Raw genomic sequence first — 72,089 nt, forward strand, 5'->3', positions numbered from 1 at the left:
CAGGCCCTGATGAGTTATATCCTAAGGTACTGAAGGAACTAACTGGTAGTACTGTATAGCTGAACCCTTACGTGTTATCTCTGAGAAATTTTGGAGAACTGATGAGGTGCCAGATGACTGGAGATGAGCAAATATTATCTCTTGGTTGCTTCATGGTGGCCCCATTCCCTCTCAATAATTTGCTAAAATAGTGAAGACATCCATAAAAATGAGAGACTTGTGTGCAAAACGTGACTGCTTAGATTTATGCTCATCATATCCCACTATGTTAAAAATGTGGCAAAAATATTCTCAAGTGAAAGATAAGAGTTGGTTTCCTGGGGCCTTTTTTTATTTACCCTAGGTGCTTTTGGTGTACAGAAGGAAAAGCAAACACATTTTAGCTGTGAGCTGTTGAACAAACCAAACAGCCTGGTCCAAACTAAAACTAGAAGCTAGAAAATATGCTTTATAAGCCATGATGGCTAGGTACATACTACTTACAGCTTATTATGAAGGCCAAATCAGCCTAACTATTGTTTCTTAATACTTCTCCCACAACTCAGCTTAGGCAGCACTCCACTCTTTTGCTGATGGTCTTCATTTAATTTCCCCAGCAAAATGAAAACGAGGAGAATTGGAGCAAGTTTACCATTGTGAAAAGCAAGAAAGGTCAAGAAGCAATAATGCAAATGCTGAAAAGCAGAACTGCATTCACAAATCAGAGGGTTTTAAATGTTCTTGAATAACAGGAACCATTTCACACAATTACTTACAAGAGATGTAAACAGCATATGACTTGTATGAGAAAGTGCGCACACATTTCGCCCACTGTATGTCAAAACTTGACAAGAAAATGCAAAATCTTCCCTTCATATGCCACTGCAAAAGTAATAGTCACCTGGGCTGTTTCTTTGATTGAGTTGCATAGTGTGTTACAATAAAGAAAAATCTTCGGTCCTTACGATCCTGGAGGACAAAAGCAGATGTTTTTTCTTGATTCCCCCCATCCTCACAGAACTGCTTTGGAGGGATGCAGTGCCTTCTACAATTGGCTGGTGGGATGATCGATTCTGCTCCCTCCCCATCATCTTGAATTGTATATAGGCTTTTTATGTAGAATTGTTACTACTTATTTTAATATGGATATTTATATTTTTATTGTTTTTATTGTTTCGGATTTTAATTGTAAGCTGCCCAGAGTCACCCTCTGGGGGAAATGGGCAGCATATAAATTTAATAAATAGATAAACCAAAAATAAATAAAATATTGTGCGGGGCTGCAGAGATAAGGAGATAAGCTTACAAAATGTACCAGATTGCCCTCTCATCCAATGGGATGCTTCTACGAATTCATTTTTCCCTCCATCAACAGAAAGAATCCTTCAATTTGTGATTAGGCAATTCTAAACATAATGCATTATCCTGCATGATATGTGGACTGGCTCTAAGATAGAATGTTGTAGTCTGATCAAGCACAATTGGGCAGAAAACAACTGGTTTTATACTGAGAAACTTAGGGGAACTACTCCTTGCATTATGAATGAAAAGCACTGCAACTGTCTTTTATACTCCAAAATAAGACCTTGAAAAATAGTTTAAATTTCAACTCTCATTATTTTATTACTGTTTTGGCTACATTCTCTACAATTTCAGCAGCATTTTGAAGAGACAGTTAATGTATCCTTATGTACAACAAAAACAAAATGGCTTGCAACATCAGAAACAAGAGCCACAGTTTAACTGTACAATATTAAATGAAAAACCTGTGGTAATACAGCCTCCCTTTCTGCAACATGGACAAAGTTACATACAAGTATTCAGCATTATGAATATGACAGTAAGAGGAATCTTGTATGGAAGAGAGATACTGCATTCTGGGGGAAAAAAAAACCCTACCATACAAGGCAGTTAGAAAATGTTTCACATTTTAAAATATCTGTACAAGCCACAAGAGACATCTCTTTAGAGGAACATCTTCCCACCTTGTAGACAGTACTTCCAGAAACCGAGAATAACCATAAACAACTTCTACATCTAGTATCCACGTGCTCCAGTTCAGGAAACTGACTTGAATGGTACTGTATAGTTCCAACACAGGTCGGTTTGACATGCCTTGATTGTGAATGAATTATCTACTTTCAGTCTCTCTAGGACGTTCAGCTGACTTGCACCTTAAGGAGGTTGTTTTGATTTTTTTGTTTTGTTTTTTTTGCAAAAGCAAAAGCAACATCATTTAGCAGCAATTAAAAGCGCCTTCAATGAGACTTAAAAAAAATACAATATCCAATTAGAAAAAGCCATACTTTTAAACATTTGTACAGAAATAAGTTGCTGAATTTTTTAAACTGAAAATATGACATCTGTACAATACATTTACAATAAAGTTAGAAGGGAATTTGTCATTATCCTGCATAGAAACATTAAACATGACCAATTTGCTTTTGGTTACATACATGGCCTTGTAAATCCTCCACAAAAAGCCTGGGCAGCAGATATCAGTTGACAACTCTGCTAAGTATCAAAATGCCACTTAAATAATTGAACTAGTTTCAAACTAGATTTTGCTCCCTCACTGGAACTATTTTTATCCCTTTGAAAATACAGTCATTCAATCAACAAACACATTTTTAAAAACTTCTCACCAGCCCCACCCCCACCCCCCAATGTTAAATCCCTTCTATCCATAGAAATTAATAAACAAAGCTGTGTCATTCAACTTTACTTTGGTTTTTGAAACGTTGACTTCTTGGGAAGAAAGATTCTTTTATTTCACTTTTTCTTTATTTTGTCCAGGCACTGAGTTGTTGTTCTGTGCTCTGTTTTCTTCTTTATTGAAATAATGAAAACTACCCCTCTTTATTAGAACTCTCCAGTATCAACCAAAAGTTTTTTTTAAAGTAAAAAGATTATTTACAGTATTCCCTCCCTAGAAGTCCAAACACATATTTTCTTCAGTCTTAATAACACAGTACATCTGGTTTGGAGGCAACAGGCAATGCTGTCCTTCAAAGTTTTCAATGTGAACATCTGAAACAAATGTACCCTTCTCAGATCATGATCCAGTCTTATCACAGAAATGACTTTTCTTTGAAGGGCCACAGTATGAAGACACCATCGTTAAATTTGTCCTGCTGTGTAAACAACGCTAACAGAATGCTTTCAAATGAAAGTCCACTGCAGCAAAATTACATGAAGGTGCCATGCAAACCTTCTTTGTGAAGATGCTTTAGTAAGGAATAATGCTTGATATAGGCGGTGTGGGAGAGGCTGCCAGTCCAGTCATATGCAAGTTTCCTGAAGAGTTTGATCTTCTCATGTGTGGAAGTAGGTAAGCATCATTAGCCAGCTGATGGACATCAAACCGATCCTCCTTACGGTATGCCAAGCAACGCCTGATAAAGGCCTGGAAGGGAGAAAAACAGACAGTATGGTGTTGAATTAAATGCAGTTTGCTGATGGAATATCAACCAACAGAAATATTCTTCCTTTTCCTTCTATCTCCCAAATGTGCCTTATAAGTTGGGTGATCTCAATTTGAAGGACACGTAAGTGAAAATCCCACTATTCTAATGGAAACCCATTCATGCAAACTTTGATGTAGCATAATACCAAATTTGAAGTCTCTGATTAAAATTTCAGCTTGCACTGAATTTAGCAGATGCTTTCAATAAGCCATGCTTGGCCAGATTTGTTCAGTCACCTCCTAACAAATACAAAAATTGTGTTTAATTTACAGAGTTGTCAACTATAATATGTTAAGTACAGAGAGATGCTAATTATAAATAACATTTTCCCACTAATTATTATTAAGCAAATACAAGCAGACCATAAATGTTGTAAGCATTAGGGATTTCTAACAGCCACATTATAATGGTGGGAGTAACATTGTTCTAAAATCTACTGAATTCTAATTTAAGAGTACATCTTTGTAAAGGATGGAAATCAAAATCAGTTACAGGTAGTCCTCACTTAATGGCCATTTGTTCAGTGGCTGAAATTACAACGGTGCTGAAAAAATGGACTTATGACCTGTGCCCAAAGTTACGGCCACTGCAGTGGCCCTGTGGTCACATGATCAACATTTGGGCACTTGGAGCCTGCCCACACTTACAACTGCAGGAGCACTGCAACTCCCCCCAACCCATCTCTGCTCTTTTGCTGCCCTGCACAGTGGCACGTCAGCGGCAGCACCGGAGCTGGGGCTGAAGTAGAGGCCCAGGGCCTTCAGCAGTCTCAGCCAGCTGCCACCACTCCCCAGGCCTCTACTTCAGCCCCAGCGCAACTGGGACTGCTGGGATTGTGGTCACTAAGGGAAGCAGTCACATGATGTCTCGCTTTATGACTGCATTGCTTAGCCACGGAAATTCTGGTCCCAATTATGGTCGTTAAGTGAGATCTACCTGTACTGACCTACACAATATTATATTGCCGTTTAATTATTATTTTTTACTTTCAGTTCTGTGTCATTTCTCCCTGCTTCTTGCTTTTACGTGTGCAATCTTATTATTGGAAATATGTAGATAATGCCAAACAAAGCAGAAATTACTTCTCCCAATCATCAACAACACCAGCAATGAAGAACATAACAATCTTCAACAAAAATATAGAAAGCAAATTCAGCACAAATAGCAATACATAAAAATTGTAGGAAAAAATATATATACTAGGTTGTATCTAATGATCCCTCCACTGATAGAAATCTCTTTGATTCAGAGAGGCTTCCATCAATGCACCAGGAAGGAAAGTGAATTTGCTGATTCACTCTCCTCTTTGGAACCTCACCCTACTTCCCATGATGATTGAAGAGGTTTCCCAATCCCTGGAAACAAATATGGAGAGGCAAAAGAGAAGATGAATGGCTGAAAATAACATTTATTTATTTAGATTTTGGTGCTGCCCGACATCAAAACAACTCTTTTCTCCCCATTCTCCTAATAAGTCCTTGTTTTCCATCAGCAGCATGTCTCCATTGGATGCAAGTCTCCCGTACTGATTGACTAAGAACTGTATTTTCTTGGTACAAAAACCTGATTCTTCTAAAACTGAAAAGATTTGATTCATTAAGAGGTTCTGTATTATGCTCTCCCTTATATGTACTAATAATATTATCTTCAGAATTTCTCAACTCCAAAAATCTATCAATAAGTAGAATTATTTAGTGATTTGCACATATATATAAATTTGCTTGTTGAACTGGGTAATGAAAGTGTGTGGTAAACACAACTCCAGATACCAGCCTGCTTACCTATTCCAGTATAATCCCATATGTAGGATGCACATAAGCCTCTTATATGATAGTTAAAACCACAAGGCTATTTTGCTTATATACATATACAATTCTTATTAATCATGTGCAATGTTCTACTTTTTTAAAAAGTGAAAGTTATTTTCAATGATAAAAAGGTGAAATAATTAGAAAGGTATATTTTTATTCCCATAATTTAATATCCATTTTCATACCTTCAGGATTTGAAGCCTTACTGACATAATTTTCACACTGCTTTCTATTTACTTCTATTGCTGGGAGGTTCTAACAGGGGAGTGCAGCTATCATATACCCTTGACAGAAGATCAGTACACAACCTCTATCTGGGATGGTCATCCTCTTCCACCGAATGCATGGAGTGATGCACGTGGAGAGGTGAGGGAAGAAGGGGACACCCACCTAGCCAGCCAGACCAGCCGAATCAACCCTGGCGATCAATGGGGTGACAGATGTCGCAGCCAGATCACCCTCACATCCTACTTCTGTTGTCTTTACCTAACATTATGACCATTCTGTACTAATAAGTTTCCAAATTTAGCATTCACAATACATTATGTGTACTTAGATGTGGAAAGTTGTTGGTAATAGAATATTATCAACTAGAAACTTTGTCAGGAGCAAAGAAACTATAGAAGGAAAGAATGGAAGTATGGATTAAGATCGGTAGTAGGCTACAATGACAAGGATGAGACAGGTGGGAAGAAGCAGCACAACACGATATAAAGACATTTAATCCAAGCCCAGAAGTGCCAGGCAAGCCCAGTCTTGCTAAGCTCACAGAACCTGTTTAACTTGGGTGGAACTCAAATTGAAAAATCTCCACTACCGACAAAAATAGCACATCTGCATTTACTGAACACATTCTTCTGTGGAAAGTAGAGAGAAAATGCAATGTTCCCCCTTCTTGTGAAGAGGATAAAGAGGCCATTAACACAGACGATTAATATAAATTTGGGGAAATTCTGGCTCCATGAACAAGTTTCTTACCTGACTCCACACAAGCACTAGTGGTTAAACAAGCCAGAAACAAGCTATTTCTGTTTAGTCAGAAATGATGGCTAAACCAACCAGAAATCAATTGTGCCCAAACCCACAGCTGACTTTTTTTTTTAAACAACATAAACACTATTAAAACAAGCCACGTCATTGGGCTAGTTTAAATAACATAGATAAAACTTTTTTTAGAACTAATTACATAAGCATATCAATAAGCCCAAGCAAAGACTTAGGTTGTGTACTCTCTTCTTTCTCTCTCAGGCAATTTGGCATTTCCTTTAAATCAGAGATGTTTTAAAACAGTCCATGGTTCAATTTTAAATTAAACTAAGATTTAAATTATAAAATTACAGTTTTATAATTCATTGTTTGAAGCTGGCTTGTTGGAAAATGAGTAGTGTTCATTTTAAACCATACCCTCTGATTAGCATTGTGTGATGTCTAGTTCACAACAGCAAATACAATTTTAAAACAAGTGGCAGTGTAACTGTACTTCAGGATTTTCTAGGATTGAAGATTATAGGACAAAACAAATTGGCTTATCTAGTTAAGACTTCTGTAATTATTGATATTCAAAGTATTTTAATGAATGACAATAAGATGTTGCAATCTGGTATAAATATTTAGTTACGCTTATTTTCTATTCAAGAAATCAACGTTTCAGGATTCTAGATAATCATCTTCAGTATCTGATAACAGATTTACATCTGTGAAAACACAGAAATAGTTTGTAAAAAAATATTTTGCATTTACTTTTAAATGTATGAATTCTCAGGTGAAATTAAAAAAAAATTCTTACAAAAATTACATGTATTTTGTTTGTAGTTGGCTTTCAATATTTTCTCTGACCGACCCTCTTGTGTCAGAATGTACTGGATACTATCAGAATGGATGGTTGAACTCTTAACATTACCTTGGCTTCATTGCTCACAACAGGCTTTACTGGGAATTGTACTTCAGTGGCTTTTAATATTGTGTTTTCTTGAAGTATATCTTGTTGTGACTGGTTATGGCCAAATGGCTGGAAAGAGATAAAGAAGTTCAGAGTTCATTATACTAAATATCCAAATACTCATATATTTGTTTTAAAAAACACACACTTTTAAAAATCTAAAATTATGCTATTTTAAAATATTTTAAAGTATTTCAGAGCAATGGGAAATGCAGACAGGTATAAGTTGAATAATTGTATCTGCCTGTACATATTCTTGATTAAAGAAACTGCGCTAGTCAAACTTGCCTGTATTGGAAAATTGTAGAGTTAATCGTGTGTGCTTACCTTTCGGCCATATAGACACTGGAAAAAGATTACTCCAACTGACCACACATCCACCTTGTTAGAAATCTTTGGTGGTTCTTTTCCTACGACAAAGCACTCTGGAGGCAAATACCTGAATGAATAGAAGGAAAAGATTAGTTCAGTATAAACAGGCATGTTCTCTGCTAGAAGACTAATTTTTAAAAACCCAGTCAAAAATGGCTAAGCACAAACATAATGCTTCATCAGACCCTGATGCTGGGAAAGATTGAAGGCAAAAGGAGAAGAGGACGGCAGAGGATGAGATGGTGGGATGGCATCACTGAAGCAATGAGCATGAATGAAACTGAGCAAACTCAGGGAGGCAGTGAAGGACAGGAAGGCCTGGCGCAATATGGTTTGTGGGGTCACGAAGAGTCGGACATGACTTAACAACTGAACAACAACAACAAACATAATAAAAGTGGCACGTATGTTGTCAATGTTAAATTCATGCAAGTTATAACAGCACTGAAAGAGCTATTAAAAACTTTCAGGACCCACTATTGTTGACTTAAACGTTTATCTATTTCAATTATTATTAAAAGTAGAAATAATATTTCAGTCAGAATATAGAAAAACAGAACATAAACATAGTCATAAATATATATAAAATGTAAAATAATTGCTTCATAACTTGTCATAATATTAAGAAAAAAAACTGTCTTAAAATTAAAACATTCAGAGTTTACATGTTCGGATCAGTTATATCTTTCTTCTCTGACTTGGCAAACCACTACCCAAAATTTTGCTACTTTTATACATATCTCAATATACAGGCTGGAAAGTAAAAGTCAATCAAGCAATTCTTCACAGACACCAAATAAGATAAGAAATGTAGCAATTAGTATGGTGAATATCTTAGCAAAGTGCTCGGCTTTGGTTTGCCAACTCTACTGCTCCTGATCCACAAGGGCAGACTCTCGAACTGAATGGAATTTTCCTGTTTTCTACACTGCATTGCAGAGGGTCAGGCATTTCATCTTACTAATGAGTGTGCTCTTCTATGTGTAGGAGTTGTTAAGACGTAAAGATACTAAGTTGGTTTATGTCAGCAATTTATTTCTTCCAAGGCAACTCGGAACGAAAGAAATCTATTTGGTTCTGAATCACTAACTCAAGCCAAGAGTGATCCTGATGAAAAGCCATATGAACAGAGCTTAACTTTTAATGGTTGGCACCATGGAGGAATCAGACAGTATTAAAGAACCAAATCCAAAAGACTAGATTTAACTTGAATCAAAAATAAGCATGGTAGTCCAAATCCTCAGCTCTACCTTCAATAGTCTGGACTTAAGACGGTATTTGATATGCATTTGGGGACTTGAAAAATAGTTCTTACAATTTGGATTGGACCATTTGTACAGCAGGGAGATATATAAACCACCCTGGGCTCCACAGAGAACTGAGCATGGTTGCAGTAATATATAAGGCACCTCTAGTTCAGAAGAAACCCAGTACTGTGGCAGTGATCTGCTGTACATTTTGAGTCACATACTTGGTGTTTTTGTTTCAGGCTCCACAATGAAGAAAAACATCCACCAGATATTTAAAGTTTTGGACCCATACAATATCTATCTCATTTATAGACCATTGATGGTGATGACATTTAGGTCTCTGCAAAAATGAGTACTTCTGATTGTGGGTTATTAATCTTCATCTCATCAACTCCATTGTGCAAAACCACTTAAAACTCTTCTCAAACTAATTTCTGTTCTATAACAAATGATATCATCGACAAGGAATAGGACTGCTAGATATTTAATAGCTACAGTGCATTCGGAAAGTATTCAGACCCCCTTCACTTTTTTCAATTTTGTTATGTTGCAGCCTGATACTACAATCGTTCAAATTCATTTTTTTTCTCATTAATCTACACTCAGTAACCCATAATGACAAAGTGAAACCAGAATTTTAGAAAAGTCTGTACATTTATTAAAAAGGAAAAACTGAAATATCACATTGGCATAAGTATTCAGACCCTTTGCAACAACACTTGAAATTGAGCTCAGGTGCCTCCCATTTCTCTTGATAGTTGCTGAGCTGTTTCTACACCTTGATTGGCGTCCACCTGTGGTAAATTAAATTGATTGGACATGATTTGGAAAGGCACACCCCTCTCTCCAGAAGGCCTCACAGCTGACAATGCATACTGTACCAGAGCAAAAGCCATGAGGTCAAAGGAACTGCCTGCAGAGCTCAGAGACAGGATTATTGCAAGGCCCAGATCTGGGGAAGGCTACAAAAACATTTCTGCTGCACTGAAGGTTCCCAAGAGCACAGTGGCCTCCATAATTCTCAAATGGAACAAGCTTGGCACAACCAGGACTCTTCCAAGAGCTGGTTGCCTGGCCAAACTGAGCAATTGGGGGAGAGGAGCCATAGTAAGAGAGGTGACCAAGAACCCGATGGTCACTCTGAGATCCTGTGTGGAGATGGGACAAAATTCCAGAAGGACAACCATCACTGCAGCCCTCCATCGATCTGGGCTATATGGCAGAGTGGCTAGACAGAAGCCTCTCCTCAGTGCAAAACACATGAAAGCCCGCTTGGAGTTTGCAAAAAAGCACCTGAAGGACTCTCAAACTGTGAGGAACAAGATTCTCTGGTCTGATGAAACCAAGATTGAACTGTTTGGCCTCAATTCTAAACGAAACCAGGCACCGCTCATCACCTGCCCAATACCATCCCAACAGTGAAGCATGGTGGTGGCAGCATCATGCTGTGGGGGTGTTTTTCAGCAGCAGGGACTGGGAGACTGGTCAGGGTTGAGGGAAAGCTGAATGGAGCAAAGGACAGAGATATCCTCAATGAAAACCTGTTCCACAGTACTCAGGACCTCAGATTGGGCTGAAGATTCACCTTCCAACATGACAACAATCCTAAGTGCACAGCCAAGACAACACAGGAATGGCTTAGGGACAACTCTGTGAATGCCATAGAGTGGCCCAGCCAGAGCCCTGACTTGAACCCTACTGAACATCTCTGGAGAGACCTGGAAATGGCTGTCCACTGACAGTCCCCATCCAACCTGACTGAGCTTGAGAGGATTTGCAAAGAAGAAAGGCAGAAAATCCCCCAATCCAGGTATGCAAAGCTTGTTGCGTCATACCGAAAAAGACTCGAGGCTGTAATTGCTGCCAAAGGTGCTTCAACAAAGTACTGAGTAAAGGGTCTGAATACTTAAGCACATGTGATATCTAAGTTTTTTCTTTTTAATAAATTTACAGACATTTCTAAAATTCTGTTTTCACTTTGTCATTATGGGGTACTGAGCGTAGAAAAAAAATGGATTTGAACAATTGTAGTATCAGGCTGCAACATAACAAAATTGAAAAAAGTGAAGGGGGTCTGAATACTTTCCGAGTGCACTGTATTTTAGGAGAATGAAAAATCCTGTCCTTTTAATCTCTCTAGAGTATGAAGCCAAAATGCATCCCTGTTTCATTCCTCGCAGTGTAGGGAGGATTAGTAAGGGTAGTGGTTTCTAGTTCTGGATTAGCTAACAAGCACAAATCAGAGAGTAAATTTACTAAATTGTAACAGATTATGGTAGGCCAAACTAGAAAGTGAACTGATAAAGAGTCCAAAACCTAGGCTGGAGGCTGATCTGAATACAAGCCACTTTGAATGCACACAAAATACAAGTTTATAGACTGAAAACATTCAAAACCTGGCCATATCTATAGGCACAGTCACGACACTTTGCTTTTTTTTTCCGGTGAAGCAAAATGGCTGTGCTTGCACATGCCTATGGAAACACCTGTTTACAGCTTATAAAGTTCTACAGTCACAACACAACGTTGCTTTAAGGATCTGGAAAAAAACCCCTGTCCTTTATATGCTCTCATGTGTTACAAAGCACTTTTCCTGAAGCATCTGCAGAGTACTAATACTGGTGACACTTCGATGATTTCAAAATAAAACATTTAATGATCACTACAAACCACACATCAAATGTATCTGCTTGCCTTCCTCTTTTCAACACAACCGATGTTTTATATTTAACAACTACATCACATTTTTCATAAAAGGAAGATGGTTGTTTCTCAGCCTAAATGTGTATGTTGAATTTTGGGATAACTTCGGAGAACATTTCTCAGTTTTTGTATTTGCATTTCAGCTTTTTATTAATCTCAGTATGATAGAAGATAAATTCTGTACCATTAAGATATAAACTAAATTAAGGTATGGAAGCTGTACATAAATTTTGTTATTCCATGAGAATAATTAAACTGTCACTTTTACATTTTTATTTCATTATTTTTGTTTAATAAAACAAGAAACAAAAGTTTGTGAAATCAAAAATGATATACCAGTAAGTCCCAGCTCCTTGTGAAGTTAGGTCCATTCCATCAACACCATAGCTATCATCATCCATTATTTTAGACAAGCCAAAATCTGTGATTTTTATTTCTCCACATGCTGTTCCATCAACCAAAAGGATGTTTCCTATCAAAAGAAAAAAAATCTCATTAGAAAAACCAAGTCTAGCCCATTATAGCATCTCAACAACATTTCATTCAGATGATGAGAGCATAATCATTTTTAGGGCTGAACAAAGCATTCAAAGATGTGTTTCGTGATTTGTAGGCGTGTGAACAAAGCACCTCTCTTTGAATCATTCAAACACCCACATCTTTTGTAAGGTTCATGTGGCTGCTTCAAAAGTTGTTCCAACTCTCAATGCATGTGCACGCTTGCCTAGCTACTCTGCTTCATTCGTGGCCCCAGGGAAAGTATTGTCTATGCTTACACAGACACACACAGTTAACATGGCATACTTTCCAAGCAACCACAGCTTCACAGCTTTCATGATTCAAAGAGCGATGCTTTGGTTATTCTGAGATGCTCCTTTTTCAAATGCTTTGCACAGCCCTAATAATTTGACAGAACTGAAATATCTTAAATACAGGCTTGTGGTAAGTCACATATAAATTGACTATTCATGGAACTATCCCATGCAGCACTTGAAACCTGTGAGAGGCAGTTCCTATATCTCAAACACCTTTAAAATCTCAGAATGCATGAAAACCTAGTTATTTACAACTAAGTGTTCAAAAACTTTATATCATAATGATTACTATATATTTCACAAATTCAAATCCAAACTATGGATTTTTAAATAAATAATGCACTTTTGGGTATTGTAATAATGTCATGCTATCCGTACTAGATTTTATAGTTTTCATTTACTAAATACTTTATGGAAGAACAAAAGCTTCAAGAACTGAAAAATAATAACTGCAATGGTATTTGCATTGTAATTCTGTTGTATTTCAGTTTTTCTTGATTGTTTGACTAAGCTCTATAGTTTCTGCATTTTGTTATTTCTATTTGTACATCATCTTGAGCACCCTCTGAGAGAGGAGCAATCCAAAAATAAAATAAAATTATTTCCTGTCTATTCAAAAACAAAGACAGAAATCAACAAGTTTCTGTGCAGTGAAAGCATATTAGGCTATTGTCATTTGATAATGCAGGATAAAACCTGTAACGTTGAGCATATAACTCAATAAGATAGACAGACGGACAGACAGACAGATTTGTCACTGCCCATCTCATTAAAAAATGACTCTGGGTAGTTTATAAAGCAGTTAAAATCAATTTTGTATATTATAAATTATAAATGCATTAAGTAATTCAAGTTAGATCATAATTTGAGCAATATGGTGCACTTCACACTTCCTTCCAATTTTTCCCTAATACAACTACCCTGTAAGGTAAGTTAAGTCTAGAGAAAATGACAAGACCAAGTGAACTTCCACGGTTGAGTGTGGACTTGAATCTGGCTTTCCTTGTCCTAGTCTAACACCTTAACCGCTACCCCACATTACCTGTCTTTTAAGCCAGGGTTCCTCAACCTTGGTGACTTGAAGATGTGTGGACTTCAACTCCCAGAATTCCCCAGCCAGCAACTCTTCCCCAGCTCTTCAAGTCGCCACGGTTGAGGAACCCTGTTTTAGGCAATGCAAACCTGATGGATTTAATACAGAAAAAACAGCAGATTGGCTCATTAATAAGCATGAAGAGAATGATATATTTTAGAGAAATGATATATAAGGAAAGTTGTATTAATATTTCTGACTTACCTGGTTTAAGATCATAATGTATAATGGGTGGTTTAATTTCATTGAGATATCGCAGTGCATTTACTATTTGCATTACAATGGACCTGGCTTCTTTCTCTGTCATTAGTTTATGTTGTTTGAGATAGAAATCCAAATCATTGCCTTCACAATATTCTAATACTGTACAAAACCTGAAAAATGGAGAAACAAAGATAGTTCAGACAATAAAAACCATTTAATTGTTCAAGCATAAAATATGAAATGAATTGGATATTAAAAATATTAATATAATTAAAGTTGCTCTAAAAACAAAAAAAAGTATTATTTTATATACTTACGTATCTGTATCCAAGGAGAAGTAGTCATAAAGTTTTACTATCCTTGGATGATCCAACTCTTTGTGTATTCTGTACTCTCTGCAGGCATGCCTTTTAAAAAAAGGCAATCATTAATCATTACCACTGGAGTATCATTTTAACTTGCCACCAGAACAAGTATTTTTAAAAAATGCTTACTTGTGGTAGTTTTCCTTTTTCTCATCTCTCCAGCTTTTGTTAAGTTGATGTATCTTCACAGCAGCATATCTTTGCTCATAAAGATCAAACGCCTGCAATACCCATTAGATGATAGTAGAAAAAAAATACTGTTGAAAAAATAGATTAACTAAAGTTTCAAGTAAACATCTCTTAACATTTCCCTTTACTACATGAAACTATGTAGCATTAATTGAAACATGCAAAACAGAGATAAATAAAGCTTGAGAGGTCAAGTATAATGCAAAGTTTTTGGGATGAATAGCTAGATTTGGGATGTTGAAAGAGTGTCAGAGATGTTTTCTCCCAGTAGTTCCAACGGGGAGGAGGCTGACAATTTGCCTTTTTTTTCCCTGTGCTATGGTGACTCATCATAAAGTACCCGTTCTTCTAAAGGAAAATTGATGGGGCTAAAAAAAAAATGAAGTACAGCACAAAAGTGAGTTTGAAAAAAACATTTTCATTTCCACAGATGGTGCATAAATATTCTGGGAATCATGCTAAAGGCAGCCAGTTTACTTCGAAGCATGACTACTCCTAAGTCTAAAAATAATGAATTTTTTTAAAAAAATCAGGAGAATCAGGCAGTTCAGTGGACACCCTGAGAGTTTTCTACAGTGAAAATACTAAATTATGTCTACAATTTGATTTTTATTATTATAAGCCTGGCTTTGTAAACTGCTTTGAGACTATATAGTTAAAATGGTGGGTTTTTTAATCATCATCAATATAGTGTTTCATCCAAGATTATGCTTAGTCTTAACTATAATTAGTTGAAAAAGATAATTTCATAATCCACGATATAAAATTTGTCTTAACAAACCATAGCTTTACACCATTGATAAGTGTAGAAGAAACAGCATGCTGTTGTTAATATAAATGAAAGTAAAAGCTTCTAAACTCCTCCTCACAATGGTGCTGGAAGAAATATATTGCTTTAAACATACTAATAATCTTTTAACTGGATTTCTTTAGAAACGTGCTGGCAATCAATACATACATAACAAAAAAAAGGAGATATTACCTTATATACTTCACTAAATCCACCTCGGCCAAGTAAATGAAGTAACAAATATCTCTCATTTAATGTTGGATGGTCTTTGAACCTTAAAAAATTAAGCACAAATGTGGTTTATAAACAAGACAGGGCTTTAAAGTTAGTGCTACCTACAGTCAGGTCCAGAAATATTGGGACATCGACACAATTCTAACATCTTTGGCTCTATACACCACCACAATGGATTTGGAATGAAACAAACACAATGTGCCTTAACTGCAGACTGTCAGCTTTAATTTGAGGGTATGTACATCCAACTCAGGTGAACGGTGTAGGAATTACAAGAGTTTGCATATGTGCCTCCCACTTATTAAGGGACCAAAAGTAATGGGACAATTGGCTTCTCAGCTGTTCCATGGCCAGGTGTGTGATATTCCCTCAGTACCCCAACTACAATGTGCAGATAAAAGGCCCAGAGTTCATTTCAAGTGTGCTATTTGCATTTGGAATCTGTTGCTGTCAACTCTCAAGATGGGATCCAAAGAGCTGTCACTATCAGTGAAGCAAGCCATCATTAGGCTGAAGAAACAAAACAAACCCATCAGAGAGATAGCAAGAACATTAGGCGTGGCCAAAACAACTGTTTGTAACATTCTCAAAAAGAAGGAATGCACCGGTGAGCTCAGCAACACCAAAAGACCCGGGAGACAATGGAAAACAACTGTGGTGGATGACCGAAGAATCCTTTCCCTGGTGAAGAAAACACCCTTCACAACAGTTGGCCAGATCAAGAACACTCTCCAGGAGGTAGGTGTATGTGTGTCAAAGTCAACAATCAAAAGAAGACTTCACCAGAGTGAATACAGAGGGTTCACCACAAGATGTAAACCATTGGTGAGCCTCAAAAACAGGAAGGCCAGATTAGAGTTTGCCAAACGACATCTAAAAAAGCCTTCACAGTTCTGGAACAACATCCTATGGACAGATGAGACCAAGATCAACTTGTACCAGAGTGATGGGAAGAGAAGAGTATGGAGAAGGAAAGGAACTGCTCATGATCCTAAGCATACCACCTCATCAAGTGAAGCATGGTGGTGGTAGTGTCATGGCGTGGGCATGTATGGCTGCCAATGGAACTGGTTCTCTTGAATTTATTGATGATGTGACTGGTGACAAAAGCAGCAGGATGACTTCTGCAGTGTTTCGGGCAATATTATCTGCTCACATTCAGCCAAATGCTGCAGAACTCATTGGACGGCGCTTCACAGTACAGATGGACAATGACCCAAAGCATACTGCAAAAGCAACCAAAGAGTTTTTGAAGGGACAGAAGTGGAATGTTATGCAATGGCCAAGTCAATCACCTGACCTGAATCCCATTGAGCATGCATTTCACTTGCTGAAGACAAAACTGAAGGGAAAATGCCCCAAGAACAAGCAGGAACTGAAGACAGTTGCAGTAGAGGCCTGGCAGAGCATCACCAGGGATGAAACCCAGCGTCTGGTGATGTCTATGCGTTCCAGGCTTCAGGCTGTGATTGACTGCAACGGATTTGCAACCAAGTATTAAAAAGGGAAAGTTTGATTTATGATTATTATTCTGTCCCATTACTTTTGGTCTCTTAACAAGTGGGAGGCACATATGCAAACTGTTGTAATTCCTACACCGTTCACCTGAGTTGGATGTACATACCCTCAAATTAAAGCTGACAGTCTGCAGTTAAAGCACATTGTGTTTGTTTCATTCCAAATCCATTGTGGTGGTGTACAGAGCCAAAGATGTTAGAATTGTGTTGATGTCCCAATATTTCTGGACCTGACTGTATAATAAAAGTTCAAACAAGCAAGGGGAAAAAAAGGAGAAAAAAGAAGAAAGCTAGTTACTGTAGGTGTAAGCACTTATTTTCATCTCGAATAAAGCAGGGAGCCCAACGTGGATCACATTAATATGCACTTGCATATGTCCCTCTGTTTAAAAATGAGAAGGAATCCTAAGTTAATCCTCAAATGGCATCTGGCTACACTGCGCCCATTCCCTCAAGCACACAAAACTTTCACTAGAGGGGGTTAATCTGCTGCCACTTATACACTTCTAAAATGGGGCCCTCAAGAGCATACATATTTGAACTTCTAAACCCCCCAGTAGTTCAGGCAACTCAGAGGGGGAAAAAAGTCAAAATGAATTCATGCTAATGAATCACTGAAGTAAAATGAAAAAGAATAAACAAAATGAAAGTAACAGAGAAATTCAACAACTACTTGAAAGGATCATTCAGAAAATATTTGCAAAGTTACTACTACTGTGGGAGGTGAAGGGAACTGAGGAGACAGTAAGAGGTACGCCCCACCCCTCACCAAGTGCAGTGGGATGAAAGAGGACTATTGTCAACTAAGAAGGACCCTGACAAATGACTCTCCAGCTTCTGTTTGAACACCTTGCATGAAGGAGAGTTCACTGCCTCCCAAGACTGTATTGCTTTATTAATTTTGTGCTTGGTACTTTTAAAAACAGATTTTTAAAACAAGCAGTGAGTCAGTTCAGATTTGTTTCCAGGCCAATGAAATTCCTAACTGGATTTTAATGTAAACATTTAAGACACTACAGAAGGGTTCCCATATAACTGCTTCATGAATTGTTTTTACTCAAGAATAAGCAGTGAATGTGGGATCCATGAATGACAATATTCACACTACATAAAAACACAAGATTTACCAAGATGTACAACAGCCGTAGGTTTGGCTCTTTATTCTATAAATCTCAGATAATCATTGCCTTGGGTCATCCCTTCTATAAAAACAACAGGAGACTTAATCCAATTCTTACATGAAAGGAGGAGCCATTCCCACCAAAATTAAACACAGGGGGTCAAATGCCAAGTCAGTTTGGTAGCAAACGAGGACTATCTGAAAATAAGATATTAGTTTCTACTTCAGAGGACTCCTGAGATATATAAAAAGAAATTGGAAGTATTTTTTAATTATTATGAACTATTCCACAAACTTTCAGGTCATGAAGAATTTAATGGGGTAGGGGTACTGGAAGGGAAAAAGGAATGAATTGGCTTGTTAAATCTCCTAATAGTGGATTTTCAAGTATCTTGAAGGGGGGGGGATGTGAGGTAAAAAGCTTCTGCTCCCTGCATTATTTAGAGATGTTTTAAGACGGAAGGAATGGAAATGAAAAAAATCACATTTTCCATTTTTCAAATTCATCATTTATAAATAGATTCTGCTTCTTTAACAAAAAAAAATGCTCAAAATTACTTTAGGAAATTAAAATATATTTTGTGTTATTTTATGTTCATTTCTAGAAAAACAAGAGAGAAAAAGAAAGCCAAAAACTGGCTAAGTAGAGTAACAGTATGTTTTGCTTATTTTTGTGTCATATTTTTTCCAAAGCCAGTAAAACCTGAGAGAATGAATATATAAGATTAAAATCCAGAAGCTTACTGAGAATTATCTTCATTGTTTATTCTTTTGAGTTCTCGTATATGAAGATTTCTAACTCTTTCCAAACGTTCAAGTTCTGCTTGTATTTCAGCTTCTTCCTGCAGAATATAGGTTATAAAAAGGAATAAGGAAAAAAAACCCCAATATTTTACCCCCGTCTCAACTGCAGTGGTGACAAATGATAACTGGCAAATTATTATTTTCATTTGTTGGACTCAGTGTTTTTTTTTACTGATCCCAATTAATAACTTTCAACCAATCTGAGAATAAATGAATGGCCATATGGACTAGAGAGCTAAAGTTGTCCATGTCTTCAAAAAAAAGGTGGAGGAAAGTAGGACAAAGGAATTATAGACAAGGCTGTCTGACATTCAATCAATCAATCAATCAATCAATCAATCAATCAATCAATCAATCTTTATTACAGTCATAGACCAGTACAAAGCATAAGTTTATAAAACAAGCATAGTCAAACTTGGAATGTTAACAACTTGTAATGGGAGGCATATATATTAGAATACACTTATTACCTGTTCAGCTCAACAAATGAGGTCTAGGATATAGCCTATGTTGTTTATACTATGTACTAACTATGTACGGATTAAAAATATATTAAATGTAAAGTATAAAACTTAAAAGTCTACATTGTGAGTATGCTATATGTAAAAATAAGTATAGGCAAAATTATAAAAAGTTTTCTAAGTATACAAGCCATTACAGAGGATAGCCTTTCTCAGCTTTTGGTCTCTTGGTGAGGCGGATCTTCATTGCTGCTGCACAGAATCTTGCTACCTGCTCTGTTACTGTAGGATGTTCATCTATGACCAACAGTTGCATGTGCTCGTGGTCTGTACGTCCAGGATGTTTGGCGATCCATGGTGTAATAAATTTGACATGGGGGTCTTCATAAAAGGCACAGTGCAGGAGGACATGTTCTATAGTTTCAACCTCCCTTGAGCCACATAGACATAATCTAGCGGCCAGTGGAATTTTTTTATACTTTCCCTCCAAGACAGCAGAGGGGAGGGCATGGCAGCATGCTAAGGAGAAAGCTCTCCAATGGCAGGTGATTTCAAGGTGGTCAAGATAGCTGGTGACCAAAACTGTGTATTTTTTGGATGCAGGGGACAGGAAGAGTGGTGTCTTTCCTATATCTTCTTGTCTCTCAATGTCCTTTATTCTTTGTTTTAATTCTTGCTTTGCTCGATTAAAATCCATCTCCAGGAGAGTAGCTGGAGAGTATCCTAATTTTAGTAGATTTGCATTAATGGCCTTAATCCATGACAACTGAAAGTTATCTTGAAAGATAAAAGGTATAAGACCCTGGGGATGCAATTTAAACTTTAACCAAAGGGTTAGAGAGGCTAAGCACACTCTAGCTGCAACCCTAATCATACCAGTTTCAAGTCAAAGATGAGCATTTGACACACATCTAGGCATCTGAAGAAGCGCTCTAATAAATTTGGCTTGCACTTTTTCCAGTGGCATGAAACAGGAAGAGGAGGGGCCCACTAAGGTCCCATAAAGGAGTTGCGCTAATGACTTGGCCCGGAATAATTTTAGTGCTGCTGGTACGTAGGATCCCCCCTTGGATCTGGAGAATTTTAGGATGGCGTTAGCTGATTGTTGTCTGGTGGCTGCAGCGTATTTGCAGTGCGTTGTCCTCGAGCCTGTAGCATGAACAACTATGCCTAAGTACTTAAAACTAGCCACTTGCTCTATTTTGTTCTCCTGGATGTTCCACAGAATACTTTTCGGTCTTTTTGGGCAAACCTGGGAAGATTCTAGAGTAGACAATACCAAAAATAAACATGGATCTGTCAAGAACAAAACCTTGTCTTATTTTGTTTTGGATCAAGTAAATTCCTTAGTTGAGGGTTCCTCAACCTCTGCAACTTTAAGATGGGTGGACTTCAACTCCCAGAATTCCCCAGCAAGCCATGCTGGGGTTGAAGTCCATCCATCTTAAAGGTGCTGAGGTTGAGGAACCCTGCCTTAGTTGATTATGGGAGTGCTGTAGACATAATATATTCAGCCAAACATTTGCCAAATGCCTTATGACACTCTGATTAGCAACTAATGAAGCTGGGTGGCATCAGATTAAATGGATATAGAAATAATGGGAAAAATGCATACATATATTTTACACACACACACACACACACACACAATCGCATGTGACATATTTACATTAAACTGGAGCAAAAATTGAAGTGTCACAAAATTCAATCCTAGGCCCAGCACCCTTTAATATTGTTATTAATTATTTGGATGAGGTGGTTGAACAACTGCCTGTCTGACTGACAGATGGCACAACTTTTAGTGGAATAGCTAATTTCCTAGAAGACAGAAATAAAACTCAAAACTGTAACATGGGTTAAAAATGGGTTAAGGAAATGGTTAAAAATAAAACAAAAATAAAATAAATGTACATAGTAGCTAATGTAAAATTCATTTAGGAAACAGAAATCAAATGCATGGGCTTGCAAAAGGATTCAAACAATCTGGAACTGGCTCAGAGAAGTTCAATAAGGACAAGCAAAGATCTAGAAACTGAACTATATGATGAGAGATTGAAGAAACCGAGAATGTTGAGAGGCAAAGAAAGAGAGGATATGATAGCACTTTTTAAAAATATAAAATGTCACATAAAAGAAGGTCAAGGTTTGCAAAACATGGAATAATGGATTTATCTACAGGAAGCTAGATTGCAACAGATTGTTAGAAAAAAACTAACAATAAGAAGCAGTTTTACTTTTGAACCAATTACAGAAAAAGAGTGGGCTCTTTTTCACTGGATGTATTCAAGCAGATGTCAGCGTCTGTCAGGAATATTTTAATTTGGATAGTTGCATTGAACAGGAGGTTGTACTCAATAGCCTAAATTATTCTTTCCAATTCTATGGCTTTTTCAATAGCACAGTAATATAAATCAAACTGAAATGCAGCCAGTTTCAAACCTAAGTAAATGCAAAGCTTTCCTGACTGATCAATCAGAATTAGTCCTACTCAACTGAAGATGACAAGCAAATATGTATGTTGCTATATGTGTCAATTTCTCCAACATGTTTCTCATTTACAATCTTGGTATGACATAATTGATAATCAGAATCTACTCTGGACATCAACTCAGATAATACTAGAGACAGACCATTCATATTACTTAAAATTAGTCAAGATATTCTTTGAGAAACTAAACATTAACAATTTTTAAACAATGAAAAAAATAATATATCTCTTTTAATTATTTTGTTCTACCTTCTTTTTGGATGTTACTGATCTTAAAGAGCTCAAATAATATCAACATGTAACACTAGTGAGCAATCTTTTATTCCTTCCATAAGCGGGGGTGCTGCGATGGCCGAAACTTCAAGGACTGGTTGTACCACTCATTCAGCACCATTGTAACTTTGAACAGTCGCTGAACAAGTGGTCATTAAGCGAGGACTATCTGTAGAGCAATGCACATATGCATTGTCAACAATATAGAGTGCATTCATATCCAGACAGAAAACATTTATGCTCCATAATATTAAGTAGAGAGAAAAGGGTTCAGTTACTCTGCAATTTAGAATCTTAAGCAGCTGTGCCTTATCTAGAAATGGGAAGGAGGTGGAAGAATCCAAGTTTGGTATCTCCAACTGTAAATAACCATGCCAGCTATGCTAAGAAATGTGGTTGGGAATTGAAAGTAAATGCTGAACAAATCCTTGCTTTTCTGGGTCTTTTGTATCAAATCCTGAGAACCTACAGTAAACCCCTGTGACAAGCTGTTTTGTATTTTTCAATACTGTGTTATGTTCAAATCCATCCTTTGTTTATTTAATCCCATATATTCAGGTATAAATTCTCATGTTTGAGAATATTCATATTAAGGATGATTTGTGTTATCTATCATTCTTATTTCTAAATATTCCAAGATGTTTTTCTAACGTTAAAGATCAGTAGTTCTTAAACTGGGGGAAATTACCCCCAAGGGTATTTTCAGCATATCTTAGGGATAATGGAGCAATGTGTAATTGCTTATTCGAGAATCGAGGATCCAGTATGGGACTGCTGCTGTCAAGACCCTTGTGTAAAACAGTACATTCTGTTTTGATATTATTTGAGACCAGGAAAAGGGATAACTGGGACAAACAGTTTAAGAACCACTGTCCTAGGTGACTACATCAATCCTGTCTGCCAGTTCATGGAACACTTCAGCCAACATTAACATGAATACTTTATTCTTCTCTACCTGTATCCAAACTTCAAATATGCTTTGGAGGCCTAGAATATCATATACAGCACATTAGGGATACACATACAAGTTGCAGGACAGGAAACCAAAAGAAAATACACAAGCTGAAGTCCGTTAAAATAATTTAGCATACAGTTGAATATCAGACACAGTACAATCATTGTATCAATGGTTGACGGGATACCAAATACATCCAGCATCTGATTGGTCAAATTCTGCAAAAGTTTACCCAATCTGTTTTAAATATTGAAGGCATTTTAACCACGCTTATCCAGATATAGTGATACAAAACAGTGGAGACTGAGGAAAATGCACAAAAATCCAAAATTAGGCTATTTTTTTTTATTATAATTCATACTGATTAGCTACACCAGCAACTATCTTTCTGCATTTTTGAAAAATATGGCACTAACCCACAGACTAAAAATCAGTGCATACAAATGAGATTTTTATTTAAAAGAAAACTGGTATAATTTGAACAAATGAATATGGACTAGTACATTAATATAAATAAAATGCATGTTAGAAATCACTAATATAAAAGTGTGTGTGTGTATGTGTACGTACATGTGTATGTACACATACACACACACAAATAAAAATCCCCTCTCATCCCTATAGGTGGTATGCGACTTCCTCAATCTCAGGTCCTCTATTAGAGGCCTGGGAGTTTGAGAGCTCTGCACAGTATCTTAGCTGTTCCTAGCACCACACTCTTCTGGACAGAGAGCTCTGATGTTGTTCCTGAAATCTATTGGAGCCACTCTCCCAGCTTAGGAGTCACAGCCCTGAGTGCTCCTACCACTACTGGGACCCTTTGGCCTTTACTTTCCACATCCTCTCTATTTCCTCCTTCTGGCCCTGGTACTTCTCCAGCTTCTCATGCTCCTTCTTCCTGATGTTGGTGTCACTTGGCACCACTACATCTATCACCACCGCTGTCTTCTGGTCCTTGTCTACTACCACGATGTCTGGTTGATTAGCCAGTACCTGCCTGTCCATCTGGATCTGGAAGCCCCACAGGATCTTATTCTTCATGATCTTCTGTGGAATCTCCCATCTGGACTAGGGAGGGTCTAACCCATACACTGTGCAGATGTTCTTGTACACAATGCCAGCTACTTAGCTGTGCCATTCAGTGTATGCTGTTCCTGACTGCATCTTACACCCTGCCACTATGTGTTGGACTGTCTCTGAGGCCTCTCTGCACAGTCTTCATCTTGAGTCCTGTCTAGTGTGGTAGACCCCTGCTTCTGTGGATCTGCTGATTAGAGCCTGTTCTTGTGCTGTTATGATCAGTGCCTCAGTGCTGTCTTTTAGTCCAGCCCTTTCCAGTCACTGGTAGGATTTCCCAATGTCAGCCACCTCAGCTCTGGATGGTACATCCCATGCAGGATCTTGTCTTGCCATGGCACTACCTCTGCTTGAACTTCCTCCCATGTCTGCTGCTGTCTCAGGCATTCTCTCAGCAGCTCATTGTTTGGTTACATCTTACTGATGTAACTCCTGTATGCTCTGGGTTTCATCTAGGACAGTGGCTTTGACACTCACCAGACCCGGCCTGCCCTCTTTCCACCTGGTGTACAGTCTCTGGGTGTTGGACTTGGGCTGGAAACCTCCATCCATTGTGAGGAGCTTCCGAGTCTTCACATCAGCAGCCCCCATGTTCTCCTTTGGCCAGCTCACTATACTGGCAGGGTATCTGATGACTGGCAGGACGTACGTGTTGATGGCGTGGATCTTGTTCTTCCCATTGAACTGACTCTTCAGGACCTGTCTTATTCTTTGGTGGTACTTGTATGTTGCTGTCTTCCTTGCCTCATCGTGGTTCCCATGTGACTGTGGGATACCAAGGTACTTGTAGCTGGTCTGTATGTCTGCTATGTGGCCCGCTTACCAGATTCCACCCCATCAGTCTTAACTACATTCCCACTCTTTACTACCATCTGGCCACAATTCTCCAGTCAGAATGACATCCCAGCGTTATCACTGTAGATCCGTGCTGAGTCAGTGTTTCGTTCACTCTTAGCATACAGCTTGATGTCATCAATGTAGAGGAGGTGGCTGATGGTAGTTCCACTCTTGAACTTGTATTCATATCCAGTCCTTGTGATTATTTGGCAGAGGGGATATATATGTATACACACACACACACACACACGCACGTACGCAGTATAGTTTAGCAGTATAGATAGTGGGACTCTTAAAAGGGCTCTCAATTTCTTCTCAAGAAGAAAACCCTGAGCAAGATCATTATGATTTAGAAGTGTGCTTTAACGGCAGTAATAAGAAAGAAAAAGATTACTACTTCTGTAAAGTCAAGTCCTTTCAAGTCTAGCTCAATTTCTGGTATTTCATGAACACATCCATTTACTATTTTGGCAACAATATGGATTTGGTTTACTACTGCCTTCCTCCAGGATGCTTTCTGACTTCGAAGTCTAATTTATAGCCTGAATATTCCTTGGTGGTCTCCTGTCCAAGTATTATCCAAGCCTGGCCTGCTTAGCTTCTGAGCCCATAAAAGATGAGTTAAAAACTGCCAACCCAAAAAAGTTCAGTCCAAACTAAAGGCAGATCAGATACCAATTCTTTGGTTAATTCTAATATTTATACGCAATAATTTATAAAACAGAAACCCTGAACAGGAATGCGGGTAGGAACATACTGGATCTCCTTAAAGATAATCCACCATTCCTGTATATGGACGTGCAAAAAACATTGAAAAAAATGGACTGCCTGAAGTAATATTTATTAAGTAAGAAACTTTCAAAGAACTAAGGAAGGCAAGCCATAATGAAAAATGAACTCCATATGCTATTCACATACGTAATTTTCTTTTTATTAAGTGAATTGACTTACTGTCAATATAGTATTGTTGTATTTGTGACATTTCATAAATATATATCTAGGGTTCATTTTGTTGATATATGTCTTTATATCACATATAAATAGCATATGGAGTTCATTTTTCTAAATAGTCCTCCAACTACTTAGTGGGAAACTGAAGTAGCACAACAATCACATTGGAATGAAAATTTAATGGTATAATCATAGATCTCTAAAAGATTGCTTGAAGCAACAGTGAAAGAAAAATAAGACAAATGGAAAATCCAGTTTTCAAAGATGAGTTGTTAAAAAATTGCAGCACTGACCACACACAAAAAAAGAAAGAAATAATCTTTGAAAATTAATTTAAAATTTCAGTTACTGTGATTCTGAAGAAAAACCTCATTGTTTTAAAATTCATTGCAACTGGCATTTAAGCAAAATAATTAATTCAAATGTGCATCTTCATTAAGAATAAGTGCTTTTTAATGTTGTAGGTAAGAATAAGTTTTCAGCAATTCTGGAAAAGAGTTACTGAAATCATTTAAGGAATATTTGTTGATGGACAACCAGTAAAAGACTGGTTAAATTAATTTTGGAAAAGTGTGAATTAGTATAATTTCAAAAAGAGGGGAAATGTAATCTATCATGAATTTTAAAACTGAATCTGTTCTTTGAATTGTGGAACATATATTTTCAGGAAAATGTTGATATTTTAAATTATTTAATGAAATTAAGTATGTACCAAAGTTTGCAGGTTGGTTCTAATGACATTTATTTTTGCTCGTGTATGTTCACAGAGCTCTATGGATAACTGTATTTCGTGGTACATAGTAATGATATTTTTAAAAGCATTTAAATGAAGCAGCTGTTATCTGCACAATACAGAAGTAAGCAAACAACTGATTTTCTAGAAAGGCACAACAACATTACCATTCATAGGAGACTAAGTTTAGTACAGCGGCTTTCTTGTGTGGTCACAGCACTTCAAACTAATCAAATCTAAGATTGGATTAGGAAAAACAGATTACATTTAAGTATTAAACATACCTTTTTGAGATGTCCTAATCTAAGCTTGAAAATTTCTTCTTGTTCATGATATTCTGCTAGCGTTAGCCTACAAGGGTAAGTACAAGTAATAAAGTATTAAAAATCAAATGGAAAATAACTGCATGTTAAAAAAAAGAACACATTACTGTTCTATACACATAGAAGGCTACCTTCTATATTATAGCTGTGCATGCTTCAAAACTGATATGCCACAAAGCTTGTGCTTTGACCTGACATGAGTGCAGCACCTACCTTCTATTCACTAAAACAGTCTAACATTTTTCAGACTTTTGCGAGGTCCTGCAATCATTATAAGAAATCTGCTTACTGAAGTTCAAGCAACTTTTAAAGCAGCCACAATTTTTTTCAGGTTCACAGAGAACCCTAAAAAAAAATCAATCCGCTTTAACAAACGTGAGAGACAGCTATGCTTCTGTAAGGTCATAAGTGATTTTCCCCAAATAATTTTTGAAGTGTACCCAGCCCTATTTTGCAGCACTTTCCAAAAACAATTGCCTTCTGGATAACCAAGAGTTGGATGAAGAATAAAGTATTCCAAGATCCAAGTTACCGCCCCCCTGTTTTTTTCCTCTCTAGGAGAACAAAATACCTATCTATATTGTTGAGTATCCCCACTACTTTTGGTCTGAAGAGCTTCATATGTTAGGAAAAGAGAAGTGGTACTGGAGGTCTAATAATGTGGGATTACCCATTAAGAAACATGCTTTATTTTATTTTAACACTAAACTACTGATTCCACTAAAATAAGAGTTTCAAAGAAATCAAACTTTAGAGATAATGAAAAAGATTTTAAGAATCATCCAGAATAAAATCCTTCTATGAATTTGTTAAAAAAAAAAGTATATTCAGATGTTGTATTTAACTGCATAAATCAGCATACTCCTCTTGAAATCAACCATTAAAATCTAGTCTAATCTAAGCTATACATTTTCACAAATATGGGTATTTATAAAAAACAAATTTTATTATATCTCTGCAACCAAAATGATCATGTAAGAAAAAAGTTCCTTTTCAGAGGGGTGGGAGAAGATATAATTAGTATGATCAGAAGAACCCCGGAGTACAGGTTCCTCCCTAGCCTCACTCAGTTTTATGGGAGAGAGCAAGCAATTAACAAAAATGTTGATCACACATAAAAATAACCTAAGTGCTCACCACACACTGAAAATTGTGTGAAAATGATAATTCCCTTTTACTAGTGTCCTTATATATAGCCCCATTCACTTAATACTAATGAATTCCCACAGAAAGAAAACTGTAACAATCAGTCATGAGAGGTGTTTTATGTATTTATATTGTATGTACTAACACATATATGTGGTGTCCTGGGGTGTGTGTGTCAACAATAACAAAATGATAGACACGACCAGGTGATCAAAGACCTTTCCCTTTTTAAAGCTTGTTGAAGGAGGGAGGGGGGCTTTGATCAGTTGCTCATGCCTGCCATTTTGACATTGCTGACCCTGCCACAGATGCCCCTGTATACATCCATTTGTCTTTAACCACCAAGTAAATATTCTGAGCTTACAGTTGTGGTAAATTGGGCCTAACAAATGGATCGTTTTCTGCTCCATTGACAGCTTTGTTTTTCCTCTGTTTAGGTTCTGAATTGGCAGAAGGTACTTGAGAATTATTTGTAGATGGAGGTTTCCGTTTTGCCAGAAGTTTTCTTTGTCTTTCAATATCTTCTCTTTGTTGGTTTACCCACTCCTGTTGCCTGCAAATCAAAATATTGTCTTTAAACTGCAGAAATTGTACTTTTTAAAAACTAGTTATATATTCCATTAACTTCTGTCTTATTTGATGGTTTTGGTTTATTGCAACCATGCATACTAATTACTTACTGACCTGCTATATTGTGGATTTGAGACCCTTAACAAAAGACCAGCAAGCTATTTATAGACAATGGCCAATCTGAAATCTGTGGACTACGTTTATAATTATCTTTATAGATAGTGGTCAATATTCTCCTTTTGAATTAGACTCAACTAGTTGTTCCTAAAATAGGGAGGGAGGGAGGGAGGAATAGCAGTTGATTAAGTCAAGTTCTCTACAGTTTCTCTGATTTTCAAAACAGAATAATATGGTGTGTATAAAACCAGTCCCAGCACTAGCTGTTTGAACTAATATAAATCAACCACTCCAGGGAACTGATGATTACTAGTAATTTAAAAACAAAACATTGACTAACTTTACAAGATTCTGAAATGCGAAGCCATCTGTCCACTGTTCAGTAAACGAAGCACCATGTCGAACAGTTGTAAAATGCCCAAGGCGTAATCTGTCTTGCATACTTTTTTCTCTGCTTGCCAGCTTTTCTTGTGTGCTCTAAGGAAACCAAAATATTCAAGAGGTGTGACTTAATTGTTTTTGAAAAGGCAATTTTATCTACTAATCAAAAAATGAATATGTTCCTCTGTGGTATTTATTTTATGATATTTTGTAATGTTATGCAATTATCAATTATTATTATTATTTTTCCTAAGATAGATTTAGAAATCTGTTCGATATTTAATATGTGATATATAATCAGTGGTTTGGATTTGGGGGAGGCGGGTTGCTTGTTTTTTGTTTTTATAATTTCATAGTTTTTCGTGTATTTCTTTTGGGATTTTTTTGCTTTTTGTAATTTTTTTCATTCCTTTCTGTACAACTTCTTAAGAAATAAATAATAATTTTTAAAATAAAAAATTAAATAAAAAAGGAAACAAAAATGTTACCATTAGTTTTAGGGTCCTGAATGATAACTGTACTTCTACTTATTTTCATTGCTTTTATTTATTGTGTAGGACCCAGTTATCTTCATTCAAGGTTTGGATTTTCTCATATTAGAAACAGCCTCTTGCTTCCACTACTTAGCATATCAGCTGAAATTACCAAAGCTAAATAGAATGTACATGTTTCAGTATCACAAGTGCCATACTACAGGGTCACAAATATTTTGACATCTGAAAAATTTCAAAATCTGAAATGTTGAAAAATTATGGATTCACCACAAAATGGCTGCCACGGGGTACCCATTTATTCAGTCAAAGTAGCCACAAACCATCCATTTTATTCAGTTTTTGGAAACTGCCCCATCTCTTGGCACCTATAAGCTGTTTTGATACTAGAGCAAATGACACTACAGATAGGTAGGAGGAAAGATCCCACAAGGTATCAACCACAGCAGCCCTGTAGGTGTTTTCTTACTAACACCTTTATTATTTTTATAAATAACTCAAGGCGGCAAACGTACCTAATACTCCTTCCTCCTCCTGTTTTCTCCACTGAGGTGAGTTGGGCTGTGAGTGACTGACTCAAGGTCACCCAGCCGGCTTGCATGCTTAAGGTGGGACTAGAACTCACAGTCTCCTGCTTTCAAGCCTGGTGCCTTCACCATTAGATCAAACTGGCTCTCTTACTTCCTGTCCCATCCTCTGATTTACAGGGTCAAAGGAAAGTGTCCTTTCCATAACATGCTACATACAAATAAAATACAATCCAGCTTACTTTTTCAATTAAAAGTTTCTTGCTCATTGAAATGCACTTATTTAATCTTTCTTTGTATTTTTCAAGTAGCTTTTGTTGTTCATCTATTTGCCGTCGTAGATCACAATTAGCCTAAGAATTAACAGAAAGTATAATATTATGGATACTGATTATAAATTACATATAAATAAATGTACAGTTGTATCTTCTCTTTAAAACCTTGGCATTTATTTACAAAATAATTCCCAGCAGAAGTGAGGCTAAAGAATTCATTTTAAGCATATGGAAATGTGGGAGGACATTATATTTAGAATATGATAAGCAAATTTTATGCCATTTTGTTTCTGTATTTTGAGTCAAATACAACTATATCAGTTGCCATTTTAAAACAGCATATATTTTCTTCTGCTCCATTAACTTATCACAGATAACCCAACATTTCTATTAATCTTATTATTGCATTTACCCTGAGCAAATCATCTATACGACCTTCTTTTTTTTCCAAGTCTTGATTTTTATTACTTTCAAGTGCAGTTAATTTCAACATCGTGAGATCAGTCTGCATAAAAAAAAGGGGGTGGGGTGGGGTGGGGGAAGAGAGTTGAGAATGTAAAAACCCAGTAAATTCAATGCACATCATAACAGAGCCCTCTAATTTATTGCTGGTCTCTTTCACCCAAGCAAAATAACAATTCCCTCTAGGAAGACAGAGGAAAAAAAATGAGCACTATATAAATTTCTATGTTTTATTCAGAGAGCACTGACTGATGTCTAGGTTATCCCTCTGCATTAAAAACTACAAGCCTCTAAAATTTACAACAAAGTCCAAAACCTTCCAATTCCAAGGAAAAGAAAGGGCAATCAGCCACCCCACCCCCTTTAGTGCAAATCTATCTTAATGGCTTTTGTTATTTGACGCTAACAACCAAGAAACAAGTTAATGCACCATAAGTGATTTGTGTCAACAAAAAAGTAAGTTCAAGGTCCAGACAAAAATTTAACTTTAACAGAAATCCCAGAGATAAAAACAAAACAAAACAGAGATACACTAATGAAGAGGACCTAAGATAAAATGTCCACTGACCTAGATTTTTGGGTCTAATCTTTACCAGAAAATGAAACACCCTTATAATCAGAGCTGTGTATGCTGTGCAGAATGTGAAAATAGATACTCAATTCTGCTTTCTGAGAATTTTATATTTTAAAAAAGTTTCCATCCTTATAAAGGATAGGGAATATCTGTGGAAATTAAAAAAAAACAGAAAGATGGCTGAGTAAGATTTTCCAGTACTGAAGGAAGGACTTTGAGATTCTTGCCTCTTTCCATCATTATGACTAAATTTAAGGGGAAAAAATTAAATTCATCTATATATAAAAGTAGGGGAACTACAGTTCTGTAGTTCTGCATCATAGTTTTCACAGAGAAGGTCCAAATTTAATCCCTAGCATAACTAAGTACGGTCAAAAACATCACTGTCTAACCCGACGGACAGTTGCTGCTATTAGTTATGTATTCATTCATTCATTCATTCATTCATTCATTCATTCATTCATTCATTCATTCATTCATATATATTTATTGGCTGCTCAAATCCAGTGGACTCTAGTAATAAAAGGAATTCTAAATTTCAAGAACCAAAGCTTGACTTAGTATAAAGCACTTTTTTATTTACACACACACACACACACACAATTATTTTTGTGAGTAAATAATCCTGACAGTAATGACCAGCATCCTCCTTTTCTTCCATTTCACTCATTGCCTGATGTTTCCAGCACAACTACCGAGGTCATGAAAACTTAAATCCCAAAGCACATGTTCTGAAACGTTTTTAATATTTTTTAAATAAATGTCTCCTGGCAGATCACCTGACACTGGAGATGACTGAAAATGCACAGACAGTAAGAATGGTTTGTTTCTAGTTACCCCTAGCATTTCAGTGCAATAAGTGCTTCAGTTTAATATTAGATACCCACAGATTCATTGTAATGGTGCTTCCAGAAACATGGAGGTGGAAATGAAGACTAAGAGAAAACAGGATGACTTCATTTATGTTTAGCACTAAGCAGACACTGACAATTCAGGATACATACCTGAGTAATTTTAAATGATAACTGTTTGGGTTGCGTAACAGGGTGGTCCCCAAAAGACAATGCCGTAGGAGAGGGGCTGTTTTGCCGAACCTAGATATACAAGCAGTATTTATCATTCATCAGAAAAGTGGAAGATGTCTTTATAAAAAGGTTTCATCTGAAAGGGGAGGCTGCCTGCATAGAAGTTAGTCTCTTCTACCACCAGGGTTTGGAACAGTTAGTAAAACCTGCCATCACTTTTCTCTGTCTCAGTGACATAACTGAGTCATGTGCTTCCTGGTGCAAGTCAATCAACCCATATGCAAGCAAGACAATCGATGATCTAGTCAATCTTGTAGGAGACATTTTCTAGTTCCCTCAGTTGCTCTAAGGGAGTTTTGGAGGCTGCTACCTTGTTACATTTTTCACAGGACAGAAAAAACAGGAGAAAACCTACACTGGTCCAATCAAGTTGACACCACTGCCAGCAAAGAATGGGTGGGGAGAACTTAGCTGACCAGGAGAAGAAATAACAACAACAGTGTCCAGCACCCATTAGGTCTTGAGCTGTTTGGGGCTAAAACTAACCCCCTTTTAGTTGTGAGGGTTACCTATCTGCATTAGGGTTTTCAGTGGGTCAATGGGTGATAGTTACACAACAGGCAAGAGCTTCATTTTTCAATCTCTAAACCTAAAGCTGTCCAGTGATCTACATGAATCATGAGATACTACTGGCAAAGTACATCAAGTGTTTTTTTTTAAATCAATAAAAATAAAGCATCTTAGAATAGAAATGGCTGTACCATAGGGGATCAAGAAACACACAGATAAGGACATCACCAAAGAATAAGTGCTGGTCACTATGCTAGATTTTTGGCTAGAAAGTATGCACAATCCATGGATACAGCTATAGATGGTAACAATTTGTATGGCAAAACATATTAAAATGATTCAGCATCTCTATAATGAATATCTTTGCTATTCATTAAAGCAGCTTGTCTAATTTCAGGCTTTTGGGTGAGAATGAAAGAAAAAAATAGCGGCTCTAGGGAACTGGTAAAATATATAGTGAAAGACCCATAGTTTTCGTTTATGATAGTAATGAAAGCAGAAATCTTTTATCACTGCTGAATGAATATGACCAGGACAGGGAGGGGGGGGAGGACAGGATGGGGATCCTTCTCAGTGAAATCTTTACTTTTCCCAGGTAGAACTGAGAACTACAATCACATTTTAAAAAAAGGGGGGGTGTATTTTCTCTTATATATAAGTGATGGAATTGTAAAGACTATTTACCTCCCGTAGGTATTGCAGCTTCTCTCCCTGAATTTTCAATCTTTATTTTTTAATAGCTTATAGATATTTTCCTCTTGGAGATGAAGCAAAAGCAACCACAAAACTCCTCAGTAAGAAACTGCTTTCATCTTCCAAGATTATGCCACTGTAAAGTAGCAGTAGGACAAAATGGACCATATTTGAAAGTTCAGGACTTTAAATTTATTTAGGCTAAGTAGCAACTTCTAACATTTTAGTTTATTTTTTGTCTTCTTTCTTTACATTTCCTTGCAATGGCCCTTCATCATATGATTTCTGGCACTTCTTGTAAGCACTGACTTGCAGGTATTTCATGCTAACATCACACCAGACATCACATACAAAGGGAATTAATTCTATTTCTGTACAAGTTTATTGCCAAGTAATTGGTCAGTAAAGACATAAAACAACAGGATAAACAATTTTCCTCAAATGACATAATATAAAAACCCACACCCTCTGTAATGTTAAGTTTCTAAGGTGTACAAGAAATTGTATGTTGGATGCTGATCACAATGATATCTGTAGATTAAACTTACAGAAGAAGGGGCGGAATGTGAATTTTGAGGAGAACGAATTGCAGGAGGCATTCCTCTTACTGGACTAGACCCATTTCCACCTTGATACTAGGAAAAAAAAATGATGCATATTACTCAAGCATCAATTGATAGCAAATAATCACCTCTTGTCTCTCTATTATAATTTATTATTTAAACCAAAATTGTTGCCTTCCATGCATTTTAGTAAGAGTTAGATTCTTAATAAGCTTGATCATTATGTTATTATTATTGATTTTAAATGCAACAAAAAGTAAACTGAAAGTTTCTTACAATGATTTTAATTTTTAAAATTTTTTAACTTCACTCCTGTTTAATTCTGAATGCTGTGAAATTCTAGACATACCTAAACTCCACATAATGGAAAGTATTAAAATAAATTGTTTTGAAAAAAACAGATACCTTCTCAAGAAATGCAAATACCCCCATTATAAGATTTTTGCATTGTTTATTTGATTTAGGTGCTGCTTCACTCCAGAGTGACTCTGGGCAGCTCGCAATATAACAGACAACATAAAGTGCAATATACTGGAGATAACCAGAAACAAGATAAATGAAGAACAAATTATATATTGACATAAAAATATACGCAAACAGATCCCACAAGGGGTTCCAACCACCTTAGCCCAGGGCCTGGGAGAACAGCCAGATCTTTAAGGCCCTCTGGAACACCATCAGTTCCAGTTCTTGAATCATGTAACAGCTGTTAAATAGTACATAGGAGAAAGTGACCATACCCCTATATATAAACTGAAACAATTGCCTCAGGTTTATACACACAGAACTAAAACGGAAGAAATTGCCACAGGTCAATAACTCTATAATGCATAAGGTTGAAGTAGAACAGTTTTTCCCCCAAGTTCTCCAGGGGGACTATACAAATATGGGATTGTATATTTGTAGCTTTTTCATAAATAGTCCTGTTAGAAAACTTAATTTAAATATTTAGAATACTTTATCTCATATTTATAGTTTCAAATAATAGTCTAAGTGGCTTGTTAAACCTTTCAGTGGCTTAACTTTATCACTGCTAGCACATCTGAGCTATCAAATGAACCCCCTTTTAGCTCTATGTGAGTCTTCAACTCATGTATATTGAAAGGGCATCAGCAGCACAAATCAAAAACTGTGTGGTTAAAAAACTGAACACAAACTTGCCTTTATGAAACTGGATATAGCTCAAGAGAACCTCATTAAGCTTAATATTAGATGTCCCAGTTAAATTTTCTTTAACACTAGTGGGTAAATCAACATTCATAGTTTTAAACTAATTTCTGCTATCAAGTACTATCTAGATATAGCAACACACAATGAAAACCAAGCTGAACTTTAATTACCAGTAATATCATTCTACAGGAAGAATAGCATCCATCAGCGGAAATGCATTCCTTGTGCATCCCCAGATCTGTACTAGAATGTTAGGAAACCTTTCAAGGTACATACAGAGGAAGGGGGGGAAGTGGGGGAAAAGATTAAAGGAAAATCACATAGTGCAAGGGGAAGTTTGGTTATGTACTGTTGGATTCAGCCCAATACTGCTATCTATCAGTGACTGAATGGAAAAATGAGCTATAAATTTTTAATCACACACCTCTCTTAATGTGGGCACAGGAAGTCAACAGGAACATTTAGCTATGCTAATACTTTTTGCCAAATTATTTGTGTATTAGTCTTGGTGAAGCTGGGGATTTCTAATTAATTTCATGCAAATAGCTGTGTTAATTTAGCCAGCTTCTCCACCAATCATTCACAGGTTGGCTGCCTAGTATGATCTCAGAATTTTTACAGCATCATTCAAAGCCTAGGGTAAACAGAGCTGGTTCAATGCAAATTAAGTTCTATCCCTCTGGAAAATGTTATGCCATAGTTAAGTCAAAGAACCAATTCAGAGGTAAGAGAAACCAAGATTTTATCATCAGGAGCCATAACATTCTCAGGTGAGAAAAAAAAAATAATGCAACTTAATCCCTAAATTGCTATAAGGACCTAATTTATACAGGATAAGGAACTGCAAGAAAATACCAACTACAGTATAGGGAGGGAGAACATGAAGTGAAAGGGAAAGCACTAATGATCTCCAGGTACAATACATAAGCCCTTAAACTGTTATTCTAGCATGACATCTAAACCAAGTCAAAGAAACTCATATAGGGTCATAGAATCCTTGGTTACTGTTTGTACACTGGGATGACTGAAGGAAAAAGAAGGCAAAACTAATAATAATAAACAAGTTTCAGTCGTTTGCTTCCATGTTTCTTGTTTTCTGCAGGGACCAAGACACATATCAGCAAACAAACTGATTGGATGTAGCACATATCTGCCAGAAAATTATATTACAATGCTTACTTAATATATTATTATTATATTTATATATTATGTATTATTATTATACTGATTTAAAAGTAGATGACTACTATAGCAATAGTAACAATTTAAGATTGAAATCTGAAATGTTTTATGTGTTCCAAGGGGACTAAGGGGGCCTTGAAATACATATCTGTTATTCTAACCCTATCATCCATTGTACTATCCTATTTTCCAAATATTTCAATGCAGAAAAGATTACCTCTAATTAATATAAGTGGTGAAATGAAGATAGGCAAGTTTGTTATCTTTTCCAAGTCTCCACAGTTGACTTAAAAGTGGAGCGGAAGTAGAACTGGTAGTCTTTTTAATAAGAGCAGCTTAAAACACCAAACCTTTAATCCTCCTTTTGAAATTTGCCATTCAGACCAAAACAAACCACAAGCCAAGTTCTAAATTGGCTACAATTCCCACAATACCTCTCAACTGTAGAGTTTAATAATACAATTTGACATTAGGATTACCCAATCCACCCTCATGTTTTAGTATACATTATGTTGTAAGAAAGTCTTGGTTTTTAGCTTGCCTGTGTGAAAGCCAAAAATAATTTTGCAATTTTGGATTGTGAATGAAGATAAATTAATTGAAAGACCCTGAAATAATTATTTGTGCTAAAGGCTCCATTGCTAATATAAACCATAATGGAACCCAATCAATTATATGCTTAATTAGTCATTAAACTGTACCAAGCAGATACACTGGAATGGGGGGAATATGTAAGTTGTTATTTAAACTCAAAGACTGTGACTCTAGGCAGCTTCAAAAAAACAAAAACAAAAACCAACAAAAAACCAAGGTAAACAATATAAAACAATAAACAGTCCTTAACTGGCAATCAGGAACTTACAATTATTATCTTCCAACAATAATCCAATCACACTGACTCCAATGCACAAGGAAAAGCCAGGCTTAAAGTGCCTTTCAAGTCAGAAGACTTGGGACCAATCGTATGTTGGAGGAGACCAGGTGCCTCAACAAAAAGGACATGCCTCTTAGGTCCTAACAGATGATAGTGTTTTAAGGAAAGGAACTAAAGAACGGTCACTCTGTTGGAGTGTGTGGGACAGATACCATTAAGAAGCAGTCCTGCAAGTAAGCTGGTCCTTTGACATGTCTAGAGATATACGACTGAGTATCATCAGTGTCCTGATGATACTGCAGTTCATGCTGACAGTTGACAGTTGACCAATTCATGCCAATAGTTGACCAATTTTGTTATGGCCATTTGAGAGATCTAGTTGCACTGCTAAGTTTGTAAGATATACTTCATACTACTGAAGAAAGACCCCACTAAGTGGTTTAAAAAAATATAAGGAGAGTTTTATTCTAATCTTTCTGCACTGCTAATTACAATAGGATCATTTCCCTTGTAATTAAGATGCAGTGTGGAATTCATCAAGATCTCCCTTCTCTCCTTTAATATTTAATTTGCTGCGGAACCTTCGGCATGCTTAGTAAGACATTTGGGTAATATTCAGGGTATTTGGTTAGCAGGAATTGAACATAAATTTACTTACTTTATTTACGCAATTTATATGGCTGCCCAACTCATGGTGACTCCGCGCAGTTTATAGGAATAAAAATCCCAAATACAAAACCCACTACACTCACCCCACTCCCTGGCAACAACAACACATTTACACTAGCAAATCGACCTTGGATTCCCAGGCCTGCTGGCAAAACCATGTCTTCAGGGCATTGTAGAAGAACATCAAGGTGAGGGCCAGTCTTATCTCTGTGGAGACGATGTTCCACAGGGAGGGAGCCGCCATGGAGAAGGTCCTTCTTCCTGGTTCCACTAGATGGACCTCCTTAATAGGGAGGACTGGTAACATACCCCGTCTCCCCAATCTGGTGGGTCAGGCAGATGAAACTGGGAAAAGGCGGTCCTTCAAATAACCTGGCCCCAAGCCATGTAGGGCTTTAAAGGTGATAACCAGCACCTTGAATTGGACAGGGAAGCAAATCAGCACCCAACACAGCTCCTGAAAGAAAAGTGACACATGTGCAAATCTAGGCTTGCACAAAACTGAAGCTTCTGGATACTTTTCAAGGGCAGCCCCATGTAGAGCACATTACAGTAGTCAACACAGGAGGTGACTAGGGCGTGGGTGAGTGTGAGCAGGGCCTGTTGGTCCAGGAAAGGGCGTAACTGGTGCATAACCTGCAGTTGCGCAAAGGCCCTCCTGGCCACAACTGCCACCTGCTGAAGCAGGAATTGCAAGTCCAGGAGAACCCCCAGATTACACACCAGGTCCATCTGGGGCAGTGCAACCCAATCCAAGATCAAAGATGGCAATTCTCCATGGACCAAAGAACCCCAAACCCAGAGACATTCTGTCTTGCCAGGGTTCAGTTTCAACCTGTTGTTCCCCATCCAGAGTTTAACAGCCTTCAGGCCCTGTGAGAGGGAGGCTATGACATCGCTTAACTTCCCATGGGCTGAGATATACAGCTAAGTATCATCAGCATACTGATATCTCACCCCATGGCGATGGATGATCTCACTCATGTAGATGTTAAACGGAAGTGGAGAAAGTACCAAACCCTGCGGAACCCCACAAAACAGAGGCCGAGGGCCAGACCTCTTGCTCCCTATCAACACTGACTGGGAACAGCCACTGAGTAAGGAAGTGAACCAGGACAACATAGTGCCCCCCATTCCCAACCCCCAAAGCCACTCCAGAAGGATACCATGGTTGATAGTATCAAAGACTGCTGAGAGGTCAAGTAGAGCAAGGATGGAAGCACTATCCCCATCTCACTCCCGCCAGAGGTCATCAAAAAGTGCGACCAATGCCATTTCCATCCCATATCCATCCCTGAACCCCAACTGAAACAGGTCCAGATAATCAGTTTCATCCAAGAACCTCTGGAGCTGCAGTGCAACCACCTTCTCAACAACCTTCCCCAAAAAGGGAAGACTGGAGACACGACAAAAATTATCCAATAGGGTGGGATCTAGCGATGGTCTCTTATGAAGAGGGTGGACTACAGCCTCCTTAAAAGGTTGGGGCACCATCCCCTTCCCCAGAAAAGTATTAATCACCACCAGAACCCACCCACGTCACATCTGGGGAGGCTTTCACCAGCCAGGAAGGGCACGAGTATAAAACACAAGGTGGTTGCACTCATACTCCCTAGGATCCTGTCCACTTCCCTGAGAGCAACAGGATCAACTGTTCCCAGAAAACTTGGCAAGAGCCTGCCCCAGGCACCTCCACTAGACCAACAGCCACACCGACATCTAACTGGGAACGAATCTGAGCGACTTTGTCTTCTAGAAAATCAGCAAATGCCTCAGCGCACCCTGCAGGTAGACCTCTGTATCCTCCTTCCCCAGAAGGAAACGAGTCACCTTAAAGAGGGTCAATGGGTAATTATCTGCAGACGCAATTAGTGTGGAGGAGTATTTACGCTTTGCCACCCAAATTGCCACAAAGTAGGCTTTAATAGCAGCTCTTACCCGTGTTTAGTCGAGTTCATTCTTTGTCTTCCGCCAGCAGTGCTCTAGATATCTCTTAATCCATTTCATCCCTCTCAATTCTTCCGTATACCATGGGGGGCGATGAGGTCCACAGGTTGGGAAAGGTCACGTGGGGGCCCCTGTCACCTTCCTATTCCAGGCGGCAACTAGAGACTCGGCAGGACTACGCAGATCTTCAGTAATAACCCCTAGCTCCTTCTGAAACCTATCTGGGTCCATCAGTTGCTGGGAGCAGACCGATCGTTGCTTATGTCAATGATCTCTTGGCCCTTTTTAATAACTATCAAAGTTCTTAACACAATTTTATAGTAATTTTATTAAAAATTACAATTAAAAAAGATAAAAAACTAATACAAACTAAAAAAAGAAAAGAAAAAATAGTGCAGAAAAGAAAAAAAATAGAATGAAAAATAGAAAAGAAAGAAAGAAATATAGTAAAGAAAAAGAAAAAAATATGAAGAAATGACTTGCCCCTTCATCACAAGTATAAATAATTTTAATAATTTATCTCCTTTTCTTAAAATACAACAAATAATCTCTTCTTCCCATAACACGTCTCTTATCTATAAATAAATCCTTAAAGCCTCCTCGCTCAGTCCTGATTAGCAAAAGTCCATTAAGGGATACCAGAGATAACATATCTATCTTAACCTTGATCAGATAAATCAACTTTATATTCCTTCTTTTTACTTTTAACGATCTTGATCTTTAGTCTCTTCAAATAATGTCCTAGAACTTGATTTCTTTTTGTTTTTTCTTTGTCCCTTCTCACAAAATTCTTCAAAGCTTTAACAAATCTCTTATAAATCCAATATAGGAAAGTTATCCAGGTCACTCTTTTTATTTGTTATCTGTATATCCCTTTTAATTATTAAGACATCAGTTGGTTTCATTTGTATATCCAGTGTAGCATCTTTTTCCATATCATTCTTGTAGCCTGTCATTTTAAAATCCACTTTCGACTCAGTCTGTCTTGTCCAGTAAAACTTGTTCCTTTTCCATAACATCTTTTAAACACAATCTATCTATAGAGGCAGACATTCTTAAAATTAACTTCTGAGTCCATTGTTCAAAAACATCCTTCAATATGTCCATTGTTAAAATATTTTGCTGCATTCTGTATAGTAAATCAAATTTAAGTGTTCTTCTTCTTTAATTATAATCTTTAGTTCCTTCTGGTTCCCTCTAGTGTCCAACCTTCAAGTCCAACCTTCGTCCTATCTTTTTTTTTTTTTTAAAGACTATTCAAAACAAAAGCATTTTCCCATAGGAAGGATTCTTATAACTAATTCCAAAATCTTATTTCAAATCCATCTGCACCATCAGTTCATTTGTAACTTTCCAGAAGCAAAGTTCTAATCATCCTTTCACTGTTTATTCCAAAGAATTTTTTTTTAAGTCCTTAAACTTGTATTTAAAACTTCTTTCACTAAGGACTGAAGGAAACTCACCCAGTGCTGTAAAACCTGTTGAGCCAAAGGTTCCTTATAGCTGAAAAGCAGTTAACAAGCAATTTCCAAAAGTGATTAGGAAAGGAAGTATGCAAACACAGTGTCCTTTTGAAGGCGCCAACCATGGGTTGAGCAAAAAGATGGCTTTCCCTCGTCTCCCAGAGCTCTAAATCTGCTGGAGACTGCTTTCTTGCAACTGCTCCTCTCAAGGAGCAAGTGTCTGGAGCACTTGTGGGCAATCTCAAGTCCTCTCCTTGTCTGGAGAGGAATTACGAAGAGCCGGTCTACTCACTGGCTCTTCATTCCACCACAATTGTCAGCTCCACTTTTAGCGGAGCCATCTTCAGTTCTCCATTTCCTCCCCAGAAGTCCATATTTGTGAAAATATACAGCAACAGAGTTAAATACATGGTATATACAATAAACTGGAACAATCCTAATACCAACAAATTTGGTAAACACCTTATGGAAATATATAAAATCTGGGTTTTGGTTTTGTTAAATACCTGTAAATATTCCAGGGAAAATACCTTGTTTGGTAAATATGCATATCTCAAGCTGAATAACACAAATAAATGGAGATATTAAAGGGGTTAGTGTCATGTTTGTGTGGGGAAAATATACAGAAAATGAATATGGCTTCAAAACTGAATACATATTGAGAGTGATGGCCATGTTGATTTCATATAGATAAGTTAAACAAATCCCTAAATTAATTGTTGTTGTTTTTTTATCATCAAATGGACAAACACCAAGGACTTATCTTTTAAGGCTATAAGCTTCATATGATAATGAGGCTTTTTCCTCCTGACTTTAAAATATATCACTGAATATATTTGTTAATTACAATAATAAAATGCAGTGAAAATTATACTGAATATATATAGTTCTAGGTCCTGCAAAGTTATTATTTGGCACCCCTGAAGACCTTAGTTCCATATGGTATAGGCATTCTATGACATTTCCAGCATTTAAAGTGGTTACATATAACTGAGCAATAAATTAACATTTCCCATGAGAAACTGACACTTTGGAGAGAGATACTGTACTAAAGGACAATGTGCCTATATAAAAAAACATTTTATCAATATTACTCTAATCTGTATAAAGGACTTGATACCCCCTTGGAGAAAACAGATGAATATCTTAGAAAACAAAATTTACTGAGGATTACAGACAAAGACAAATTATGAATGGACCTATAATGATAAGGGAAATCTCAGAAGCAATTAAAAAGAGTAAACCAGGAAAGATGCCTAGACCAGATGGACTATTGAGTTTGTATTATAAGTATTTTGAGGATGAACTTTTACAACCATTAAAAGTACAATGAATTTTATTCTTCAGGGAGGAAGGATACCAGAGACTTGGAAAGAGACCAATATAACATCAATAACAAAAAGGGACAATTTTTGACTTCAATAAGAAATTACAGACCAATATCATTATTGAATAATGACTATAAGTTGTTTACAATGATGTTAGCTGAAAGATTGAAAATAATTTTATTCATGAGGATCAGTGTGAGTTTTTTACCTAAAAGACAGCTGAAAGATAATGTGAGAACTGTGTTGCATATTTTGGAACAACATAATGAAAAACAAGCCACACTGATCTTTTTAGATGCAGAGAAGGCTTTTGACAATTTGAACTGGATTTTTTTAAGGTTTTGGAAGATATGAATTTTGGGGAGAATTTTATAAAATGGGTGAAATCGATTTATACTTCACAGATAGCACAAATAATCATTAATGCAGATTTAACTAAATCATGTGAGATACAAAAAGGAACAAGACAAGGTTGCCCACTGTCTCCTCTTTTATTTTAGTTCTTGAAATATTAAATAGAGATATAAAGAAGATTTGAGAATCACAGATGAAAAGATTAAAAAAGAGTCATACAAGTTAAGAGCTTTCGTGGATGACTTGGTTTTGAATTGAACTTTAATTAGTAAATTAAGAGAATTTGGGGCATTAACAGGCTTTAAGATTAATAAACAGACATTAACAAAAAATATGAAGCTACAAGACCAAACACAACTGATGAATAAGATGGGTTTCAAGATTGAAAAGAAGGTAAAATATTTGGGTATAATTATGACAAATATGAACTGTATGTTATTTCAAAATAATTATGTTAAGACATGGAATGAAATTAAAAAAGATATGTCAAGATGGGACACAGTACAATTGCCACTGTTGGGAAGAATTTCTGTGATTAAGATGAATGTTTTACCCAGAATGCTATTTTTGTTTCAGAGAATATCTGTTTTGATAACTGATGTACCATTTAAACAATGGCAGAAGAATATATCTAAATTTGTATGGCAAAGGGAAAAAAACACAAGTTAAATATAAGGTACTACTAGATGCAAAGGAAAGAGGATTGGACTTACCAGATTTGAAACTATATTTTGCTCCTTGCTGTTTAGTTTGGATGAAAGAGTGGGTGTTGTTAAGAAATAAAAGGTTATTAGATTTAGAAGGTCATGATTTGAGATTTGGGTGGCATGGTTATCTGTGGTATGATAAAGCTAAGGTGAATTTAGACTTTAAAAATCATTATTTTAGGTGGGCTATTCCTAGCATATGGAATAAATATAAGCTCAGATTTTGCCTGAAAACACCTTTATGGCTTTTAGCGCAAGCAGCATTTTATAGACTAAAAATGATAAACAAACATAAATAGTCAACCTAACGAGATGTACTAGAATTTTCTCAAGGGGATTGTAAAATGAAATAAAGAGATTTGATAACGGAAGTATATTCTTGTCAATGGTTTTCTTATATACAATTAACAGAAAGGTTTTAAGTGGATAAAAGATTTTATAGTTTTGAACAAAGTAAGACTGAGTTTGAAATAGAATTAAGTACTAATAATGAACATGTTATTGGTAAAATGTATAAACTTTTGCTGAAACATGAGACAGAAGAAGAAGAAGTGAAAGAATGCATGATAACATGGGCTAAACATTTTGACTATAATATACAAATGGACCAATGGGAAAATATGTGGTTGAAAGGACTGAAATTTACATTATGCTCTAGCCTTAAAGAGAATTTTTACAAAATGATGTATCGTTGGTATCTGTCACCAGGGAAATTGTCTAGAATGTATAAAAGTACTTCGAATCTTTCTGGAAATGTGAACAACATGAAGGGACATTTTATCATGTTTGCTGGACATGTAAAAAAGCCAAAAAATTTTGGATACAGATATATGCATTAATTCAGAAGACTTTAAAGGTTAAAATACAACTGAAACCAGAGACTTTTCTTTTGGGACTAATGGACAAGCTATTAGAAAAAAGTCATGGAACTTTGTTTTTATATATGACAACTGCAGCAAGACTATTATATGCTCAAAATTGGAAAGGTTTGACACTACCTACTGTAGAGGATTGGTTGGTGAAGATGATGGAACTTGTGGAGATGGCTAAATTATCGTCTTTGATCAGAGAAAAAAACGATTATCTACATTTATGGTTGACTGGAAAACTCATAGACTTTTTGCATGAAACAGAAAAAAATGTACTTATGATTTGTAGTTTTGATTAGAAAAAAATTGATAATAGAAAAAAGTGAACTTTTTTTGTAATGATAGAGTAAGAGATAATTTTGCAATTGTACTTATATTTATTTATCATATTTATACAGCTGTATTTATTTGCTGCAAAGGAAATCAGAAGCTTCTTCTATTTTTTCTTTTTTACTCTTTTTTCTGCACTTTTGCCCTTTCTCTCTTCTTTCTTCTTTACTGTTTCTACTCTTTAGTAGTTTGTTTTTTATGTGCTTTGTAAAACTTTTAATAAAAAATTATTTTTAAAAATTGACACTTTGAAATAACCTTTATTTAAAAGTGACAGAAAAAAAATATTTTGGGGGGAACTATAGGTGGAATATGGGATAGTTAGTTTTAAAACAATTGAAATAATTTATTACTAACATTTTTTTAAAATCATAAAAATAAATTTGGGAAATATATTCCAAAAAACTGTTTTACTGTCCTTTCCATGTTGGAGAACTTTGAAGTACTTTAGTGTATATGCTTTGTCATCTCCTTTGGCTGTTCCTTTCTGTTTAGCTGAACCAAGATTTTTGGGGAGCAAATTAAGTTTTAAAGACATTAATGTGTTGTTAAACCATAAGCCTTAAATCTGGAATCTAACCACTTCTGAAGACCTTTCCCTGGATTGTGCCTGGATACTTCAGGTTTTTTTTTCTTCTCAACAAAATTTCCATTTTATCAAAGCTTACTAAATTTGGAAAAATAATTTTAGATACAGATACACCAACTGAAGAGTTAACATGATCTGGAGCAAAAAATCTTGCCATTAACAGGATTAAAAAGAATTTTGGAAAAAGATCTGGAAACTGGTATTGCTGAAAGGGACTGGTGTAGGACTTATGTTTACAAATCTGTATTTTCATCCTCTGCTTAAATTAGAGAAAACTGTATTAAAATAATTTACGGACAATACACAATTCTAGTGAAAATGACATATAATTAAAAATAATTTATGCTTTGCTGGAATAAATGCAATGAAAAAGGCCCATATTTTCATCTATGGAAGATGCACTCATTGATCAGATATTTGGCTAGAAATATTAATTAAAAATAATTTTTAAAAATCTAGAGATTGGGTGATTTATGTGTTGGCAGCAGCAAGAATGGTGATAACCAATAATTGAAAGCATGAAATTTTACCCTTAAATGAGTGGTATAAGAAGCTTTGATATATAACAATAGCAGAGAGCACAATCTAAACCACATGCCTTCTTTGCAATATGACAAGATTTAGTATCCTTCATTAACCAAGAAACTATAGTAAACAATACTGTGCTTGCTATACTCTGATATGGAACAATATATGTTACTAATAAAGAGCCAGAAGGCAATGGTTTGAAAGCCAGCAGACAATGGTTTGGACTGGTAATATTTATAATAATAAGTATAATTTTGTAATATAGACAGTTACGGTACATGAATATTTATATGTGCTATGAAGCCATGTTATGTTTTTAAAACTTTTTAAAAAATAGATACTAGTCAATTTTCCTATCAAATGAAGCACATTTTAATGTATGAATACTTTTTGTCAAAATAAAAATAAAAATCATATCAAAGTAATTTATATCAAAATTGAACTTACCTCAAAATAGTCACTAATTTTGTGTCCACGTGCCCCAATGCTTTTCCCTGAAACAAAATCAAGATTAACAAAAAGACAGTGGGAAAATTTTAAAAACCATAAACAATGTAGCTTATATTTCCTAAGATTTTCCTTACAGCATATTCCTTTTAACTTGGCAGGTATTTAAATAAAATTTCCCTAAGCATGCCTACTTGAGAAAGGGAAGTATGAGGAACAATCTAGTTTTGCCAGATTTATTCTTACAACTGCCTTAAGTCTTATAATGAAGTTTAGCTGAAGTTTTAAGATAGCACCAATTAGTTTGCTGCAGAAAACAAAACTGCAATTCTTGACTAACAGATTTATAATAGCATGAATTTTTATATGGAGTAGCTTACTACTTCTGTATGGCTGGCCAACCATGTTCTTATTCTAATAATTGTAATTAACTTCTATTGTACATACTACCTTTCCAAACTCTAAATATACTTAGAAGAATCAATTTAGGGAGCAAAGAAAATGTCAGCAGTTGTATTAACATTTTAACTTTTGAGGAAACTAGCAGCATGAAAGCAACAGATTAGTTATTTATTAGTTATGGTTCTTACAAAACTAAAGCACTGTAATTTTTATTTCTATCAAATGTTATGATCTGCTTGAACCTGAGAGCTCACAGCAAGACCTTAACAAACTCCTCCAAAGCAAAACTTATAGACCAGTAACTAGCATTCAATCCTGACTTAGATGTTCAACTGGTTATTTGTTGTGACTATTTGCTGACAGTTCCTCCGAGGTTAAACATTACGAGATTCCACTAACATTTCAGGCCTGGCTCTGGAAACAAAACTGCACTGGTTACTCTAAGGGACAATCTTTGCCAGGAGACAGACAGGGAGAGAATTGCTTTATTATTTCTTTTGAAAATAATGGTGGTCTCTAATAGCATCAATATGGTATTATTCTGGACAGGTTAGCAGAACTGTAGTTCAACAGTTCTGTTCTAATGTGGACAGCTGACTCCAGAAACTAGTGCAGAATGGTGAAGCCTTGTGTTGGGTTCCACAGGATTTATTTTAGTTCCCACACTATTCAACATTACATGAAGCGGTATGGTAAGGATATCTGAAAATAAATTATTCTGGAAACCCAGAATGGGATGTTATCAGTATGAGGGTATTCCAGCTCATCAAATCCAAATGAGGTAATAAGTAGATTGGATCAGTGCCCAGGCAGGAGTGCTGACCAATAATTCAAAACTCAATCAAGACAAGATGCTTGTGTTGTTTAGGAGTTATTGGTGAATGGGCTTATTGTATTTCGGAGAGGTTCGATTAAATAGAACAGGTTTGCAATAAGGCGTTTTTTGAATGGGTCTGGCATTGCCCATTCATAGTTTCTGAAGCTTAACCCAATGTACAAACTGCAAATCTATCCTGATAGAAATAACTCTGCTGCATTTACTTATAGACTGATAAACTCACACCTGAGTTGTCACAACATGTTATATCTACAGCTATTTCTGAAAATGTTCCAGAAATATCTGCTGGTTGACAATAATTCAGTAAGATTTTTAACTTGGACTGCTCCATAGGATCACAGTATGACAGTAGTTCATCAGTTGCATTGGCTTTCAATCCAATATGATGTTCTAGTCTTAAACTTTAAAATTCTAAATCATTTGGCAACAGGTTATCTGAAAATTCTCAATTTTTCACATACATCTTTCTGGATTTAAATTAACATTTTAAACTCTTATTCTGGGTAAACATGGCAAATGATGTGATGGGAGGGTACTGAGAAGTTGACCATTTATTATTACAGGATATCTTTCCCATACCGGATTGCATACCACATATGTTACAATCTACTATTTATTTTTTTTAGAACTTTTAATCTTCAAAGATATTTCAGTTTCAAGTTCTGTAAAACTGTTGATATCACTATGATTTTGCTCTCAGCTAGTTAACTATCTTCTTTTTGGTGTTATGTTACATTAGAATTATTTATTTATATGGCTTATTTATTTATATATCTGATCTTCAATTTAGTTTTTGGCAGTTTAAAATTATAGCAACTAAGCCACAAACATTTTCTTAAAGCTAATTTGTAGACAGCACTGAAACTTCAAATTTGTTATGAAAACTTGTTCTCTTTCAGATGGTGAAAAGCATGCAGCTGCATTGTTATGGTTACAAATACATTTTAAGCCTTGTGCTATATTTAAATACACAAGTTGGTTTTGAAAAAATTGGTAAGTATGAGCAGTCACATTTCATCTAAAACATCACATTTCCCAAAGTGCATATTATGAACTAAATTAACAATGAAGCAACCAGATAGAATTTCTGAAATTTTGAAATTTTGTATTTGTACAAAATACTATTTACCAATTATAGAATTAAAAATGTCTAATCAAAATCCTCAACTTGAAAACATTTTCTTCTGATACTTCATGTGTTTTTGCTATTACAAAAGAATGAGACTGTGATTCTTTGTAGATGGCAATGAGCATGCCATAAATGCCTACTAAAAGAAGTATACCAAAACAACAAAAAACCCAACCATGCAGTCCATTCTCTTCCAAAAGGAGGTCAGTTAAAAGGCCTGAAATCCTATAAAGCTAGAACAATCTTCACTTAATGCCATCTTGAGAAGCTTTTTTCTTAAGTTAACATTTTATCATTCCACAAAATATTTAAAATATTTAAAGGAAAAATATGAACATAATGTTGATAATTTACCTGGGCAATCATAAAAGTAAAGAGCCATTCAAATGGTTTTGAAACCGTTCAAAGTACTGTTTGGATCAATAACATAATGACAACTCTGATAGACATCAATTCTTCTGTAAAATTAATTATGGGTTTTGTTTGTTTTGTTTTTGGCAACCCAGCTATGAAAGGTAGATGTGAATAATTAAAGGAACCATGAAACAAAAAGAGATGATGTGATTCACAACAATGCCAATATGGCATTTTGATCAGCTGACAACTTCCATTCATACTATCAAACTGATTCAATGCTGTATATATCATACCTTGACTGCTTTCACTCTGGTTTTCTGCTTTCCTTTTTCTACCCCTAGAAGACTCCAATTGTTTTTTCTCAGGAGTCTGCCAAAAAATTAAAAAATGTTTTTCAATAAATAAGAGCTAGCGACTAGTCTGCATGTATCTGTATCAAAAAGAAGCAAATTACGTATTTACCATATGTGAGCAATTACATAATTACCAAGATTATGTCATTGTATTGGCACACAGAATTTATCTTAGATATTTTAAATTAAACATAAAAGGCTTGTATAGAAATACTGAAAATATCCTTAAATATTGTCTCTAAACAAATACATCTATTCTGTTATAAGCAAAAGACATTAAGGGCTTTTACGCACAGCTCATTTAAAGTCCTTTCCATTTGTTATGGAATTATACATTTATTCTGACAAAAGAAAGAAAAATTGGAAACATGCTATATTGACAAAGAATGCAGCACCCACAATAGGGTATAAACTACATTAGTCGCTCTTGTCTACCAGCATATGGACTGCTGCATTTTGTACCAACTAAAGTTTCTGAATAGTCTTCAAGGGCAGCCCTAAGTAGACTGCACTGCAGAAAGCCAATCGCAAGGTAATAAGACTATGAATAACTGTCAATGAGGATTCCTGCTCTAAAAAGGGACATAACAGGAAGACCAGCTGGAGATAAGCAAAATGTCCCATAGCCACAGCCTCTACCTGGTGGTCCAATAGGAGCCGCGAATCCATGACAATTCTCAAGTTATAGACCTGGCCCTTTAAGAAGGAAGCATATTAACAATATCTCACCCTAAACTGATGGATAACCTATCTCAGCATTTCAACATAGCTATTTAAAAACATGGAGAAAAAAATGAAACTCTATAGTAGCCCATATAGGAGCAGCCAAGGCTTTGATCATTCATCAATCATTACTACTGTTTGAACTGCCCACTCAGGTAAGAGTGGAATCACTAGAAAATTATGCCAATGCCAACCCTTGCAGCTGATCCAGAAGGATATTATGATCTATGGCACTGAATGCCACTGAGACGTCTAACACCAAGACAACTGTACTCCCTTATTAAGAACTTGACAGAGGGCATTAACAAAAGTGAGCAATGCACCTTCCATCCCACATCCAGGTCTGAGATCTGAATGCAATAGGTTAGGGTAATCCATCTCATCTAGCACTCTTATATCTGTATTCCAACCACCTTTTGCAAAATCTTCCCTAAAAAGGGAAGATTCAAAACAAAGCATAAGTTGCCCAGCCTAGTCAGATCTATAGATAGTCTCTTCAGGCAGGAATGTGCCACCACATCTTTCAAGGCTATAATATCCCTCTCTTAAGGAGTCATTAATCATGACCCAGATCCAACCATTCCCTCAACTTTCACTACTTGACAGAGCCAGGTGGCAAGTTTCCAGCCCACAGGTCACTAAATTCATAGTTCAGCATGGAATCCCCCAGGATCTGCAGTCAAAGAGAGGGCACAGCTGGGTGTGTGTGTGTGTGTGTGTGTGTGAGAGAGATTTTATTTATTTATTTAAAAGTTTTATATGGCTGCCCATTTTATTCAATATGACCCTGGATGGCTAACAACAGCAACAACAGAAAAATAAAGCAAGAATCCCATAGAATTAAAACCATCACACTCAATCAAAGCACCATAGCACTCCTATGCTTGCAGAGAGTTATAGAGTTAAGGAAAATGATCTTGATGGAACTAAACTAGAACTATTACCTAGGCAAAAGGGCTAAAACATTTTTAAGTCCAGAGTTATCAGGTTCAGCCCAAGAACAACAGCGAGACAATCCAGAATCAGTTCGGCTCCTTTATTGGCTTACATCTAATAGACAGAATCTTGCCAGACTAATTCTAATCCCCAACAATAGCAACTATAACCATGATGCCCTTAGGGAGGGGCCAGTCTCCTTCTCTTGACTTTCCCCCACTCTGGCTGGGGGCTGAGGAGATGCTTTCCCTAGAACCTCTCCTCTCCACTCATGTCTTCCATCACAAGAATAAAGAGAAAACATTTGGAAGCAACTCAGGCAGATATATCCCTAATTCAATGGATTATAAGAAGGATGATAGGTAGAGAACAATCAGACTTGCAAGATTTTGTTATTATAGCCAATCTCAATAAAAGTAGTTTTAGCCTTCCAGCAGAGTTGATTTCTTGGTCTGATTAATCTGACCTGGGCTCAATTCCCATCCTGGCCCAGTGCATGGGGGAAGAACCAGGTTCAATGCCCTCACTGTCTCCACATTTTAGAGGTCAACAATTGTTCATGACAGAACTGTGTGCCATATTGTAGGAAAATCCCCAAGTGCCCACTGGAACATAGGAGTTGTTTAAAATAAATTTATGCTCTTCCAAGGCAAGTAGAACTGGTTCATTCTTCAAATGCAGCATTATCTACATTTAATATTCAAATAGTTTGAACAAAATTACAAGGCAACAGAAATTAATGTTCTTGCCATTTTCAAATTACTACTGTGGTTTGAATCCCAATGCTTCAACTGATAGAACTGTTTTTATTAGCTGAACTAGGAGAGAGAAGAGAGGGTAGTTGCCTCTTTTTCCTACAACCTCACAAGTACCATTAAAATCTATTCCTACAGGATTTGGGAATCTTTCAGAATAGATCTGGGGTTAAGAAGCAGGAGGAGGAGGAAAGTCTACCTGTGAGAAGCCTGATATTACCCTGCAATCTTAACATACGTAATCAATACCTAAATAAATTGGAACCATTTACTAAATAGACTGCTTAACCAGAGCATTTTTCAATATTTTCTAAATCTTGTTTTCAAAGTTTTAGAAATGTGAAAATTTCCTCATAGGTGATAGATTGAAAAGGTGTTAAATCACAACAGCAGAAATACTGATGTACAGAAAGATACTTCTTTTATTTACAATACTTAAAGATAAAAAATGTTATTAATTACCTTTAATCTAAAAATAAAACTTTCAGGTATTTGATCAGACTGGATTGTATCCATAACAGTACCCTGAATAATAAACCAGTAATCTTGTAAAACACATATATCCTTTTATTCATCCAATGGCCTAAAAAAAGCTTAAGGTACATAGTTTATTCACTTTATTCTCTCCTATATGATGTGCATATGTGTATGTGTATTCTTTCCTACATAACTATTATATTAAGAAAATTTGAATGGCTCATAATTTTATCCAAGCATATACTTTTACAGGATACTATGTAAAATTTTATTTGCTTAAAAAATAATCAGTTAATTCACAATGAAACAATACATTATTCAGAAATAATCCTCCTGTAAGTGCATCAATTCTGACAGGAAGTGCACCAGTTTTCTCCATGTCTTTAATGCAAATATTCTAATTATAACTGTACAGGAAACCCTCCTGTATGTGCCTATCTTTTACTGAGCCCAGTTATACAAATGACAGACTCATGTTAGAACTGGTCACTTAAATATTTTTAAGTATTCCATACCTCAGATTCTTTATCACTTAGAGATCCCAAGCTGCCAAAACTGTGGTTAGAACTCTCATTATTTGTTGAGGCCTAAAGAAATAAAAGCATCAAACGTATGAAATTGCTAATTATATACCAAATAATGCATTACTATTAGATTTCATGGTTTGAAAAATCACATATGTAGAAAGAGAGTTGTAGCAGTAACAATTGCAATTAATTATACAGGATTATGTGAAAAATGAGATTCTACATGTCAAATGTATTTACATTTACATTTTATACTACTTTTCATTAAAGAAGGAAAATCATTTACAATAATGATAATAGATGCAATGAAATATTGGTTAATAACAGTAAAACTAACAATTTAAAACCAACAATTAAAAACAAGGAAACAATTGGGGCAGCTGATACAATCACATTAAGATCTAGGTAAATAAAAACATTTTCAGTTTCTTGCGAAAAAACTCCACAATAAAGGCCAGCCTAATCTCACTAGAATTTTATCCAATAAATTGGGCAACAGTAAAGAGAATACCCTCTCCTCAGCAACCCATGGTTTGGTCAGCAGTGGAGTCTGCAACATGCCAAAATGGTGCAAAAATGAGGACACATGAAATAATGTTCTTGACAGAAATCCCACCCTTGATAGTCAAATATGTTTTGAGACTGATCACATGATTGCCAAGATATATAAAATATTATTACAATTAAAACTGAAAGATGTACAAACTAAAGATTATATGATCAAGTGGGTAAACAATTTTGGATATAACATTGAATGTGACCAATGGGAAAGGATGTGGACTAGGGGACTTAAATTTACATTGAGTTACAACCTGAAAGAAAACTTTTACAAAATGATGTATAGATGGTACATAGCCCCTAAACAAAAATGTTTAACAATACATCAAATATCTGTTGGAAATGTGGAAGGGAAATAGGTACATTCTATCACATGAGGTGGTCTTGCATGAAAGCTAAAAATTTTTGGACATTAATACACAATAGTATCCAAAAAATGTTGGCAATAGATATAGTTAAAAAACTGGAACTATATCTACTGGGTTTAATGGACAAAGTACTCGAAAAGAAACATGGAAAGCTCTTGCTGTATCTGATAACTGCAGCACAGATTATTTATGCTTCATGATGGAAGGAAGAAAATATCCCAACAATTGAAGAATGGACTATTAAGACAATGGACCTAGCTCAGATGGCTAAACTTATGGATCAGTTAAATGACAAGAATATGGATGATTATAAGAATGATTGGCGACCTTTTCTTAGATACATGGAATTAACACAAAAAATAACATTGTGTATATAAAATGTAGTCGTCAAATATCTAATTAAACATAAATATTTATCAGCACCAGTAAAGATGTGAAAATAATATATTTGTAGATACATTCACCGTTCAGACAGTTAGAAACCCCACTTTTAAAATGTTCTGTTTTCTTTTTTTCCCCTCTTTTCCTTTCTCCGTATTTTTCCTTCTTTACTATGTTTCTTCTTTTCTATGTATATATTGTTCTGTTATACTTTTACGTATATATTGTTCTATGTTAATGGTGTTTTGTATGTATTATGCAATGTCTTACACGTATTCATTTGTTATTATATTATACAACTTTATATTGTATTATATAAAGTCATATTATATATTAATAAACTTTAAAAATATTTGTTCGAAATCCCACCCTTGTATACTTGAAATCATACTTGGGTCAGACAAAAGTGTGGTATTGTGTCATGATGCTCAAATGATTTCACCATTTGCTCCCTTTGCTGCTGTCCTACAGAAATCAATGAAGGTCACCAATAACACACTTGTTCCCGTAGAGGAAGTATAAGTCTGGAAGTGCTTCCCATATCATTGTCATGCAGCTGATCCAGGATGCCATGGTTGATAGTATTAAAAGCTGCTTAAAAATTAAAAGAAATAATAGGGTCACAATCTTCTTTCCCTCTGCCACTAAAAGTGACTGACTGTTGCTCACTGTATCATTTTGCTTAATACACACAGAATTGCTCCTAAGTCCACCTATATGACAATAAGCCCTAATGAATTCAGTAGAAGTTGCTCCTGCACAATCATATGCAAGACTGTACATAATCCATATTCATCGAAACAAATAATCAGCTCTTTGAATTTATTTTGTATAGTCCACATTACTTTTACCTTTGCTCCGACACTACAGCTTCCCGTACTTCCAGTACTGCCACTCACAACTCCAGTAAATCTAGCCTCTAACAGTTCTTGCCTTCTTGGATCCAGGCTATGAAGCTCATCCATTGCACCTATAAAACATTTTTAATTTGTTATATAACTGCAAATGATTTTACATAACTATGAATAATCATACTATTTCCCCCAAAATTTAAATGAAATTTTGCATTAAGTAGTCCTCCTCCAGAAATACCTTTTTCCAATAAAAAGGTACCTGTGTTCAATGTACAACACAAAATTGAAGAAATGCAAACACATAATAAAGGATGCAAAGAAGTGGGAAGAAGGGAATTCATGGGGTTATTGCTAATAATATTAAACTCAGTAATTTAGAAATCTTCAAATATATCAGCAGACGGAAAACAGCTATGTAGGCAGTTGAACCAAGAAAGGCAAGACTGTAGAAAAAGTTAAATTATTTGTATTTGCCTTCTCTGCAGAAGATGTAGTTTTCTAGTCACACAACTGTGTTTTCATCAAAGAACTCTGAGGACTTGAGATAAAGTTTATGAATTCTAGAACTTACTGACAAATTGAAAACAAAATGGGTCCAGATGGAATCTATTTCATAGTTCTAAAAGAATTCAAACACAAAATTGCTGATCTAACAAATTTGTTCTAAATATGCTCTTGAGAACTAAAAAATGATTAATATGCCAATTTTTAAAAAGGAATCTAGGAAATTACAGGCTAGTTAGCTTAAAAATAGCCTTTTAATTGTGATTCACTGAGTGGTCCGCTATGCACTGACACATACAGTATACAAATCTGTGCATAGTTTAGAACACAGGTCTACAATTTGAGGCCCCACAAGTTAATGAACTTCCCAAAAATTTTGGAACACACCCCTAAGTCCCAAGTGTAATTTTTAATGTAAACAAAAAGAAAAATTAATAAGAACATGGTAAACAATTAAACATTAGCCCTATTTAATGTACTGTCTTATATTTCCTATACTTCCAACTTAGATCTATACCTCAACACAACAGTCTTACCTACTGTATAGTTTCAAAAATGTACAACTTCAATAAGACCATAGTCAGTCTAATATTTTGTCAAAGAAATATAACCATATTGCTGTTTTTTAATTTAGCAAGCTAACAATATCCACAACTGTCTGTTCTCAAGTTGTAATATAAGCTTAGCTTTTATTGACAACTGTGTACGCCCCTTAAGCCAAATGTTTCTATATATCTTAATTTTTGTCTGTTAACAAAACTGTCAATTTCTGTTTCGGAAAAGAGCGTACATAAATATCAGTGTCCCACTATAAAAGTATCACTACATTTGAAGCACTCAGGAGAGTTTACAGTCATTTAACACACCAACAATTTATATTAGTGTTACTCTACTTTCACTAGACAACTGAGAAGTTTCTAAAAAGTTTATTATTCATTCTCTTGCAATTGTTGAATTGTTACTTAGTATCCAAAATAAATTAGTATATTTGTTTTACACAAGGCTGCTTCAAACATCTCAACATCTAATTATTGCCTTAAGACCACAGAACTGCACTGGAACACTCAATGTTGTCTATATTAAATTTTGACTCCACAACACCTTGACTAAAAAAAGTTTATCATGTCTTCATTTTTTGACTTTATACACACAAAACCAAGATTAAAATACACAAAACTTTTCCTATCTCACCTATACCTATGCCAAAAGGGAGGTAAATATATATCCTGTAGTCAATAGCTATTTGAACAATTGTATTTATTTGTTTTTATGTATGTTAGAATTATAGCTTGACTTTTTCCCACGAGCTCAAGGCAATGTACACAGTACTCTTTTCTGATTTTTTCTCTACAATTCTGATTAAGGATGGGCCAAGAGTTAAGTGACTGGCCAAAACTCACTCAGTGCCAAGCCCCATATAGCTGGCAAACGGAAGAAACAAGAACCACATGGATTTCAGAAAAGCATTTTTGTGCTGCTTCTTCCTACACCTACTGAACTTGTTCTCTCATGCCAGCTTCCCACCATCTCTCACATCCAATGTGCTTCCACAGCTGACTGATTATGTGCCATCAAGTTGATGCCAACTCTTAGCAATCACACAGATAGGCCTTGTCCCCAATCTGGCCCTTCAGGTCTTCCAATGGTGTACTCATTGCCACTGTAAATGAGCCCGTCAACCTTGTTGCTGGTTGTCCTTCTCTTTCCTTCCACCTTTCCCAGCATTATGAACTTCACAAGGGATTTAAACCTAAGTCTCACCAGCCATAGCCCAACATCCAATCTGGCAGGCTGGGCACGCTCCGAATCCTGTCAGTTAAGGAATGCAGGCTGGCAGGGCCCAAAAGACAAGACTTTTCTGCCATAGTGCCCACAATTTAGAACATTCTCCATCTGGAGATTAGGTTGGCCCTGACCCTGCTGGCCTTTTGTAAAGCCTTAAAGACCTGGCTCTGTGCTCAGGCCTGGGGCCCCAAATGGATGAAGGGACCTATCTCTTGGCTATGTGGATGATGGTTGGTTTTCTTAGCTGCTGTGTATTTTAATTTTTGTGTATGTATTTGTTTTTTATAATTGTTTGCTGCCCAAAGTCATTGCCAAGATGGGTGGCTATATAAATTGATTGAATAAATATTTAAATAAATGTAATCACTACATCAGCTGGGTCTCAATTATCTGTCTTTTCATATTCTGTAATTCAAATACCAATTATATTACCTTAGCTTCATTTAAATAATGTTTAATGTTATCAATATGTATTTGAAGGACAGCATTGCATTCTATATCATTTTTACAGGCTTAGAAGAAATAATTCTTGAATCAGATGGTATGGCACAAACAACTCAGGGATACAAATAGTCCCTTGAGAACTGTCTTCCTTCAATCAATTTTCTTTTAATCAGGATTTCTTCTCATTTCAGAGGCCCACAATCACTGAAAATGCAAGGCTTTAATAAATAAATACTGCTTTAATTACTTTAATGTATCTGAATGAAACTTCATATGTATCCTTTCCTCTTCTGAAGTCCTCTTATCTTTGAAAGTTAAAAAGAAATAATATTGTGCAGAATGCCTCCTACATATTCCAGATTCCTACTTTTAATGACTCTCTGTTTTCATTTGTTTATTTTCAGGTCTTCATCTAAATTTTAGTGTTCCAAGTATAAAAGTTATTCTATCTGTCAGTTTTTTCCAAACAGTATGGCTTCTTTCAAGAGGTAATGCTACTAAACATAAATATGAAACATCTTTTATTAATCAAATGGGAGTCAACATGAACATGAAAAATAATGGCATATTAGAGTTCTTGAGAACAGTACTTTAATATTTTTTAATGAGCTCCCCCTAAATACTCACTTGCTGTAATAAAATTGCAGAAAGTAAGTTGTATTACAAATGTGCTAAATTAAAACATATAGAGCTACTTTGGTATAGTGGTTAAGGCATCAGGCTAGAAACTGGGAGACTGTGAGTTCTAGTCCCGCCTTAGACACGAAGCCAGCTGGGTGACCTTGGGCCAGTCACACTCTCTCAGCCCTAGGAAGCAGGCAATGGCAAACCACTTCCGAAATCTTGCCAAGAAAACTGCAGGGACTAATCCAAGCAGTCGCCAGGAGTCAAAAACCAACTTGAAGGCATAAATAAATGAATGAATGAATGAATGAATGAATGAATGAATGAATGTTGAGCTTCATGCATGCATTTACACACGTGCACACATACACATTAATACATGTGTGAAGCTCGACACATTCAAAAATGTTAAACTCTTCCTCCTAACACTGTCCCAGCAGCCTGAAGAAATATAGTTGAGAATCGTATCAATTTCCATAAGATGCTATGTAGCTATTCCAATGTTATTTTACTAGGCTGCACAAATGTTCTGTGCACAGACCATTCAACACATGGAATAGCTAGTGTTAGTGTTAGGTGGTCCATGCTCAGACCAAAACAATGTTTTGGAAATGGCCCAAAATGTGTGTGTTTTGTCCAGGCTTGAATCAAGAACACGCACAAGAGGCAGTGGAAAAAAGGTAATGCTATCAACAGTTACAACACACAGCTGAAGGGACATAAAGGAAAAGGATGTGGGTCATATATGCTATGCTTGAATTCAAGCACTGTAATGGTGGCTCAGGAGAAGGAAGGTGCTGGGAAGACTGGGGAGAGGAACAGGTGGGACAGTCAGATATGCTACACTGGAATTCAAGCATGGAAGCTAAGCAGAGGTAATAGAAAAGAAGGCATTAGGAAAATCAACAAATAGGGTGATACAAAAGCCCTGTAAATGTGGCAAGGAGAAAGGGGTGATGTGCATCAGCCTTGTGCTACTTGCCCTGTAAGACTCCTCTGGATTTTGTCTCAGTTGAAATCTGGAACAACCAAATGCTCTGGCTTTTAGTCAGCTGGACTGCAACCCACCTGGAATAGTCTTGCCAAACCTCTGCCTCACAATGTGTTGTTCTGTACACAAATAAACATATTTGCCATGCACAAACCTATTATTTACTGAACTCCAATTCAAAAATTCTTAATTTAGAAGATGTTCATTCTGCGGTGCTTTTGTGCAATTACAATTTCATTTAAAAAAGAAGAATGATAGTAGTTACTGCTTACATATATCCTCAACAATCTGTTGTCCTTGTGCATAACTGGTCTCAGAAACCTATGGACTAGTGTACAGATCAGACAGAACTACCAGCCAGACCAGCTACATCGAAATCAAAAGGTGCCAGGGTATTTTATCATTATGCCTTATATCCATAGGACCTTAAATAGTAAACTGTCTCTCTGAAAGAGCAACTTATTTATAGCATTTTTATCCTGCTCTTCAGGCAAAAGTGCTCTCAGAGATGCTTATATAAAAATCAATGAAAAAAACTAATTCCTACCAACAGGGATATTATTTTAAGAAACATGACACACAAAAAAAGAGATGAGGAAGAAAGAGAAAAATAACAAATTCAGGTTACAAAGGGAAATGTTAGTTCTTAAATAATAGCCAACTGCTTATAGTTCAGGGAGAGGACAAGCCTTCCCTGGTGATTTTTCTCCCTCAGAAACATAAAGCTGTTGCAGCTGCTATATAGAACATATGGATATTGTTTGAATCTTGACAACAAACCACTAATACACATAACACATCATGGTTTTGCCTGTCAGGATTTGCAACATTAATAGTTTTAATGTACAACTTCCAGGTACAGCACAAAATATCAGCTGTGAGTATGACTCTCTCTTTTGGATTAATCCTCCTGATAGTTTGTTTTGCTGTGATAGCTGAAAATGCAAATAATCTGCAAACTCTAGGAATGAAAGCGAAGGAGTACAATGAAAAAAATGGGACTAAGATTAAATATAAAGAAGACGGACCTAATGACAACAGATACACCAACCAGCCTTAGAACTGACAGGGAAGATACTGACGTGGTGGATAGCTTCTGCCTTCTACGATCAGCTATCAACAATAAAGGAACCAGCAGTCAAGAAATATGCCACAGACTAGCACTTGGTAGAGTAGCAACGAAGGTCTTGAAAAATATATTCTGATGCCATGATGTTTCTATACCTACAAAGATCAGAATGATGAAGGTAATGGTTTTCCCTGTGGCACTCTATGAAAGTGACAGTTGGACCCTGAAGCAGGATAGAAAGAGTATTGAAACTTTTGAACTTTGGTGTTGGAGAAGATTCCTGAGAATATTATAGATAGCCAAAAAGACAAACAAACAAATGGATCCTAGAACAAATCAATTCAGAGCACTCGCTCAAGGCACACATGACCAGACTTAAATTATCATATTTCAGACACATTATGTGAAGACTAGCTCTCTAGAGGAGTTTATAATGCTGGGGAAGGTAAGGGTAGAGGAAGGAAAGACAGCAAGAAGACAACCAGCAGCAAGGTGGATGGACTCAGTTATAACAGTGATGGATGCACCATAGGAAAACCGGAAGAACCAGGAACAGATCTTTCTGGAGAAAATCTTTCTATGTGGTCACTAACAGTCAACCTCAACTTGACTGTTATGTATATAGGACATAATGTATCAACGAATAGCTTGCTTAGGAAAATAATCTTATAAATATGCAGTATATGTTCAATTCTATTCAAACAATTTGTCTCTTGTAGGATATTTAAGATACTTCACATCTCTCATCCGTATTCAGCCCTATGCATATCCTGGTGTAGAAGGACAGCCTCAAAGAAGTCAGCCTGAGCTCTTCTTTCCCTTTTTTGTTTTTTCCTACTTTGGGATTTTAAGGCAGCATGAGTAGCTATGGACCACACCTGTGCTCTACCTACAAAAGGAGAACACCTTCAACACTTGAATGTGGGTTTGTGTCAAGAGGAGGTTGTCTTTGTGTGGGACAGTAAGAGAAGAAGTAGATTCAGGTAAGAGAGAAGAGATGGGGCCAGGACAAAATGCAATATACAGTGGAGAACTGGCAGTGAAGGAAGAGTGGGTGTGAATTCCAATGAACCAACAGCTAAAAAGCTGAGAGGTGGAGCAGAACCTCCCTTGTAACAAAGAGAAGAAAAAAATTATTCTCCTTCTGTGTGGTTGGAACCATATCCGGCAAAGAACCTGTCACACCTGATCATAAATGCCCCCAAAGAACCTGTCATACCTGGTGAATGCATCCCTGTGGGAGGGAGGAGGTGGTTCCATCTGCTTTTGAAGGAAGTGGTGATCTGTCCCTTCCTTAAGAAGCCATCCTTGGACCCAACAATACTAAACAACTTTGTTCAGTTTCCAACCTTTCTTTTTAGGGAGGGTTGTGGAAAAAGAAGTAGTACGCAGCTTCCAGGGTCTTGGAGGAAGCACATCTGGACCTTTTCCAGTCAAGATTCAGGCAGTGTTGTAATACAGCATTGGTTGTGCTTATGGATGACCTCTAGGAGGCTCTAGACAGGGATGGTGCATCCATCCTTGCCCTTCTAGATCTCTTTGATACCATCAACCTTGGTATTCTTCTGGACTGGCTTCGAATGTTGGGAGTGGGGGACACTGTTCTGCAATGGCTCTCCTCTTTTCTCTGGGACTGGTTCCAGTCGAAGTTGGGGGGAGGGAGAAGTCTAGGCCTTCCTTATGTGGGGTGTCTTAGGGTTTGACTCTTTCCCTGTTTCTGTTTAATATCTACATGAAACTGCTGGGTGAGGTCATCCTTTGGCACGGAGTGCAATACAATACAATATACCAGTATGCTGATGATATTCAGCTTTACATTTCCACCCCTGGAGATACAAGTGATGCTATTGAGGTTCTTACCCAGTGCCTGGAGGCCATGAGGGTATGGATGAGGGACAACTGGTTGCAACTCAATCCTGGCAAGACTGAGTGGCTTTGGGTTTTGGGGCCCCCTAGATTTGGTGATGTTTCATCTTTAACTCTTGATGAAGTACCAGACAGACTTGGTGCCCAATGAGGCCTTTGCATGGATTCGTTTGTGTGCCAGCTGTGCCTGTTCCTGGACTGTGAGGTTCTGCTCACTGTCATTCACACCTTAGTCACTTCCCAGCTGGATTACTGCAATACACTCTACATAGGGCTGTTCTTGAAGAGTACTCGGAAGCTTCACCTGGTGCAGAATGTGGAAGCTTCCATAGTCTTGGATACTTTGAAGTTTGCCTATGTAACACTACTGCTGTGTGAGCTGCAGTGGCTTCCAGTATGCTTCTGGATACAGTTCAAGATGTGGTTATTATCCTGAAAGCCCTACATGGCATGGACCTGGCTACTCGCAGGTCTACCTCTGAGGGTTTCTGCACGTTCCTTAAAATCCAACAGGTGGGCTCATGCCAGGGGCTGTCTCTTAAATAGTGCGATCTTGTGGGACCAAGGAGGTGTGCCTTCTCTGTTACAGTGCCTGCCTTATGGAATGGCCTCCCTCTGACACTCAGGTGGTCCTGACTCTTGGCCTTCCAGAAGGTTAAAATGCCCCCCCCCCAAATGTTAGGGCCAGGATGCTAGGGGAGCCTGATATATGTGGATGTTCTATCAAATTGTTTTGTGGTGCCTCAAATTTACTTATTTTTTTGTACTGTAATATTTAATGGGTTAGGGGGTTTATATTAATTAGTATGTAATGTTTGCCACCCAAAGTTATGTTCTTAAGATAGGTAGCTATATAAAACTTTCTAAATGAATAAATAAATAAATCCTCCATTCAGAAAATGATGTTTTCTGAACATTACATGTTTTAAGCAAAAACTGATGGGAGTACTGCTAGATCAAACTTCAGGATTTCTGTCAATTTTGCACTTATTCTAGTTGCAACAATTGTATTGACACAATTTCTTTTCCAGGTCAAGTAACAGGCAAGACAATGATCTTTACTTAAATCCACAGGATTCTTTTTCTGTTCTTCCACTTTTTCCAAAGGCAATCTATCCTATCAGCATTATGCAGATTGCTTGTAATCATCATCGTTCACATGAGAAATTCTACAGATGTTTTATCCACAAAAATGAACAGATATGAGGATATCTGTTTGAAACAAGTGGAATTGCCAGTTGCATCATACGGTTATGATCTTGGAGTTCCTTGCTAATTTCAGAATAAAAGGCAAGAATCAATGCATTTTCTCTTAGTAAATTAAAAGAGTAAGGGAAAAGTCTCTAACCCTAACTCTGCCTAGCTTTCCAAGATCAGCAAAGGTGATGCCAATTAGCTGAGCCTTAGCAAAATAGGATGTAGATTACTTTTCTTTCAACTATGCTGGCCAGAAAGCACTTTTAGGGCATCAGCGTTCACTTCCCTCTGGACAACAAAAAAACTGCATGATTATCTTGTGTTGCTTCTGTCACAGCAACTTGGAGAAGGCATAAACAGGTCAGGAAGTAGACACGTACCTGATTCCTGAACTTCGGCATTAACCCAATGATATTCAAACTACCCACTAGATTTGTAAAAAGATGACCAAAGAGTTTTGGGCTTTAGCTTGAACTTTCACTTGTAAAGGCTTAATATTTGAGTCCTTGGAGTTTTGATCCTATAAATGATTCTCAGTGTAAAGGTACACACATAGACCTATTTATTTTTATACAGATTACATACTTAATAAAATGAAGCTTCCTCTACTGATTCCATTCTATTTGGGGCATAATTCATTCACAGGTTCATTCCTATTCTGAGCTAAAGATTATCAAATTCTGATGTCACTATATTTTCTAGATATGGATATAAAGGTGCTTAAAACTTTTGCCAGCTTTCATGCACAATTTTCAAATTGGTGAGCATTTAATTAGATTTCATATAGAGAACAAGATTTAAAGGTCACAATCTTTTTTTTTCAACTGAGCAAATAATTGGCAGGGGTTTCTTAGTAGTAATTGGTCTGGAAAATTTGTGTTCTCACTCATCACTGCAACTTTTTCAAAGCTTTTGAAAGCTTCTGTTATTGCATTCTAAGAACTCAGAAAATCTTAGCAAACTTTTTCCCAACTAGCTGATTTGAAACAACAATTATGAATTAAGTATTTACAAGCTTCAACCTATTTCCATTGTAACATTTTCTAAATGTATGTTATTGACATATGCATATTAGAACTTTCTGAAAGTGTTGAAGTTCATAACCAAGTAATGTAGATAGAAATGGAATCTGCAAGTTTACTGTATTATTTTGGAATGCTTCCTAGCCATGGAGACTGTCTCATATGTTTGTACAGTTGTATAACATTGTCCCAGAATAGCTTGAGTATAAATCCATGGTTTTTGCTTTCATATCATTTGCAATATGAAATAGTGCAATGTTCACTGTTCAGAAAAATACTTTTTTCATAAGAACAGCTAGATAAGTCCCAAGATGCTTCATCTCAAAATATAGCTGACAATGTATAGGATGACAATATCCTAAAGCTATTGCTGTTGGGACTGAAGAAAAGAAAGCTTCTAATATTTTTACTGAAGAAAAGGATACTCTGCATGCTTCTCAAAGCTAAACATTGACCAAAGTTCAATCCATGATCTTTGCCATTATTTCTGTATATAGGCTTTGGTTCCTTGCACATTTTGGTCTTCACAGCTGATTATGTCAGGCATGATAGAAGTGAAACAATTATTGTACAGACTAAATAATTACTGCTGCATTAATTTACAAGAAAAGAAATGTAATTCCATTCTTGGAATACCAAAGGGTATATTCTTTCCTGAAACAAAATATAGTGCTTCAAATACCAAACAGTACATGGCATGGGGCTGGGCTATTTGAGGGACCATCCCTCCCTGGTTACATCTACCCATCCCACTAGGTCTGGTAGGAGACGCATGTTATGAATCCCAACTATTAAGGAGTCTTATCTGCCATGGTGTCCACCCACTGGAACATCATCCTCCCCCCCCCAACATTAGATTGGCACTGAATCTACTGGCCTTTCAGAAGGCTCTGAAGATGTGGCTTTGCCATCATGCTTGGGGATCTGTCAGTACAGTAGTGTGGAGAATGTTAGATGGTTGTATTGCTTATGATGTATGGATTGTAACTCTGCTGATTTTTTTTATGGTTTTAATCTGGTTTTTAATCTGGTTTTCTATGTTTTCTGTTGTCATATTTGTATTTTGTTTACTGTTTCTTGCTGTTGTTTTTAATTGTGTGAGCTGCCCAGAGTCACTTATGTGGGACAGGTGTCTACATAAATTGAATAAATAAATAAAAAACACAAAGAACAGATTTGATTTGGTCATGCTGATATACTGTATATGAAGCCCTCAATGAAATGTTTAATAATTTACTATAAATTATCCTGATAGCATATTTACAGAACGATTACAAATTTAAACAGTAACAAAAATGGAAAATGGATGCTACTACATTTTCCTTTAATAAATTGATACTTTGAAATCTGAACTGTCAGCACATAACAATAAACTACTTACACATATAACTAGTGCATCTTAACTCAAGGTTCTCTAAAGCTGATCACTAGAACCTTTTTCAGATGGTGGACACATCATGGCCATGCCAGCAAAAAACTGCAGATTCATACTGTCTAATCCTTCACATTTGTTTAGAAGTGAGTCCCGTTATGCTCAACAGGAGTATTCCAAAGTAAGGAAGTGTTAAATTTTAAAAAGAATCAATGTAGACATTTTAAATTCTGAGTTGCTAGTTTTATATTGGTAGAAGCAAATTTAAATTTGCTCTCCCACCAAACCTCCAAACAGAATATAGGTAGTCCTCAACCTACAATCACAATTGGGACCAGAACTTCCATCACGAAGCGATGCGGTCATTGAGTGAGTCACGCCCAATTTTACAACTTTTGCCATGGTCCTTAAACGAAGCAATGTAGCTGTTAAGCAAATCATGTGGTCGTTAAGCAAATCCAGCTTCCCCCATTGACTTGCTTGTTGGAAGCCCCCTGGGAAGGTCACAAATGGTAATCACATGACCCCAGGATGCTGCAAGTGTTGTAAATACATGCTGGTTGCCAAGCACCTGAATTTTGATCATGTGACCACAGGGACCTGCGACGGTCATAAGAGCGAGGACCTGTCATAAGTCACTTTTTTCAGCACTGTCATAACTTCAAACAGTCGTTAAATGAATGGTTGTAAGTCCAGGATTATCTGTACATATTTAGAATGTTAGCTACTATACCAGCATCCAGTTTTCATATAACCATTTTTCCTAATTCTATACACCTTTAATATCCATGTTTTTATCGGTCTTTCTATTGTTTCCACGATTAGATTAGAAATGGATTTATTGATTATATATCCATTCTTTTCATTAAGACAGGCAAAGCTAAAAGAATGAAACCAAGTAAACCAAAAATGCAATTAAGAGAATTAAATATATACATATAAATAGTTGTATAATAAAAATTGTATTAAAACAATTCAATAATTATAAAAATTGTATTAAAACAATTCAAGAGGCTAATTACTGATGGCAGACTTGGTGAAACTGATGTATATCCTTACCAACTTACATTTGTTTGTATAAAGTGCTCTACTTGGGGCTGTCACTGAAGGCTCCTCAGAAACTGTAACTGGGACAGAATGCAGCCATTTATCAACTAGCAGGTATGAGACATTTTAGCAGAGTAACACCAGAATTATGGCGACTGCATCATTGGCTGTCAAGAGGCCTTTTATGGGTAGGATAGAAGAGGGTATGCCTCTCCCCAAGAGACAAAGTGGATTATAGGTCTGGAATCAGACACTGTAAATTAGTGGGTTAATTACTGGTGAGTCACCCAGAGTCTCAGATTGGAGGGTCATATAAATATGATAAATAAATAAAATAATTATGAAAAAGCTATTAGTGGTTCTTCTTAAATACAGAGAGTGTGTTCTATGATTTGGGAATGATTCAAGGGAAAGCCCTTTTTCAAGTACCCAGCAGGGAATTTCTGCAAACAGAATCTCTTTGGACAGGATGACAAAGGCAATCCTTCAAATAATCAGACTTTAAGATATTTAGGGTTTTAAAAATTAAAAGCAACAGTTAAAATTAATCCCAGAAAACAGCTAGCAACCAATATCCGACTTTTGTGAGGACATGTATAGTCCATACTCTTGGGCACAGTTAACAGCTTACCTCATATTTTGAACTAACTAAAGCTTCTAGATAATCTTTTAAGGACATACAGTAACCTAACCACAACAAAACCATATTTGTGCAAATATATTAAGTTTATTGTTGTGGCTATAGGTCATAACAACATCACATAAGATAAAAAAAGAATGAAATTAGTAATAATAAGGAAAAAAGGGAAGAAACCAAGAAAGAAAAAGCATGTAAGAAAATTAAGATGGAATAAATACTAACACTGCGAGCTTTAAAATTTCTTTCCAAGTTTAAAAGAAAGCATGGCAAAGGTAACAACCTGACTGCTAACAGCTAGAACAGCATTTGTAAGAGGTAGTTCAGTCATAGCGTTGAGCCCTTAAGTTCATTTATCATCAATATTTCCCCCTTGATTTCATCATAGATAAAGCAGTACGATAATGTACTCCACACGGCTGACACCACAAAGCAGAGGCGGTTCCATTTAATGTTTCAAAATCTCCCTTCAAAGTATGTGGCGGCATGGTCTGAAAGTGGAGAAAGGTAAAAGCCTTCCTCAGTGAAGTGCTGGTGATGTTGACCAGATACTGGGAGAGGCTTCTATGTTTCTCATAATGGTTGTACCAAGATGAAAACTTTGAAATTGTACCACAATAGCATCTCTACAGGTATACCATTCAAAAATGTACTGCTTCAAAACTAAGTTCCCCTAAAGGGGGCAGGGAGCCTTTGAAGTCTAAATCAGTATCAAGGCATAGACAAAACAGTTTACCAATATCAAACTAGGACTCCATCCAGAGTACAGGATGCATCTCTTTCCAAAAACTGTAAATATATTCCCTATTGAAAGTAGGTCGTTGGCTTGCAGTAAGAATTATCTTGATTAGGTGAAAGTCCAGAAGTTCTCATATTTAGATTTTCCTTCATATTACTGTTTTTTCTTAAACAGTATTTTCTTACTTTGCACAAATTACTTTATTTTATTTTATTTTATTTTATTAAGGGATTGTTAATATTCATTAACAGCTATGAAAGAAATCAAAGGGAATACAGCTGATAGTTAAAGGGGAAAACAGCAAAATAATAAATAGCTTTCCTGGATAGGTTTGTAGTTCACTGCCACTGAAGGAACAAGTACAAACCTTAGAAACCAAAATAGCTATAAAAAGTCCTAAATAGCCTGAGATCAGGATGCCTGAGAAAATACATATAGATCTGTGAAAATACCTTTTCCCATATTGTACTTATACAATAACGATCAGAAGGCTGCTCAGTTGTGCCACACCAGTTAACTTCCACTTCACCTAACCTAGAAGACTGTCATTGCTGCTGCTGCACTCACTTTCTGGAATACCTTCCCCTTAAAAATAAGGTATGCATTGACTGTGCTGCAATTTAAACACATGCCAAAATAATTATATTCACCTTGGCAACTACCTGAAACCCTTGCATGATGCAGTTGGGCTAATTATCACTATTGTTTATGTCTGCTTTTTAATGTTTTCATATTATTTTATTTATATTTACATGTAATTTTAATTCTATATTGCCTGTCAATGCTGCATGACCAGTAATACAAAGTTTACATTAAAATATATAATTTTTGTAATAACAGCACTATGTACCATTACTGTTGTTCATTCTACCCAAATCTGAAAAATGTCTCTCAAAAACTCAAGTCAAAGCAAACTTGAAAGTATTCGCCATATGAAAACTTACCATAGCATAATTTAGTTTTAATAAATAATATTATTTAAATCAGAGAATTATCTACCAAGTTCAATTCCTTCAATAAAAGATTAACAATAAATACTGTTCTTTCTAAAAATCAAGGAAAAGTTGATTCTTCGCAATCTTGGCCTGTGTTTTGATCTAGTTTCTCAAACAAAAAAAGGATCCGAAGCACTTTGATAGCAAAGTAATTGCATGCTATTCAGATCAAATAATAAGACTGAAGAGACCAATTGTCCCAAAATAGAACAAGTTCTTGCATTTATAAAGAAGCATTCAGGGTTAACATTTTATTTAGTTCTGACTCCAGGCTCTCTTCACTTACTCCCAAATTTACTCTATAATGGAAGGACATCCTAGATAGAACATAAAGTAAATTAATTATGGAATAATTTCAATTTCTTTAATATGCCGAAGACTGTTTACGCTAACTGGACAACAATTCCAGAAGGCACTCAGATGCTGTTTTTTCAGTTATCCATTCTATGATAAGTACCTCTTTTACTCATAGACATCTCTACTGGGATATGTAATTTTTCCAAAGATTTGCATGATGAATATGCTGTTGTATGGAACCATAACAAGAGGGCTGTGATTCTATTACATCTTTTGGGACAAAGAAAAAAACTAATTTGTATCTCCTGTTTTCTTAGAGATACAAAGATAACATGGTGAAACCAAATCACTATAGGTGCTGTTTCTCCAAGTTGTGAAAATTTTATCTGGAATTATGGACAAGCCAGTAGAAGCTTGACTACAGCAGGTTTACCACAACCTGCAAAAGCACTTATTACTTCTCAGCTTTTAAAAGCAATATATTTCATACACCATGTCTTGTAGTAGAAGCCAATGATTAATATTTATGTTCTTTAATCTTTGAATTACATATTTCCAAGGAAATAATTGTAACACAGGGTAGCAATGGTTAGGACTGTTACATACCCTCAAAGATACTACTAATTGCTTAATAATTTTTCTTGGCTGTGTGTCAGGCAAAGAGCAGCAGTCTAGTATTGGCTTCTTCCTGATTTAACAGTTCAGTGACATCTTCAATACTGCAGTACAGTAATTATCATATATAACTAATGAGATTTCCTTCTGAAGTTTTTCCCTGTATTTTTTTTAATTTTTCTTTTCCAAACAGAAAGAGATTTATTTGATTAGAGGATCCCACCTTAAAAAAAATCAGCTAGTACCTTATCTTTTAAGCTCCTACATGTTCCTTTATTGTACAGCATCAATACAACTATATTTGTTCCAAATTCTATATTGATAAGCAATTATCTTGCTTTGGCTACCTTATAACCAAAGACTTCTAAACATTTCTGCTGAATCACAAAATATGAAAGTAAGTTTTCATGTGACCACGCCATCCAGTAAAACACCGGTCCGAATATAGCTCTATTGGCTTTTAATGTACATTCCTTTTTCTCAATCAGAATTCCTAGTGTTGAGAGTGGACCATGATTTTGGCTAAGAATTCTCTCATTCCATTCATGTTTGTGTCTCCTTGACAAGCTTTCAATCTCAAATTTGCAATAAACTTTTACTCCAAATTTCTTTGCATATTAAAGGTCACTAACATCTAATAGGCCAAAACTAATCAATAGAAAAACACTTCATTTTTTACTATTCAGTACTGAACAAGTTTTACTGTTTTGGTTTAACTTGCATAAAATACGTCAAATATCTCATACTGATGAAGACAAAGATGACTTTGTCCTTGATGTGGAAGATTGTTTTCATAATTAATTTTTAAAAATTGTTAGAAAAATTTCATAATGGATATTTTGAGAATTTGTGAATGAAGGTACAGTAGCAACATATTAGTATATTAAAGTATCCTTATAAAATCAAGATTTGTAAGTTTCACTCCTAAATTTTAATTTACAGAGAATATGCTGATACTTGAATATTATCCTTTTCTGCATTACAGGTAGTCCTCACTTAACAACCACGATAGGGATTGGAAAATTTTGGTTGTTAAGTGGGGCAGCTGTTAAGCAAGTCACCATATGACCAGACCCAATTTTACAACCATTTTATGACGGTCATTAAGTGAATTGCTGTGGTCTTTAAGTGAATCACATGGTCGTTAAATGAATCCAGCTTCTCCAATGGACGTTTGCCAGAATTCGCTTAACAACCACAGTGATTCACTTAACAACTGTCATAAAAAAGGTTGCAAATCGCAATCACATGACTGCAGGGGTGGTGCAATGGTTTGCAATGGTCATAAGTGCGAGTACAGGTTGTAAAGCACTTTTTTCCAAGGCCATCGTAACTTCAAACCACCATTAAACAGTCATTAAACAAGGACTACCTGTAATTCAAATTTCAAAATGAAGTGGGATCATCATGGTTAATAATTTTATTATGGTCAGCGAGTAACAGATAAATGCTATTTGTTTCTTCACACAGGTGATATCAAATACCTGATTTTCATCTGGGCTCATGATTACAGGTAAACTTCATCTACTTTGTAAGAGAACAAAAACTGCATACATAGTTGAACTGCATTAATGAACATAAGGTATGTATGTCTGGGCATACCCACTGAAAAGGTCTTATTATCCA

At 36.2% G+C, this 72,089-nt stretch overlaps 1 protein-coding gene across 2 annotated transcripts; it reads right to left on the reverse strand.

The window, feature by feature from the left end:
* Positions 1-1,563: 1,563 nt before the first annotated feature.
* TLK1 (tousled like kinase 1) lies at positions 1,564-55,395 on the reverse strand. Of its 2 annotated transcripts, XM_088146724.1 has the most exons (20): positions 55,257-55,395; positions 53,087-53,158; positions 49,621-49,696; positions 46,602-46,648; positions 34,130-34,216; positions 32,298-32,387; positions 30,670-30,762; positions 30,225-30,335; positions 28,924-29,060; positions 28,261-28,449; positions 26,712-26,778; positions 18,593-18,690; positions 15,170-15,251; positions 14,128-14,219; positions 13,951-14,040; positions 13,634-13,803; positions 11,858-11,993; positions 7,524-7,635; positions 7,158-7,265; positions 1,564-3,385 (listed from the first exon to the last, which is right to left on the reverse strand). In XM_088146724.1, exons 1-20 carry the CDS (start codon positions 55,368-55,370, stop codon positions 3,209-3,211), a joined length of 2,148 nt encoding a protein of 715 aa, XP_088002850.1. In that variant the 5' UTR covers positions 55,371-55,395; the 3' UTR covers positions 1,564-3,208. The 2 variants fall into 2 exon arrangements, with proteins under 2 accessions (XP_088002850.1, XP_025026131.2); XM_025170363.2 differs by lacking the exons at positions 46,602-46,648; positions 49,621-49,696; positions 53,087-53,158; positions 55,257-55,395 and adding an exon at positions 39,978-46,556.
* Positions 55,396-72,089: the final 16,694 nt, after the last annotated feature.

This window comes from Python bivittatus, unplaced genomic scaffold (assembly GCF_059951505.1).
Source record: "Python bivittatus isolate LINGU-HERP-01145 unplaced genomic scaffold, Pbiv_v1 ctg000480_np1212, whole genome shotgun sequence".
Lineage (NCBI taxonomy): Eukaryota > Metazoa > Chordata > Lepidosauria > Squamata > Pythonidae > Python > Python bivittatus.

Excerpts from the sequence above, each read along its gene's own strand:
- TLK1 (XM_088146724.1), bottom strand. The coding sequence starts at position 55,370 with ATGGATGAGCTTCATAGCCTGGATCCAAGAAGGCAAGAACTGTTAGAG. Across the intron at positions 29,061-30,224 it reads AGAAACTTTTAATTGAAAAA|AGCACACAAGAAAAGCTGGC; the intron begins GTAAGCTGGATT and ends TGGTTTCCTTAG. Across the intron at positions 26,779-28,260 it reads AGGCCCAATTTACCACAACT|GCTAACGCTAGCAGAATATC; the intron begins GTAAGCTCAGAA and ends TTACCCTTGTAG.